The sequence below is a fragment of the Camellia sinensis genome, chromosome 7 (genome assembly GCF_055761805.1).
Source record: "Camellia sinensis isolate YWXY chromosome 7, ASM5576180v1, whole genome shotgun sequence".
NCBI lineage: Eukaryota > Viridiplantae > Streptophyta > Magnoliopsida > Ericales > Theaceae > Camellia > Camellia sinensis.
This window is the reverse complement of record NC_138967.1, coordinates 118,991,016-119,063,104: the sequence shown is the minus strand read 5'-3', so window position 1 is coordinate 119,063,104 and position 72,089 is coordinate 118,991,016. Positions and strand designations below refer to the sequence as shown.

Below are 72,089 nucleotides of genomic sequence, written 5' to 3'. Positions count from 1 at the left end.
TTAATAGAATTATACATACTAAAAATATTTTAACAATTACTTTTATATATATATATATATATATATATGTAAGTTACATTTTGGGGGACTTACATGTAGATCCTCATAAGTGGACTTATTATCTAATAGGTTCTATGATAATTAATAGCATTTTTCATCAAACACTATTAAAAAAAGTCACTAGTTGTTAATTTTCAGCGACGATTTGAAAATTTAGTCACAAAAAATATTACTAGGCCTCGTTTGAAAACAGGTTAATTTAGTAATTTTTTGGCTATTTGACTAAAATATGAGCTAAAAAAAAACTAGTATGTTTGGGATGACTTTTTAATTTTTTACGAAAAGATGTGTAAAAAGTAAAGAGAAAAAAGAATTTTTGACTTTTTAGTATGGGTTGTTGGTTTTTTGGTTTTTTTATTGACTTTTTAGCTTTTTGGCTAAACAAGTCAAGCCAAATGAGACCTAATTACAAGTTTTAGCAATAGTCTAAAAAAATCATCACAAAAAAGTGTCACTAATTTTTACCTTTCAATGACAGTTTGAAAATTTTGTTACAGAAAAGCGTCACTAATTATAAATTTTGACGACAATTTATAACAATCGTGACAAAAAAAAAGTCACTAATTGTCAATTTTTAGTGACATATGTAAAAAATTATCAAAAAAATTATGTTTAACAATGATTTTATTAGAACTTATTTTCAATAGGACTTAATGGGATTTAAGTCCAACTATTAAAACCTATTGGTAGTTTACATTTTCATAACACAATAGAACTAAAATTATTAAAATATATAAAAATAATTTATTTAAAATTAGTATATGTGTTGATTTAAGTAAGGCTTTTATGAAACAATACAACTAAAATTATTAAAATAAATAAATAGAATTATTATTTAAATTTTAAATTATTACTTTTTTTTTCTCCAATTTAATGATTATTTTAAGTATTTTATATATTCAAAAATACAAATAATTTAATTAAATTTTATAAAAAAATATTTTAAAACAAAAATATTTAGCTCATGCATTACACAGATTAACTACTACTTGATAAATTTATACTAAGATATGATAAAAATTAAAATTTAAAATTTTTAATTCGATGTAGGTAATGATTTTTGTGGAGGTAAATATAATCCCCCTTCTCGAGTTAGTGATCCAATGGTAGACGGACTGTTGGTAGGGCTGAGCAAGTAATCCGTGAAATTCGTAATTCGATCCAGTCCAGTCCAATCCGATAGGTTTGGATTGGTTTTTTAAATCCGCGGTTCGGTTCCGGATTAAAGAATTAAAAATCCGTAGTTTACGGATTGGTTCCGGATTGAACCCCACGGTTCCAGATTGGAACCGATCCGAACCGTATACAAATAGTCTATATTTTTATTATACATCCTCCCCCATAGTATCTTCTCTTAATTATATATAAAATCTAAACTCAAACCTAAAACCGTATAATATTTTCTTTTATTACTCTTGTTTGTTGGTTTTTAGTTTTAAGTTGTAATGGTTTAAATACTTATAGTGAAACCAATTTTCTTATGGTTGTTTAAATTTTAGAACAGTATATCACTATTATAGAAAAATATGTTACTATTGTGAAACTAATATAGCGCTATATTTATATTTTTATAAAATTAAAGTGTTATAAATATATTTTTGTTATTTAATTATGTGAATCCGTGGTCCTAAACCGATCCAATCCGTATTTAAATGGATTGGTTCGGATTGGTTCCATGATTTAAACGGATTGGATTGGTTCTAATTTTTTAGGAACCGTAGATAATGGATTGGTCCTGGTTTTATTCTAATCCGGTCCAATCCGGGCCATGCTCACCCCTAACTGTTGGGCTCATTAAGCATTTTGAATCAATCTTGGTTTATTCCATTTGTTTAATTGGGAAAACCTATGTGTATGCAGTCTATTATAAATTGACGTAATTTCGCTATAAAACTTTATAATTTTATCACAGAATACATAACTTTGCCGCAAATTAATGTAATAAAATGTTTTTAAAAAATTTAATTGCTATTACAAAAGTTTGTGACTTGGTTTTGATAGTTTTTGTTATGATAATTTGTGACAAAATTATATATTTTATGATTGATATTATAAAATTTTGTGGTAAAGTTACATCAATTTAGGGTAGGATGCATTCCCTAATTAGTGTTTTAATTACATATGTTTTACAAAATTAAATACTAAAATTAATTGGTGTTGTAATTACATTTGTTTTACAAAATAAAATTGTAAATTGTGTGTATTCAATAAAATCTGATCTCACAACCGCAATCAATACAAACGTCAACATTTTTTTGTAACGCCCCCAAAATAATACCATAAATACATTCCCAGAACATATATAAATAACAGCATGAATCGGAATGTATTGTTCTTTCATCACATAGAGTTAACGATACAAAAGGGAGTAACAAAATAAATGTCATATAAGCTTACACATTTCCAAACCTTGACTTGATTACAACAAAAATGAACTTCGCTCCATACATTTTAAGTCCTAGGCTTTACAAAAAGAAATAATCAAAAGTAAAGAAGCTCTTACTTCCAAAAGTCCTTCCAAGCTAGTGCCTTAGAGGAGGCATATCACCAACACCTGAAAATGTTATTCCCAAATAGGGTGAGCCACAGCCTATTAGGAATCATCTAACATAGTATATAAAATTTAGCAAAGGTATAAGTACAATATGCATGTAAAATGTCTATGATAAAATGTCCACAAATTCTTATACTCATAATACATCAAATTTCAAATCATAGTCCGGTTTTCTCCAATTCGTTTATTTACCTCAATTCATGAGTCAATTTCATTATTTTTTAACAAACAAATTGAAACTACAGCTCAATGGTTTCCCAATCATACTAGTCATACATAAACACTTCAAACTGCCATTTTACGGATATTTCGTTAACAGAATCGGCACCCATGTATAATTTCAATTTGCCATTTTACGGATATTTCGTCCGCGGGATCGGCACCCATGTATAATTTCAATTTGCCATTTTACGGATATTTCGTCCGCGGGATCGGCACCCATGTATAATTTTGGGACTTTCACGCAGGATACTCCAGCCAACTTAATTATAATGGAATCCATCCCCTTTCTCTTCCCAAACAATGGAGCACATCCCCTTTCTACTCCCAAATAATCACACATATACAATGTATTTAAACACATAATTATACATGGAGTACATCTCATTTCTCCTCCCAAATAATCATACATATACAATGTATTTATAACATAATCATATTCAATGATTACTAACCATGGACTAGTTTCAATTCACCTAATCTATATGCAATTTCTATAACAAGCAAAGCTATCATTCACCGATAGCCCTATACCGATATTTTTAAATAGATATATAATCTTATGATAGATAATTTATTTAAAATTTCCAAAGGTGAAACATGTTACCTATTCAATTTCACCATCTATTTCAATACTTGTCCAATTCCATGTTTACAACATCAATTTCATTTATTTACACAAAATAAATATAATACTCATTCTAGAGCAAACTCCCTCTTTTCCCCAAATCTCAACCAAGTGCCAAAATCAACAATCTTGACATCATACAACATATCACTTTCAAACCCTACAATCATTTTCTTCTCATTCACCAAAAGCCCTCTTTCCATTTTATACCCAAACCCTAGGTTTTGCTTAAAACATTCTCAAATCACATCATTGTTACACAAATGACAAATATCTAAGCTAAATAACATATGAAGGTGCAGAAAAATCCCTACCTCAAGGAGAGAAAACGAACCAAGCAAGAGTGAAACTTCAAGAACACCGAAACCCATTTCTATTCAAATCAAAATGAAGATCTTGAGATGCTCTACATTTTTCTCAAAGGCACCAAGGTGAAGAGATCAACAGATCTAGATGAAATAGAAGAGATAAGGTAAGTGTTTAAAGAGAGAAACTCAAGATTTAGGTTTTTGAAAAGTTTTAGAGAGAGAGAGAGATGAAAAAGTGATACAAAATGATGTTTTCACGAATTGTTATACACGCAGTCTGCTCGAGCGTGGAAAGTGACGCTCGAGCGTCAGAAACAAAGGCCCGCTCGAGCGTGGAAAGTTATGCTCGAACGTGGAATACACATTTTCAAAAGTTTTGCAAACGAAGGACCTCACTCGAGCGTGAAACTAGACACTTGAGAAACTAGACGCTCCAGCGTCCAATGCACTCTCCTAATAATTGCAGATCTGCAAAAATACTGAGAGTTGACAAATCCCACTTGAGCACAAGAATGGCCGCTCAAGTGCAGAAGCAAAATTTGTGAAGCCCACTCGAGCAGAAGAGCCAAAATCTGGATAACAAAGGTTTGGAAAAACAAGCAACTAACCTGATCCAAACGTACAACTACAATCCGAAAGCCAATTCTAAAGAGATACAAGGGGAACAAAAGGTAAACAACAATATGAAAGTATTAAATCCAAGTCCGGGATACCACAAGAGTCGGGTCAAAACTGGAATCGCTATATTTTTTCCCTCTAAAACTAAAAATTAGAGCATGCATAACCAAATATTAAAAATTATAACCAATTATTAGAGCATGGATAATGTGTACCTAGGTATGCTCTTTATATAGCAGTGTCTGTTCTCATCCTAAATGCCTTTAAGTAATACTAGAGATTCTAAAAATTCTATAAAAGTTTTTACCAAATATTTCACATGGGTGTGAAACCCACACAATGTGGGTATGATGTAGGTCTCACATATATGTGAGACATTTGGTAAAACTTTTAATAGAATTTTTAGAATTTCTAACATTTTTAAATTCTTTTTTCTATCTACAACTCTACTTACCTGGGAAGTATTTATTATCTAAAATTCATGTTCCTAATTAGGTTGGGTTTAATTTCCTCAAAAGTCTCATTTTTACAAAATTTAGGAGTCACATTCCTATTAGGATTCCACCACCCACCTAAGAGTTAGGTTAGGTTTGGCATTCTCTAAAAAAGTCAAAAAGTCAAAAAGTTACTATCATATTTAAGTCATATCATCTTATTTAAGTCACATCACCTCTCTACCACATCACTTCAAACCTAACCCATATTTCATAAAAAATCAAAAAATGTACTTATTTAGAACATCTTAAACAACTCTTTAGATTAGGGTTTGACCACTATCATAATCTCAATTATTATTATCCTATCACATGACACCACAATATGTGATTATACCACATAAATGAGATCTTAGATCCATGTTGTACCATTCAAAAATACGTTTCCACATTTATACTATTATTAAGTGAATGCTTAAATTGGTTTGGTAAAATATTCTTCTTCTCATATCATGTGACAACTTTATATATGTTAAAATAAAATAAAAAATATTATATACAGCGTAAGCAAATTTTGAACCCAAAACCTTAGGTTTCATTAAAAACATACTTATCATATATATTATGATATTAAATTTTTTATTATTTATTTTTATCATTAATTATCGGAATTATACATGCATTATATTGGCCGCCCGCTAATAAATATAAGTTTGACAGTAAACTATTTATATTTTTAAGACCGAATGTAATCCAATCATTTGAATAAATATTCAACCATATTTTTTCCGGAAATCTGTTACATTTGAATCTAAAAAATGAAGCCACCAAGCCTAAGAGTAGAGAAGCCCAATCTTTCATTTTATTGTTATGTGTTGTAGGATTTGCGGTGCTGTCCCACCTTTTGAGGTTTGTTCCAACTATATTTTGATAATTTAAATCGTTTATATTATAAGATTTGTTGGATATATTTTTTATATAAAAAATAAATTAATCATACAAATATAACCCTATAATCAAATTGATTAATAACTATAAGAATTTATCAAAATCATACTAACTGTTTATTTTTTTAAATATCAACGTGGTCTTATTGTAAGTTATAAATGTCTAATTAACTTAATTTTTTTTCATAAAATGATATGCTCAATAACCTCTACATTACAATCAGTTTGGATTATTAAAATAGATTAGAGACATAACCTCACTGACTCACAACACAGTACTGTGCCTATAACGCACATCACCGTCCCCAAGTTCTCTGTTGTACTAAATTTGAAATAAAAATAAAAATTCATCCTCTTCTTTTCTCTCTCTCCTTTCTTTCATTTTTTTTTTTTTTTTTTTTTTTGGTGCATAATGTCCATGTTACGGATGTATCACGTAGTTTACTTTTGATTTATCTAACGACTAATTTGCGTAATTTATATCAAACTTTATAGATTTTTTTAGTTCTTTTTTGTTAGTATATTTATGCATAATTCACACTTTAAATAATAATCTTATAAATTTTCTAAAAATTAGACTTCAAAATAAAAATTTTATAATGAGGCATCATAAATTTGACTATTTTAAGTATATCATTTATTTCAAATTGTACACGTATTCAAATAATTTTTCGAATAGGATTATCTCCCATGTCTTTAAATTCAAATAGTTGAAACTTAAGTGGAAGCTATCTTGATCACAAGGTGTATCTTGTTATAATTTTCAATATCTATTAAATATATATCTTGTGTATCATATATTATATAAAGATGCAAGTAAAGATCACACATGACATAGAATTACAAACTGAAGATCATGCTTAGGCTTGATTAGTCTAGCGTAGGTTAATGTTTTAGTGGGTAATCCTAACGTTTTTACTGAAATATTATATAATTTAACCAAATCAAAATCAAGCGTTAAATCTCATTAAATGAGATAGGTTACGTGAATTATTTTTCTCCACTCGACTCTATTAGCAATTATTTAGTTAGTTAAATTAAGGAAATTTATATTTCTATTTACTACACTAACACACATCGATCTAAAGTCTACTCCTTCCTCTAATATTTCCATCTACTGTCACTGTATTACATTTTTTTACTATTGCCTCTGTTGGTATCCGTTGTATATGATCAAACGAGTCCGAATCTTCTGCCATACTTTCCTGTCGTGGTAAAAAACGACGTCGTTTTTGACCAATTTTTTTTTTTTTCTCTCTCGTTTCTTATATGTTGCTTCAGCCTTTGTTGTCTGGTGTGGAACCCTAGTGAGACGAATAGAGAATAGAGGCGAAACGACGAGGAGAGGAGAGGCAGCGATGAGGCGAGGGGAAACGACGGCGACGACGGCAAAACGACGACGACGAGGTCCATTCGTCTTCATTCTCATTTTTCTCCCTTCATCCCTTTGTGTTTTTTTACTTTTTTTTATATGATTTTGTTGCCAATAGATTCTTTTGATTTATGTTGAGTTTGATGGATTTGTTGTTGAAACAGATTTGGTGTTATTTCTGTTCAATTTTTGCAAATTTTTGTTTGTGTTAATCTGTTGATTTGGTGTTATTCCGAATTTATTCCCAATGTTTGTGTTAATCTGTTCAATGTTTGTTTTATTCCCAATTTATTGGAATAATGGCATTAATCTGGGCCTGAAGGGGGTTCCACAGTATGAAGAAACATTTGTCCAATTTTCCTTAATCTAGGTTCCACAGAATGATTGTGTTTATCTGGCCTTCCTTAATCTGGATTCCTTAATCTAGGTTCCACATTAATATTAAAAATGATTTTTTTTTTCCTTTTATTTGACACTTTTGACACAGAATGGTTAAGGAATTCATTTTGACACAGAATGATTGAGGAATTCAATTTTAAAAGGAATACCACATGATTTAGATTTTTTTTCCTTTTATATGGCAACAGAATGATTGAGGAATTCAATTTTTGACACTTTTGGACTCTGTTGACTCTTTGAGTTCTGAAAATGAATGGTTGAGTCCTGAATTTGGTCTGGACCAATATAGATCAAATAATTTTTTAGCAGGACTGCCCTGTTTGATCTAAGAGAGTCCTGAATTGTTTTTGCAAAGAGTGTCCTTAATTGTTTGAGTCCTAAATTTGGATTGCCATGTTTGATCTGGACCAATATAGAGTGTCCTTAATTTTTTGCACGATGACCTTTCAATTAAAGGCACTACAAAAACAATTTTCAATTAATGTGTATGTATTACCAAGTTTAGGAGACTCCTTGCTCTTTAATGGCCTTTAGGAATGAGAGAGGGTAGTTGAAAAAGGTTTCAAGAGCAGGACTATTTGATCTATATTGGTCCCATTGTCTTTGGACAAGAAGAAAATCTCCTCTCATTTCAGGCAACAAAATAATGTGAACCAAACAAGGCAGTTGCTTGTGTCAAAAAAAAAAGAAGCAAGGCAGTTACTGGTTTGAAACAAAACATGAATAATGACAATGCATATAAACAAAACAGGGCAGCTGCTGGTTTGAACCAAACAGGGCAGTTGCTTGTGCTATTTTGCATATAAACAAAACATGAATAATGACAATGGTTATTCAAAACATGAATAAACAGGGCAGTTGCTTGTGTCAAACAAAACATGAATAATGACAATGCATATAAACAACAGTGTGCTATTTTACTGGTTTGAACATGAACTATGTATATGAACTAGGAATGAACATGAACTATGTATATGACTAGGAATGAACATGAACATGAACATGAAAATGACATTAAGAATGAAAATGAACATGAAAATGACAATGTTTATTAGACAAATGGTTATTATATCATTTATTAGTGTTTTATTTTACATATTTGTTTGAATGTTGTCTTAAGTTGTAATGGACTGATTGTATCATAAAATGCTCTTACTAGGATCATGTCAATGGGTTCAAACATTGATGCTGGATATTTGCAAAATAGAAGATGCAATTGTGGAAAAAAAGCTACAATGTTCATATCAGAATCAGAAAAAAAAAATCCAGGGAGGTTGTATTTCAAGTGTGCAGATAGGATGTGCGAGTACTTTGGGTGGGGAGCGGCTTCAACTGGGAATGTATCAAATATGCTAAGGAAAAGTAAAGCTAGTCATATGAAGAATGAAGATGAGAGAGGCTATGATTATGATGTTGACAAACTCAATGAAATTATAAATAGATTGGAACGAGTTGAGGCAGACCAAGAAACTATGAAACTGTTTATGTTCACAACCATAGTGTTGATTGGTTTTACCATGCTAATAGCACTACTGAAGTGAATGTAACCTTTTAGTTATTTTTTTGGTTTTTTTTTTATTTTTTTGTTTTTGGTGGATGTATTTAGGTTTTGAATGTTGTAAACCTTAAACTATGAATGTTGATATGTAAAGCTTAATGGAATTACCTATGCTTGACGAATGTGATGCGCTTCTTTTTTGTTTCTGTCAATGAAATTACCTGAAATTACCTATGCTTGGCGATTTTATTATTTTATAATGTTGTGGATAGATTTCCTTATTTTATATTGTTATTGTTGGTCAGGTCATACTTGTTCTTCACCTGTGAAATCTATCCAAAAGAAATGAAATCTGTCCACAACATAATCTGTCCAAATCTGTCCTCATTTTATATTTGTTCACTCAATATTTTATAAAAGAAATAAAATCTGTTGCACAGGTTTTGAACTTGTCCACAACATAACACAACCAAATCTGTCCACAACATAACCAAATCTGTCCAACACAAATGAAATCTATCCAAATCTGTCCAAAATCCAAATCTGTACAGACAACACAAAATAACACAAACCAAAACCAAATCTGTCCAACACAAAATTCATGAGACGAAATCTGTCCAAAACAAAAGAAAACTATCCAAATCTGTCCAGATCATTCCAAATCTGTCTACAACATTATAAACCTGTGCAACACAAAATAACACAACCAAATCTGTCCAACATTCATGAGACCAAATCTGTCCAAAATAAAAGAAATCTGTTCAGATTATTCCACATCTGTCCACAACATTATAAACCTGTGTAACACAAAATAACACAACCAAATCTGTCCAACATTTATGAGACCAAATCTGTCCAAAATAAAAGAAACTGCCCAACACAACCAAATCTGTCCAACATTCATGAGACCAAATCTGTCCAAAATAAAAGAAAACTGCCCAGAAGATGTCCATATCATTCCAAATCTGTCCACAACATGATAAACCTGTGCAACACAAAATGACACAACCCAAATCTATCCAACATACATGAGACCAAATCTGTCCAAAATAAAAGAAAACTATCCAAATCTGTCCAGATCATTATAAATCTGTCCAACACAAAATAGATCTGTCCAAAACAAATGAAGATAAAATAACCTTCTCAATGATGTCCATCTACATGACTGTCAGCAGGACTATGTGACGCTTGCGAGAGTTGGACTGCAAAGTTTTCAACACTTGTACCTCGAAGCAACTCCTGAAAAGATCTGTGAGTGGGATACACAGAAGGCATTGACTGAGGCGTATTATTTCCCTGCAATAGACCAAACCATCTATTCAACTTTGATTACAATGTATACTACATTTTAAATGTAAACTATGTCACTAATTATAACTCACATGATATGTACTATACGTAAAAGGAGGACCACTTGTACCACCCATAAGAACTTAAAGTCGAGGTTGAGATGGAGAAATGTAGATATCATAACGATGATCCTAAATACAGCCAATATAAAGTATGTAACCAAAAAATTTTAAAAACAAAAGAAACATTATTGAACATTAATATTACCTTATTATAATTAATACCCACGACGAAACGAGGTTGTGATTGAGAAAAATTGACACCAAGACCATGATCCTAAATACAACCAATATAAAGTATGTAAACAAAATATTCTACTAAAAAACATGGTCATTATTTAACATTTTCTTAAAAACTTGCACACAAATAAATATTACCTGATTAAACGAGATTGTGATTGACCTTGGCAAGTATAAATAGCAGCACCCGACTGCATTGCCAGGCAAACCAATTAAAGATAACAAAATTAAATGCCAAGCAACCCAATGAAAGGATATAAACTATTACATATTACCTTAATAGAATTGCCACCCATGACGAAATGAGGTTGTGATTCACCTTGGGAAGTGTAAACAGTACCACCCGACTACATTGCCAAGCAAACCAATTAAAGATAACAACAATTAACCATATAATGAACGAACTTAATGAAAGGAATTCATAAAACTAACCATATAAAGACCACATTACTATTGCATATTACCTTAATAGAATTAGCACCCATGACGAAATGAGGTTGTGATTCACATTGGGAAGTGTAAACAGTACCACCCGACTACATTGCCAAGCAAACCAATTAAAGATAACAACAATTAACCATATAATGAACGAACTTAATGAAATGAATTCATAAAACTAATCATATAAAGACCACATTACTATTAAATATTACCTGAATAGAATTATTACCCATGCCGAAATGAGGCTGAGATTCACATTGGGGAGTATAATCAACGGCACCCTACATATAACGAAAAACCTCAATAAAAGTGGGTCATTACTAAATAAAATCAATGTTTTAGTTTATTAATCTACTGTATTTTAATCATATGCAATTTTTCATGTCCAAACCTGAATAGATTGCATCATTTTTTTCTTTGCAATAGATTTTTTCATCCCGTCTTTGATCCTCCTTCTTCCCTTACTAGTTTACTCTCTTTTCTTTAGTCCTTTAGCTTGGATTGGACAATTTACTTCATCACTCTGTGGGCATGCGTTGCTTGACGAATTTCTCAAATCAGTTACCTCCACTTGACCACAAATGTGGAGACTTAATTTGTCTTCAACCATTAAACTCAATTCTTCACCTTTTGAAACTGACAACTGATAAGTTTCTTCACTTTCGGCGGCTCTACTCGCTATTGCTCTAAACATGGTCATTAATGACTGATATCGGTCACTTTGATGTAATTTCACATCAGCCTTCACTTCATACCCACGTCTATCTTTCACTCGTTTAGCCTTTACTTTTTTAGTCCATCGTTTGAGTATATACTGTGGAGGAAGTTCCGTTGCATTAAATATATCTCTAAGCACCTTGACACAATGTCGACATAGTATGCCCTTCACTTCAAACTTCTTACAACTACAACTCAAACAACCCCCTCTATCCATTGTCACAATCTTACCTTTTTTCCCATCTACCATTGTTCTTATTGTGAATATGGTGCTCTCACCATCATTAATAGTGCCTATAATGGATGCTTCAATGCTTTAATGGATGCTTCATTTATACATCTTGAAAACACAGCCTTGACCCCTACATCATCGAAAACAGAACTTACATGCTTGACAGCATTTTGTATCAAATGCCACGTACAAAGACGATGGTTTGTATCGGGCATGACAATTGGAATGGCCTTAGCCATCGCAGTATCTTGATCTGTGAAAATAGTTTTCGAAGCTTTGTTTGACATTGCCTCAAAAAAAAATTGAAACAACCATGTAAAAGATTTAGCAGTCTCATCATACATCAACGTTGCACCGAATCTAACTGTTTCTCGATGATGATTAAATCCAACAAATGATCCAAAAGGTCTATGCTCGTTATTTAGTTTGTAAGTAGTGTCAAATGTCACTACATCACCAAACTGAGTATAGTCCATGATCATTTGAGCATCAGCCCAAAATATATTACTTATCTGCTCATCACAATCTAATTGGACTGCATAAAAAAAAGATGGATTTTCCACAGTTTTCTTACGAAAGTAATGCAACACACTACCCGCTTCCCCATATTCCAAATCTTTTTGTCTCTTCGATCTTAGGTAATTTTTTTGGTCCAATTTGGTGAAACCAAGTGATGCTCTTCCACCAGATTCTCTACCAAATAGTTCATAAGCAGACCTAAGAGGAATTCCAGATTGTGAAGTTAATTCTACTTCAATTGCTTGGGTGGTAGATGTTTTTCTTTGGGATGGCAACATATGAGTGCAATCTTGAGGCACAAGATCATGATTATGATGTTCAACAAAATCACAAGCAATATATTTTCCTGAAATTCTATCTAACTTGATACTAAATCGGGCACCACAACCACATCTTACCTCTTGTCTTGGATTTTTGACAAGTGGATCTCGTTTGTCAATAACCCGACTTCCGTACTTGATGTTATCTCTTTCGTATGTTTGTTCTTGTTTGCATAGGCCTTCCTAATACTAAAGCCCACATTTCCCCCATACGTATTGTAAAAGTCATATGCGGCTTGTTCAGAGTCAAATGGCATTCCCATTTTCGGCTTCCAACCACAATCATTAACAATATTATTTTCTTCCATTACCTACAATTCATATATATAAACCACATTTATACTTAATTGCAGGTTCTGGGAGTGAACCACATTTATACTTAATTGCAGGTTCATATATATAAACCATATTCATATATATAAATCACATTAACCTACAATTCATATATATAAACCATATAATGGAGGCAAATTATATGAATCCACAACTAAATGTATGAATCTGAAAATAGATCAATGTGATTAACTATATATATAGAACATAAAATTTCATATGAAAAAAATCTGACTTACTTCAGTGACTGAACCCATTTCAATTAGTGAACCCATTTCATATGAAAAATTTTGAATTAATTGATTTCAAAAATCTGAATTTGAATTAATAGATAAAAATCTGAATCAAATATATTAAAATCAAATTTGAATTAAAATGGGTTAATCTGAATCAATTTTGAATTAATCTGAATCAAATATATTAAAATCTGAATTTGAATTAACAGATTAAACCTAGGCAATAGATTAAAATCTAAGATGGGTTAATAAACTATCTATGAATCAATAACAACCTATCTATGAATCCCCAACAGATTAAGATTTTAATCTATGAATCAATAACAACCATCTATGAATCAATCTGAAATGGGTTAAAATATGAAACAAATCTATACATACATACATATATAGCATATATATACATAACAGCAAGATAACAACCATCTATGAATCAATCTGAAATGAGTTAAAATCTGAAACAAATCTATACATATATACATATATATATAACAGCAAGATAACAACCATCTATGAATCAATCTGAAATGAGTTAAAATCTGAAACAAATCTATACATATATACATATATATATAACAGCAAGATAACAACCATCTATGAATCAATCTGAAATGGGTTACAATCTGAACAAATATATATATACATATATATAATATATATTTATATATATAACAGCAAAATGATGAAATAGACCTCGCTGTCACCGCAATGTCACCTTCCGCCATCGCATCGCCGCCGGACTCACCATCGCCCACGATCCTTTGCTCGCCATCGCGCTGCTCCTCCATCTCCGCCATCTCTTCCGTCTCTCAGTTCCTCTCTCAGTTCGCGTTAGTTCTCTTGCAGTTCCTCACTTCGACTTTTCAGTCGCCTCTCACGATGCCTCTCTCTCTCTGCTAGGGTTCACTGACTCAGATAGATGGTGCAAAGGCGAAAAAGACAATACAGAGAAAGAGAAAATGGGGGAAAGACGATACAGAGAAAGAGAAAAGGAGGGAAACAAGGGAAATCAATTTTTTGAATTAAAAAAAAAAATTGGCGTCGTTTAACACAAAACGACGTCATTTTACACAAAACGACGTCATTTTGTATACCACGGCAGGAAAATATGGCATATGATCTGGACTCATGATCAAACTATCTCAATCTATTATCTCTCAACTTATCTTCTATCGGTACTAGTCCTACCCATTCACGAATATACTCATACATAATTCTACCTTTTTTAGTTTCGTCATACATCCATCTTAGCATCCTCATCTTAACAATACTCATTTTATCTACTTGTTGTTTCTTAGTTGCCCAACATTTCATCCCATACAATATCGTTAGTCTAATAGTTGTTTTGTAAAACTTTCCTTTTAGTTTAGTGAGTACTCGTTTATTACACAGAATCACAGACGCACTCCTCCACTTAAATCACCTAAGTTTAATTTTATGGATTACATCCACTCCAATCTCCCCAACCGTTGTAATAATCAATCCTAAATAACGAAATTGTTTACTCTTAGTTTTCAATCTTCACTTCTTCTCTGTTTCCATTGATCCTGTTACTAAAATTACACTCCATGTACTTTGTCTTAATTTTGTTTATTCTAAATCCTTTAGATTCAAGTGCTTCTCTCCAAATTCCCAACTTAGTGTTTTTTTTTGGGGGGATGAATGTCTCCAATTTAATGTTAACTCCTTCTCTAGTCTCATCCACTAACACGATATCATCTGTAAAAAGTATATACAATAGCACATCATCCTAAATATTTCTCGTCAACTCATCCATAACTAAAGTAAACACATAAGTACTTAAGATTGATCTTCGACAATAATTTAAAATTCACTTGTTTCTTCAGCAGGTGATCTAATAGTGGTTACCATACCTTCATACACGTCCCTTATTACATCAATGTAACATTTGTTATCTCTTTCTTCTCTAACACCTACCAGGTTATATCCCGAAACACTCTATTATATATTTTTTCAAGATCGAAAAAAATCATATGAATGTCTCTTTTTTTTCTCTGTACTTTTCTATTACTCTCCTCAAAAGATAGATCGCTTCCATTGTTGATCTATCGAGCATAAATTTAAATTGATTTTTATTTATATAATTTTTTAAAAATAATACACTAAATAAATTAAATAAAATATGTATAAATAATTAAACTTAGCTAGTTACATGCTGATGTCTTTAAGTTAGGTCTGGCAGGAGCTAAAATTTCTTTTCGAATTTTTATTTGTAAATTTTAAATTTAAATAATTAAAATTATACTTTGGATTTTCATTTAAAATAACATGGGCAGAGCTAGGGCTGAGCAAGGAATCCGTGAAATCCGTAATCCGATCCAGTCCAGTCCAATCCGATAGGTTTGGATTGATTTTTTGAATCCGCGGTTCGGTTCTGGATTGAAGAATTAAAAATCCGTAGTCCACGGATTGGTTCCGGATTGAACCCCACGGTTCCGGATTGGAACCGATCCGGACCGTATACAAATAGTCTATATTTTTATTATACATCCTCCCCCATAGTATCTTCTCTTATTCTATATAAAATCTAAACTCAAACCTAAAACCGTATAATATCTTCTTTTATTACTTTTGTTTGTTAGTTTTTAGTTTTAATTTGTAATGGTCTAAATACTTATGGTGAAACCAGTTTTCTTATGATTATTTAAATTCTAAAACAGTATGTCGCTATTATAAAAAACATGTTGCTATTGTGGAACTAATATAGCGCTATGTTTATATTTTTATGAAATTAAAGTGTTATATATTTTTTTTTGTTATTTAATTATGTGAATCCGTGGTCCTAAACCGATCCAATCCGTATTTAAATAGATTGGTTCGGATTGGTTCCATGATTTAAACGGATTGGATTGGTTCCAATTTTTTAGAAACCGTAGATAACGGATTGGTCCTGGTTTTACCACAATCCGGTCCAATCCGGACCATGCTCACCCCTAGGCAGAGCCACGTGAGGGCTCAACTTTTGGAAAATTATGTTTTTACCTCTTGTAAAAAAATTATTTTAATTTAAACCTTTCAAGTAATGTTGTGAAATTTTTATACCACTATTTTTTTAAAATTTTTTTAAAAAATATATATGTTTAATTTGTCACTTCAAATATTTAATTATGTTACAAATTTCTTATAAATTTTATATTAGAGAAATGTTATATATCATTGATTTTCGATCACCTCTTATATGAATAATTAGTTCATTTTTTTTTATAAATAATTCTTACATAATTAATAATATATTGCCATGTGATTCTATTATTCAAAGCGGTGAAAAAAATAAATGATATATAGTAGTCCTTATATATTATTTATTCACCATTTATTTTATTTTTTTCTCTATCCCTCTTTATATCTTTTTTTGTGTGTGCATTTTTATATAATTTAATTGGTTAACTTGAGCTTATATTTAAATATAACTTTTGCATCACACTAATTTTTAGTTCTACCATCAAATAAAAATTAAAATAAATTGGATTATGAATTTTATTAATATTTCAATTCAGTAATACCTTTTTTGAGTTAAAATCCTAGTTCCGCTACTGTAAAATAGTTTATGGATGTGTTATGCAATAATGAAAGTTTTAAAATGAAATAGAGTAGAGAAATTTTACAATATACACTATTTTAAGTGTGTACCATATGCTCAGTTATGATATTTATGATGTTCAATTATGACCTATTGTGGTATTAGTTGTGACTCATTATAATATTGATTATGCTATTGTGATTATTATTTTGATTATGATCGATGATTATAACTTATGTGGTATTTGATTATTACTCGTAATGTTTTTAAATTATGATTGAAACTAATTTTGTTATGACATTTATAATAACCAACACCTAAAATGTTATAATCTGCATATGATACATACTTTTTTGAAAAAAATATGGCGTGTGTTCTACAATGACCATGTATAATGTTTTTATAAAGATTTGTTGGTTTGTAAATCTTTCAAAATTTTCACAAAAATAATGTTGTGTAAATTAACAAACTTATAAATTATTAAAATGAGTGACCTATCATATTATTAAAATGAGTTTTACAAATATCAAATTTTATTATTGCTTTTCATATTAATTAGTAAGCAAAAATTGTAAGATTTATTAATGAATAATATTACATGTACCAATTAATATACTAATTAGTATACTAACAGATGATATGACATAATTTTAGAGGTTTTAGGTATTTGTAATTTGTATAAAAAGTAGGGCCAGTAACACTACAGGAAAAAAGGGTTATGGTGGCGTTTTTTTAACGACGTTTTTTTAAATGTCACTGTTATTAACATTTAACGGCGTTTTATAAACGCCGCATATTCTATTACACAAAACGGCACCGTTTTATAATAGGAAATGCCTCCAAATGCGGTGGCCGCACGCGCCTCGTTTTGTGAAACTTTATTTTGAATCGGAACCCTCTCTAAGCATATTACAGCATATTACACAAAACGAAGATTCAGATCTATCTCTCTCAACATTCAGATCGAAGCGTATTCTTACAAACCATCTTCAAAATGGTTAGTTCTATAAATTCAGATCGAAGATTGAAGCCACACATCTCTCAATATTTTGAAGATTGAAGCCACACATCTCTCTCTCTCAGTGATTTCCAAGACTCAGATCGAAGCGATTTCGAGCTCTATCGAAGATTCAGATCGAAGCGATTTTGAGCTCCATCAAAGATTCAGATCAAAGCGATTTCGAATCTCCATCGAAGATTCAGATCGAAGCTACACTGAAGCGATTTTGAAGCTGCATCGGCGAGGTAGCGAGCTCCACCATCTCATTTACAGAGATTCAGTGATTTCCAGAAGCTCAGATCTGAACTCTGACCCCTCGATTACTCGTATTTCAAGCTCCGATGGCGGCGAATGGTCTACTTTGTTTCTGAACTTTAATCGGTACTCTCTCTCTCTCTCTTTTCTCGGTTTGTTCATGTCGACAAATTGTCCTTTCGTTTGACTGCATTTTTACATGCTATTAGTTTGGCTGTAGTTTCTCTCTAGCTCGAAACTGGTGTTTGATTTGGATGTCTCGTGGAGTTGAATATGTACATTTTGAGTTTTTGATCACATTAGTTCTATAAATTCCATCCCCATTGCATTCAATCATTGGGGAATTTATCTCTTCTTTCCATGCTTTATGATTTTCCACACATTCAGGTCGAGTCATATATAAGAGTACAATAGCACTGTCTTGGTTTGTCAGGCTTACCATTGTAGTGCTGCATCAGTAAGATTTAGATATAGATACTGCTAAACAACCATCCCAATAAATTCAACAAATATTGTAGAGGCATTTAGAGAGGGGGGTAGCTGGGAAGCGACTGTCGGAGGTGGAGAAGTGGCAGGGAGAGGCTTATGGAAAGGAGGCTGCCAGAGGAAGGACATGGTAGGGGTGGAGGTCTAAGAAAGAAGGGTAAGATTGGGATTATGGTGGGTGTTCTCGGAAAAAATGGTGGGGATCAATTTTGGTCATGGGGTTCCAAAGAAGTGGGGGTTTCAAATTAATATGATGGGGCCATTTAGTAGCCCTCTTGATAAATCGTTGAGAACAATTTGGTTTGTTGGCACATTGCTTTTTTTTTTTTTTTTAATTTTAGTTTTTTTTTTATTTTTTTTTCATTTTTTCTGGTTTCACCCATCAATCCTGTAAATCCGCAAAACTTACTGAACTTTGTTGACGTATCACACAATAAATCTCAGCATTCATTCATTCAAGTATTTCTTAAATTGTACCGAGTCATGAACATGGCCCAATGGCCCATGGATTGTTGAATCTGTTTAATTTATCCCAGATTAAATAAAATTGCCAAACTGTTGCCAATACTTGAATTCTTTTACTTTGGTTAATATCATCATGTTGCATGATCATTTATTATTATTGTCCCAAATTTCTTTTTTTCATTTTAATGACAAAAGAGTATGGCAGGCATTGGATCATGTCATGAAGCATGATTAATGGATCACGCAGGCGAAGCACAGAGGACAGACCTAATGACGATTACTAGACATGTTCTTAATGAGCAGTCGAAGCACCTTGAAGCTCACGGCGACTTCACAATCTTGCTCAGTCACATTGTTCTTGGCTGCAAATTTGTCTGCAATGCTGTTACCAAGGTCCCTCTCCCTCTGCCTCTCCTCTTTTTCATTTAATTCCTTTCTTTTGCCAACTATATCATAAATTTTTCGTGTATATATATACTAGAAGCCTTGCGCACACTAACGTGTGCAATTGAAATTGCCCTGGAAGGTCATGGGTGAAAGTGGAGAGAGTAGTGCGCAACTGAATACAACAGTGTTAGGAATGCTAAATATTTGGAGAACATTTAGTATTATTGTGGTTATTTTTAGAAATCAAAATTATCTTATGGAATTACAGACCAAGTTGTGTGCTTCATACAATAGAATATACATATATTGAGGCAAAATAAACTTTACTCCATTGTGATTTGTATTGTGGCAACTCCATGACACGAGCGATTGTAGGAGCAACATTGTGTACCCAACAATTGTTCCCTCACAATGATGCTCTGCAACTTAAACCCATGACAACGTTGCTTTGATAACACCTGTTGGATTGAGTTCCACTACCTCACCTAAAACCAATTAATGTTAAAGGTGGGTTTTTTCTTGGCCTTCCAATAATCACCAATTTTGCAGGCAGGTCTTGCAAAACTCATTGGACTTGCAGGACTGACAAATACTCAGGTGGGTTTTTTGTTTTTCTTTTTTCAAAAGTTGTTCAGTAATATGCTAATTTTACATTTTCTTGCATTTCTGTGTTTTCATTGCAATTTTATCTATCTATGACTACGATAGATCACATCTGTTTCATTTTTCAAGATGAAGAACAGAAGAAATTGGATGTACTGTCAAATGATGTTTTTGTCAAGGCTTTGATAAGCAGTGGATGCACTGTGAGTTTTTAATTTCATTTGCTTTCTTCTTTCTATATCATCTTTAAGATTGGATTATTGCCTTGTTGGTGCTCAAAGAAAAGCCTCAATTGGTTGGGGCTGATGAGAATCTATATTATTCACAAACACCAATAGAATCCCATACAAACCAATTGAGAAAAAAAAAGTTCAACCAGTTGATTGCACTGACTTGTTTTCAGAATATTTTCATTTTTTTTTCTTCGTGTTTTTGGGAATAAAAACAATAAAAGTTGAGAAATACAAACCAATTGAGAAAAAAGTTCATTGGCATGCCTTTGAGTTTGAGAGGACGGCAATTTTTTACTACATTATTGAGGGCATTAATGAAGTTTTGAAGGTGATTCACCCTTTCCATTCCTTAAAAAATTTATAGACATTTGATTTTTTTTTTTTTTTTTGGGAGAGGGGGTCTTGATTCATGTTTCTTCGCCTACATTGCCTTGGGGGATTTTTAGTTTGATTTCCAAAAACACAAGCATTAGTTTACTTCCCAATAAATAAATAAATATAGGAAATTTGTTATCTTGATATCTAAAAAAGCATTGTGTTCCGTATGTTATTCAATTGATTGTAAAGCATTGCCAACTTGTTCCTGCTCAATTCTGATCAACTAGGAAATTGAAATTAAACTTTATACTGCTGGATAATAAGCTGAAGGAACCTATCTTGGATGAAATTTTATGCATTAGTGAGGCATTATGAGCTGAATTTTACAACACATGATACTTCTTTGGTTTTATTGTGTATATCTCTGAATGCAGGCCTATAGAACAAGTCAGGAGCCTAGTGTTCTTAAGCTTAAGGAACCTGTCTTCGATGAAATTACCCATGCATTAGTGGGGCGTTATAATCTGAATTTTACAAGACAAGATATATCTTCTCTCTGGTTTTTGTGCAAACAGGTGATTGTTTCTTTCCTTTCCTTTCTTCTCTTTCATTTTCTTTCTCTGAGAATTCTAAACAGTCTATCTGATTGCAATTCCTTTGTAATTGTTCATTCAAATTTTCAATTTGGCATGAAGCATCCTTATTGAATATAACTGATCAAGCGTGTGCTCTGTTCACTTCATCTGAGGTATGTAGCTTTGGTACTTACATATCATGGGATCCATTGTGTTTCTATAGATGTTATTCACTGATAAGTGCAAATTATGTATGTTATCAGTTCATGCTTTGTTTCTTGCTCATTATACACTTGCTAACTTGCCAAATATAAACATTTTTAGGTTGTCTTGCTGGAGTGGACAGATGATTTGGAGCTGTTCATATTAAAGGGTTATGGTAATGCATTAAACTACCAGATGGGAGTGCCATTGCTTGAGGATGTTGTTCAGTCCATGTATGGCTAAAGAAGGTTACATAAACTATAACAATTCATATTAAATGTCTCATAAGTTTATTAATTCTTTGAATCTTATTATTGTCATATTATTTTCCACTGTGTTTATGGTTATTTGCTATTAATGCTATGGCATGTATTTCAAAACTAGGAGTTAATTCCCATGTTGTGACATTTATTTCAAAACTTATCTAAAATTAATTGTGTTATAAACTTTAATTGAAGTCTTCATGGCTAATGCTGAGGGAAAAAAATAAAGGTATCTTCTGTTTGGCTCATAACTTATACCTTCTGTTACTGTAGAAGAACATGCTCCTGGCTGTTATGAAAAGGCAAGACTGCGGTTTGCTCATGCAGAAACTCTGCTTCCATTCTCATGTCTGATTGGGCTCTTTCTTGAAGAATCCGGTGAGTGCTTTCATTCTCATATTTCTAAGAAGCGTAGACATGACACGGACATGATAACACGTAAATTTTCAAAAAATGTAGGACACGATACGTGGGTGACACATACAAAATATATAATTTTATATATTTATTATGTCATATATAAGGATAATTATATATCATATATATGAATATTTCAACCAAAGATAATAATTTTAACAGTCTAAAGAAGGAGAATATGTATATTTTGAACCGTAGTTTATTATATATAAATATATTGTGCTGTTTAGCCGGATCTAGAATGAGACTTGGTTGGCAAGCCTTTTCTACAAACCTTGCAACTATGAGTTATTTGTCAAGCAATCCCCAACAAACCCTTCTCCCCTATTGGCAACCAATTCCCCAACAATTTCTCAGGAAACAAACACCCCTTGGAAAAATTAAACCTGAAAGGCATTGGTCTTTCATAGTACTTGTGACAAATATCTAACTACCAATCTAGTGCATTTTTCACTATTTAAATTATAATCACTTGTACCCCTCGCGAATAATTCCAGAACAACATCTCTATGCCCCGATGGACGGGGAGGTTGAGAAGTGAAGATGATGAGGTAAAGTTCAACATGTCAAGTAAGTAAGTTTAGCTTTTATTTTAATAAATAAGATTTCCAGTTCAGAATTTATCTGTACCGTCTTCTGTATCGGAAACCTATTACGTAACCATCTAAAATTGTCTACCTGAACCAATATATTGTGAACATTCATGTTGTTTTATATGTGGGTGTGTATATATATAATTATTTGACTTTAGATTTTGAATGTTTCATATAAGATAATAAACAAATATATGATACTATACTAATAAAATAATGGTCAATTTTGCAAATTTTAACAATTCTGCATAAAAGAAAAGAGTAACAATAAATAGTAGATATGGTGCAATTATATTGTGAAGAAAACATGATCTTCCTATTCCTTTTTCTTTCTCAGATCTGTATTTGACCGTGCTTTCGCTTGTCATATGCTGTCCGGTGGGCCAAAAACAGGGGTTCATTCATTTCTTCCCATAATCAGTTCAATGCTTTGAAATGTATTACTTACATTGGTTGGTCCCACACTCAAGAAAATATCACTAGGCAATACTGATTTAAAAAAACCTAATCCATCCATCTTAACATAGTCTAGTGTCATTTTTCAAAATTTTTATTTCATTATTTGTGTTTTTATAAACAAAAGCAATGAAAAGTTTATAAACACCATAGTTTTCTACTATAATTTTTATAGGTACATGGCATGCTATATATGCACCATTGCTGCTTAGAATATTAGGTTGATAAAGTTGGTTATGGGTGTTTCACATTTCACAATGTTAAGTATATAGTTTATATCAAAGTCAAACTGTTTTTGGATAAAGTTGGTTATGGGTGTTTCACAATTTTTATTTCACATTTCGTTTTTTTGTCATTTATTTTTGCAACCAATCTAAATGTGACTGAATGATCACATATGTTCTTTGGCAGGATGTCAGTGCTTCCCTTTCCAAAAAGTACCCCCAGTTGCACAAGGAGGGAATAAGAAATACCTTTTTCAAATGGAGAGTTGTAGTGACCTTGGCTTTCTTTTCATTTACCAATCATTAGTCATATACAATTTTGTGATCACTTCCAGTTCTAACAGTGTTGATTCGAATGGCAAGATGTTTGGCCTTTGGGAGTTCATTGATTCAGTATTCCAGTCGTTCAGTCAATACAGTCATATGTGGTACATCCATTAGCATAACAGTACAGTAAACAGTAGGTCTTAAAAGACCGAACAGTAATGATGGCCATCAGTCAGTAAACAGTAGTGGTTCCAACAAGGGAACCGACAGAGATTTCTGTAACAGTAACAGTAAACAGTAAGGTGCTAAGGATGCCACAATACAGTTCAAAATATAGGACATACATTCATTCAATTAACAGTATTCAATTCAGAAACAGTACAGTTCAGTTGTTCAGAAAATAATCATTTTTGAACATATCTTTACACAATCGTTACTCACAGAGTTCTGGGCTACAGTATGCTAGAGCGTGCCTCCCCAGTCGCCAACCCTACACAGTTAACAGATTGAACACACTAAGCTACACAGCTGGGAAAGAATAACTTAATCCCTAAGTTGCCTCGATGTGTTCTACATCTATGCCCTCAGGAAAATGCCTTAAACTAGGCCTAAGAATGCCTAGGATGGGGTGAGGATGCAAAGATGTAATCGGAAAACAGTTTCAGAATTTTCAGAAAACAGAGTCCCGCTCGAGCGCAGGTTTACCCGCTCGAGTGGACATGCAACAAAGGTACACGCTCGAGCGTCAACTTTCCCGCACGAGCGTACTGTAAAAGTACTGGATGGGCGAAATCTCCGCTCGACGCCCGCTCGAGCTTGAGACACAAGACTCCGCTCGAGCGCCCAATCCTCCGCTCGAGCGGACTGTAAAACAGTGCAGAGAAATGCTGGATGCTCGGATTCCACGCTCGAGCGCCACTTTCCCGCTCGAGCGGAAGTGCAAAATCTGGAAAACCTAGATTGCACCTCCAAGCCAAAAACCAAGTTTAAATGCATCAAAACCGATCATCTTGGGCTGAATTTCCAGAAAACACTAGTAAACATATAGAATATCATGGTTCAAAGCTCAATTTTGAGAAATCAAAGCCCAAGGGTGTTTAATTGAAACCCAATTTCAAACCAATTTCAAGAACAATATGAACATGCAAACTTGCATGAAGTCAAATCGTTTCAAAGCTTCAAAACATGCTCTTGCGAGCCAATTGTTTCCAAAACATGATGAAATCATGAACTACACTCAAAACATGGACATGCTTGTGACAATTTGCCATGAACTCAACTCAAAATCCAACAATACTAACATGCATGCATGAATGAAGCTACAATTCCACATTCTTGAACCAAATCATGACTTAGTTCTACAATGAAGTATGAATCATGCAAGAACTAGCTCAAACACAAGGATGAGAAGGTGAAATCCTTACCTAAGTCTTGTATTCAAGATTTAGAAGCTCAAATTGACAATCTACACTCAATTACCAAGCAATTCTTCAAGTTGAATTCCAATTTCTCTCACTCTCTCCCTCTCTTCTCTCCAAGTTGGCAAAGCAAAGAGAAAGGCTGATGAAATGTTGCCTACGTGTCTAATGAGGCTCAAATATAGTGTATGGAGTGGGCCACTTAAGTGGCATTAAGGTAATTAAGTCAAATTATGCAATTTATCAATATTTAATCCAATTTAATCATACCTAATCAGTTTTCAGATGGATACACCATAAAATCACATTAATCATGAGGATCATAAAACATCAATCAATTCCCGGTTCGACCGCCGATAAGGCCTTCAATTAGCAGTTTAACATAAAACATGAACAGATAGTCAAACGGTCAAACAGATAGAATATAGATTAACATACACACTGAGTCAATTCAGTTCCAGTTTTTCAGTTAGTCAGTTCAGTACTTTAATCAGTTCAATTATCAGTCATAATCAGTTCAGTTATCAGTCATAATCAGTTCAGTTATCAGTCATAATCAGTTCAGTTTAACGGTAATCAGTGTTTATCGATAAGCAGCAATGAGGGTTATTATAGTCTCCCCTCCTTAAAAAGAGTTTAGTCCTCTAAACTCGAGTTACCTTCGTGCTGGAAGAAAACAGGATTCAGTAAAAACAGTTCAGGATATCTTTTAGCCATGTCATCTTCCCTTTCCCAAGTGGCATACACGCCACCATGGTTCTGCCAGTCAACTTTCACTAGCAAGATCTCTTTGTTTCTCAGCTTCTTGATCCGTCTGTTCACAATCTGTATAGGCCGTTCCTCGTAAATGTAGTCATCACTCAACACTACACGAGTAGGCTCTATTACATGGAAAGGATCCCGGAGGTAGTCTCTCAACATAGAAATGTGGAAGACGTTATGCATATGCTCCATTTCAGGAGGAAGTGCAACTTGATACGCCACCGGATTGATTTTCTCAATAATCTCATATGGTCCGACGTATCTCGGTGCTAACTTGTCTTTGACTCCAAAACGAGTCTGGCCTTTCATCGGTGTCACTTTCACAAATACGTGATCACCCACTTCATACTCTCTGTCTCGTCTTCTGACATCAGCATAACTCTTTTGTCTGCTCTGTGCCGTTTTCAATCTCTGTTGTATCAGTTTCACTTTCTCAGTTGTTTCATATACAATCTCGGGCCCAAGCAAAGGCCCATCTCTAACTTCTGCCCAGCAAATCGGAGATCTACATTTTCTGCCATACAATGCCTCGAAAGGCGCCATGCCAATACTTGAATGATAGCTGTTGTTGTAAGTAAATTCAGCTAAGGGCAAATGACTTTCCCAGTTTCCCTGAAAATCAAGGACACACATTCTCAGTAAATCCTCCAGAGTCTGGATAGTCCTTTCTGACTGGCCATCTGTCTGAGGATGATAGGCACTACTCAGTCACAATTCAGTACCCAGTGCAGTCTGTAGGCTTTGCCAGAATCTCGATGTAAACTTCGAATCCCTGTCAGAAACAATGGACACAGGCACTCCATGCAGTCTAATAATTTCATTAATATAGAGTATAGCCAATTTGTCCGCATTATAAATTGTCTTAACAGGTAAGAAGTGAGCAGATTTAGTCAGTCTATCAACAATAACCCAAATCGAGTCCATTCCTTTACTGGAGCGAGGCAATCCCACTATAAAATCCATAGTAATATGCTCCCATTTCCACTCCGATATCGGTAAGGGCTGCAATAAGCCTGCGGGTCGTTGATGTTCGGCTTTGACTTATTGGCAATGAAGACATTTCGATACAAATTCTGTAATTTCTTTCTTCATTCCTGGCCACCAGAAATTCAGTTTTAGGTCTTGATACATTTTCGTATTCCCTGGATGGATAGAAAATTTTGAGTTGTGGCCCTCCTGCAGAACTTTTCTTTTCAGTTCAGTATCGTTCGGTACACACAGTCTTTCTTGAAATTTCAGTACATTATTCTCAAATTTGAATCCCAGTCTCGGTTTAGATTCTCTTTCTTCGATGATCTTCTTCAAGAAGTCATCCAGTTACTGTTTCTCTTTAATTTCTTCAATCAGTGCTGGTTGGGCAGAAATAGCATCTAAGGTTCCACCTTGTTCTCGCAAAACAATTTCAATCTCAGATTTTTCAAGGTCGCAAAGCAATTCTTTCTGTCCGGTAAGCAAACATGCTAAGTTTCCAATCGATTTCCGGCTCAATGCATCAGCAACGGTATTGGCTTTTCCCGGGTGGTACAATATCTGTAGGTCATAGTCTTTAATTAGTTCTAACCATCTCCGCTGTCTCATGTTCAGTTCTTTCTGTGTGAAGAAATATTTCAAACTCTTGTGGTCGGTGTATACTTCACATGTCACCCCGTACAGGTAGTGACGCCAGATTTTCAATGCAAATACTACTACAGCAAGTTCTAAGTCATGGGTCAGGTAGTTCTTTTCGTGCGGTCTCAGTTGTCGGGAAGCATAGGCAATTACTTTCCCATTCTGTATTAAAACACATCCCAAACCCTTATGAGAAGCATCACTAAACACAGTATAACCATCGGTACCTGAAGGTAAGGTCAGAACAGGTGCCATCACTAATCGAGTTTTCAACTCCTGGAAAGCAGATTCTCTTTGGTCTGTCCAGTCAAATGATATCCCTTTCTGAGTCAGTTGAGTTAATGGTAAGGCAATTTTGGAGAAATCTTTGACAAATCTTCTATAATATCCAGCCAAACCCAAAAAGCTTCGGACTTCAGTCACGTTGGTTGGTCTAGGCCAGTTCACTACAGCTTCGATTTTTTGCGGATCAACAGAAATTCCATCTTTGCTAACAACATGCCCCAAAAACATAACATGGTCAAGCCAAAATTCACATTTAGACAGTTTAGCATACAGTTTCTATTCTCTTAAGGTTTGTAGGGCAAGTCTCAGATGATGTTCATGTTCTTCTATACTCTTGGAGTAAATCAATATGTTTAAAAATTGTCAAGGTATGGTTTAAAAATTCTATTCATAAGGTCCATAAATGCAGCTGGTGCGTTCGTGACTCCGAAAGGCATAACTAAAAATTCGTAATGTCCATACCTTGTTCTAAAAGCAGTTTTATCAATGTCATTTGATTTAACTTTCAACTGATGGCATCCGGATCTGAGATCAATCTTCGAAAATACTTTAGCACCCTGTAACTGATCAAACAGGTCATCAATATGCGGTAACGGGTATTTATTCTTTACAGTTACCTTATTCAGTTCACGATAGTCAATACACAGTCTCAGTGAGCCGTCTTTCTTCTTTACAAACAAAACAGGTGCGCCCCACGGTGAGGTACTAGGTCTGATGAACTTTTTGTCTAACAGTTCTTGCAATTGCACTTTCAGTTCTTTCAGTTCAATTGGAGCCATTCGATAAGGAGCTTTAGAAACCGGCTGTGTTCCGGGAATCACATCAACAATAAACTCAATCTCCCTGTCAATCAAATCTCCTGGAAGATTATCTGGAAAAACATCTGGGAATTCTCTGACTATAGGAATACAATTCACATTAGCATTATCATCAGTAGACACAGTCAATACAGAACACAGATATCCCTTACAGCCCTTTCTAATCAATTTTACAACTTTCACAGATGAAATCAGATATGGGGGAGGTACTACTCCAACCCCATTAAACACAAATTCAGGCAAACCAGGTGGACGGAAAACTACTTGTTTCATTACACAGTCTATGGTGGCATGATATTTCGTTAACCAGTCCATTCCCAATATTACATCAAAATGATCAATGTTCAATGGCAGTAAATCAATAAACAGATGTGCATCTTCAACAATAATTTCACAAGCAGGGTACATGTATGCACAGGTCATAGATCCCCCAACGGGTGATGATACAGCTATCAGATAGTTCATAGGTTCTAAGGGTCTATTCAATTTACGCGAAAAAGCATGCGACACATAAGAATGCGTAGACCCCGAATCAATCAGTACATAAGCATTCTGAGTACAAATAGAGAGAATACCTGACACAACGGTCTCGGTATTCTGAACGTCTCCCGGTACTAGGGCGAACACTCGGCCCTGCCTTATAGGCTCTTTCCCGGTAGCTTTGGGGTTCGGTTTTGGTGTAACAGTTGATGCCCTACGCTTGGTGTAGCTTTACTACTAGCTTGTGGAGCAGAGGGACAGTCTTTAACCATGTGGCCCACTTTGCCACACCTATAACAGGCTCCTGATATCTTGTAACAGACTCCCTTGTGATTTTTACCATATTCAGAACAGGGCGGTATTGTACGGTTTCCTTGACTAGACGTAGTCGTTGACCCCGTATTCTGTTTCTTGTTCAATGGACTATGCTTGCCTTTCTTAAACTTAAAATTTTGTCTTTTTCCTCGCCATTCAGGCAATGACGTTTTAGTTTTCAGTGCTTCAATGTTTGATTCAGCCATCAAGCCTCTGTCAAGAACATTCACGTAGTTCGGTAACTTCAGAACATTTATTCGGTCAAGAATTGCAACATTAAGGTCGCCTTCAAATTTTCTGGCCTTCTTATACTCAGTATCCACCATATGCGGTGCATATCTAGCAAGCTCGGTGAATTTCGTCTCATATTCAGCCACGGACATTGCTCCTTGTCTTAGCTGTTCAAACTCGGTTACTTTTCTGTCCCTAACACACTGAGGGAAGTACTTTTCAAAGAAGGCTCCTTTGAATTGAGCCCAAGTCAAAACGGTATTTCCATCACGGATGAGCATCCACCACCTTCTAGCTTCTTCTTGCAATGTAAAGGTGGCTAACAGTACTTTGTGTGCTTCAGAGCACGGGAAAACTTCAAACAATTTTTCAGTCTCCAGAACCCAAGCTTCAGCTTTTAACGGTTCAAGGCCTCCCTGAAAGGACGGCGGTTTCATTTTGCTAAACTTATGGGTCAGTGCAATTATATCCCCATCATTAGCATTCATATTTTGTTCATTCACATTCACATTTTGTTCCGGTACCACCGGAGGAAGAGGTGGGGGCTGTTGGTTCAGTTGTTGGTCCAGTCTTGCAGTTATCAGTTCCATCATTTGTTCCAGTCTGGCCATTCTGGCCTCAGAGGATGAGGATTCAGTTTCATTTGCAGTGTTTGCGTTATCCATTTCACTATAAACAGTTATAACAGTTTTAAACATAAGTAGTCATTTGGTTAACAGTTTTAACATGTTAGCATATATTCAGTCGTAACATAACCACACACTTATCATGCTCATGAGATGCCCTAATTACTTCTCTAGGACACCCTATAGCTCATTTGGACACGTGTGTGCGGTATAACTCGTGGTAAGTATCGCTCTGATACCACTCTGTCACGACCCAAACCTGGTCCTATGGGTTTAGCACCGTAACCAGCCAGTAATCCGAGATTACCGAAGGCCTGCAGAACAGCAAGACAGTAATACAAAGTACAGGGCCTGGCGGAAGCCAAAACAGTAAATAAACAATGCCCAATGAGCTGTGACAGTCTGTGTGCAAAAAGGCTTTTCATACAATTATATATCAACAGTACAAAACAGTATACACAATATTTCATATCAGTCAGACTAGGGACTCAATCCCTGCATAACGGTACAGTAAACATTCAGTCTATACAAACAGTAAAACAGTACAGAAGGGGGGGGGATTGTAAAACACCCCTAAGCCTTAACATGATAGGCTCGGAACCTCGCAGTAAGGCACATAGGCTGGCTTGACAAAACTGGAGTAACCCTGACACCTCTAGCCACGGTCTGGTGCCTGTACACCTACATATATATATGAGCAGTGAGCTAAAGCCCAGTGAATAACATACTGCGTAAAGAGGTTAAGAATGAATGTCCTTACAGTAATGAAAACAGTTCATTGATTCAGTATTCCAGTCGTTCAGTCAGTACAGTCATATGTGGTACATCCATTACCATAACAGTACAGTAAACAGTAGGTCTTAAAAGACCGAACAGTAATGATGGCCATCAGTCAGTAAACAATAGTGGTTCCAACAAGGAAACCGACAGAGATCTCTGTAACAGTAACAGTAAACAGTAGGTGCTAAGGATGCCACAATACAGTTCAAAATATAGGACATATATTCATTCAATTAACAGTATTCAATTCAGAAACAGTACAGTTCAGTTGTTCAGAAAATAATCATTTTTGAACATATCTTTATACAATCGTTACTCACAGAGTTCTGGGCTACAGTATGCTAGAGCGTGCCTCCCCAGTCGCCAACCCTACACAGTTAACAGATTGAACACACTAAGCTACACAGCTGGGAAAGAATAACTTAATCCCTAAGTTGCCTCGATGTGTTCTACATCTATGCCCTCAGGAAAATGCCTTAAACTAGGCCTAAGAATGCCTAGGATGGGGTGAGGATGCAAAGATGTAATCGGAAAACAGTTTCAGAATTTTCAGAAAACAGAGTCCCGCTCGAGCGCAGGTTTACCCGCTCGAGTGGACATGCAACAAAGGTACACGCTCGAGCGTCAACTTTCCCGCTCGAGCGTACTGTAAAAGTACTGGATGGGTGAAATCTCCGCTCGACGTCCGCTCGAGCTTGAGACACAAGACTCCGCTCGAGCGCCCAATCCTCCGCTCAAGCGGACTGTAAAACAGTGCAGAGAAATGCTGGATGCTCGGATTCCACGCTCGAGCGCCACTTTCCCGCTCGAGCGGAAGTGCAAAATCTGGAAAACCCAGATTGCACCTCCAGGCCAAAAACCAAGTTTAAATGCATCAAAACCGATCCTCTTGGGCTGAATTTCTAGAAAACACTAGTAAACATATAGAATATCATGGTTCAAAGCTCAATTTTGAGAAATCAAAGCCCAAGGGTGTTTAATTGAAACCCAATTTCAAACCAATTTCAAGAACAATATGAACATGCAAACTTGCATGAAGTCAAATTGCTTCAAAGCTTCAAAACATGCTCTTGCGAGCCAATTGTTTCCAAAACATGATGAAATCATGAACTACACTCAAAACATGGACATGCATGTGACAATTTGCCATGAACTCAACTCAAAATCCAACAATACTAACATGCATGCATGAATGAAACTACAATTCCACATTCTTGAACCAAATCATGACTTAGTTCTACAATGAAGTATGAATCATGCAAGAACTAGCTCAAACACAAGGATGAGAAGGTGAAATCCTTATCTAAGTCTTGTATTCAAGATTTAGAAGCTCAAATTGACAATCTACACTCAATTACCAAGCAATTCTTCAAGTTGAATTCCAATTTCTCTCACTCTCTCCCTCTCTTCTCTCCAAGTTGGCAAAGCAAAGAGAAAGGCTGATGAAATGTTGCCTACGTGTCTAATGAGGCTCAAATATAGTGTATGGAGGGGGCCACTTAAGTGGCATTAAGGTAATTAAGTCAAATTATGCAATCTATCAATATTTAATCCAATTTAATCATACCTAATCAGTTTTCAGATGAATACACCATAAAATCACATTAATCATGAGGATCATAAAACATCAATCAATTCCCGGTTTGGCCGCCGATAAGACCTTCAATTAGCAGTTTAACATAAAACATGAACAGATAGTCAAACGGTCAAACAGATAGAATACAGATTAACATACACACTCAGTCAATTCAGTTCCAGTTTTTCAGTCAGTCAGTTCAGTACTTTAATCAATTCAATTATCAGTCATAATCAGTTCAGTTATCAGTCATAATCAGTTCAGTTTAACGGTAATCAGTGTTTATCGGTAAGCAACAATGAGGGTTATTACAGGGCCCAAAAAGTAGATTTTTCTGGCCAACCAGAGGTGAAGGATGTTGGGCATAAATGGGCTTTTCTGGCCATGTGCCGGCCATGAATGGCCTATGCGACCCCCTGCCGTCCAATAGTGATCCATGCCAGCCAACAATGAACATGTGCCGGCCATCGATGGAAAAAGGCAATTTTTGGCAGATGTTTATTCTCCAGCTGTTACAGTTGTCCCTTTTGGGATATTTTCGACCTGAGCTTGCATTCTTCTATATATAGAGAGCTTTCTCTATGGTTTTGGAGGTTAGAACATTTGAGGAATAAAATTTTGGGAGCCTCTCTCTCTACATTTCTCTCTCTCTTGAACCTTTGTGCATAAGTGCATACAAGTGTAGATACACTTCTCCTTTGCCTATACATCCTTGAACAAACTTGGTTTTCTTTGAGCTGAGGTTCTAGAAGGTCTTCTTGGAGCTCTTGAAAGTGATCTTGCTTGGTTTTGTGGCCCAAAATTGTGTTGTGCTTCAAGAGGTATAACTCTCTCCCTTTAAGCTTGTTTTTCATACTTGCTTTGCTATCTTTTTCCAACATTTCAAGGTTGGTTTTGGCATGTAAAAGTTCTATTTTTCAGTCCTAAATGTGGTGGTTTGAGCTTTTGTGAGTTAGGGGGTTGTCCCTCTCTTTTGCTCTTTAGCTTGTTAAGCTTTTTGCACCATTTCTCATCACCTTCAAATCAAACTTTTTGGCCTTTCTAACCACTGAAACTCAGAGATTTTTCAGTGACAAAAACCATGTTTTGAGGTCCAAAATAGAAGGGGTTGGCCTCCCCTCCTTGTGTCTTATTTGCATGAGTAAATAGCCTAACATGTGAGCATGCTTTTCTACCTTTTTGTAGCTTAGTTCAAGCATGATTTTGGCTTTGTTTTGACATGTTTCAACTCTGTTTTTGTTTGGTTGGAACACTTCTTGCTTACTTTTTGTACTTGTAGTGCAATCATGCTTACTAGCCTAGCATGTATGATGATTTAGCCTATCATTCGAGCTTGTGTTAGTTTAACTCCAGCACATTTTTGCTACTGATTTAGCATGCTTTAGCTCTATTTTGGGTGGTCTTGGTCATATGTGCTTTGCCTTGCATGGCTATAGTGTAGTTGGCTTCACTAGTTTTGTGTTTCAAGGTGCTTTACTCAAGATGATTGCATGATATAGCATCATTTAACATGTGATTTCAGTGCATATACCTCTGTCACACTCTCACATGTTTCACTCTTTCATTGCTTTTGAGGGTTGTGTATTGTGCCTTGTTTGTGGGCTAACATGTGCACATGATTTTCTTGTCTTTTGTGCTTCAATCTCAGTATGTTTAGGCCACTATTTTGGCATGTCTTAGCTCTGTTTTGAACTGGTTTGATCATTTAAGCTTGATATTGCATGCTTCTAGTGTAGTGTTTATCACTAGTTTTATACTCTTGGCTTTGGAACATGTTGTGCATGTGTTGCTTGCATGTTGTATCACTATTTGTCATGTCATTTCACCACTAAAAAGGTTTGCAACCTCCCTCATTTATTCATTTTTCCATTTGTTTTGAGGGTTGGTCAACCTTATGATTGTGTTTAAGTTTGAGATAGAGCTTGTGCTTAATGGCTTTAACTCTCTCTTGAGGGTTCCTCCTAGCCAAATGCATGATCTCCCTTATGTCTTAAACCATCCTTTGGTTGACCCCTCTCTCATTAGAGGACACTCATCTTGGACTTAACCAATTAAAGAATGGCTTGGTAATGCTAAAATGTATAAACAAGAATTGGACAAGTAAAACATGATCAAGATAAGCATTATTGTATTGAATTGCATCATGTTTAATCGGATGTTATATTGAACACAAGGTAGATTGGTCCATTTCGTATTCAAAGTAATGAAATGAGCCAATCTCCTTTGGTCTCCATCACCCCTGATTATGCATGATAGGGTAGTGGTACTTTGAGTCTTGTTTTTGTGCATTGATTGAAAGTGTACACCTTGGATCTTTGGCCATCATGCATTGAAAATACTTGATTGGTGGTTTTAGATCCAAGAGTGCCACTCCTTTGATGTTTTGAGATGATAAGAAGAGGTACAGCACAAACATGTCCTTGGAAAACCCTCAATTTTCCTCTGTTTGTGCTCTGTTGCAGTTTGGTGATTCAGCACACCAGTGGCCAGCAGTGCTTCATTGGTGGCCGGCAGTGCATCATCCTTGGTAGGCATGGCTCACTTTTGGCCAGCAGGTGGCCGGCAGCAAGCCCTCATGGCCGGCAGGCCACTGGTGCATTCATTGACATGGAATTGGTAAGTTGGAGTAGAAAGTTCTTGGGATAACCCTGCAAACATAGCCTCTCAAGAGCAAACCGGTGGGCTTTTAGGGGCGAAAATTGAATGCATGGATGTTCAACTTCCCAAAGCAGAGCTGGGGCAGTGTAGTTAGAGTTTTACATGTTTAGTGTGCATTGGTTTTGTAATTTAATTAATTAGTGTGCTAATTAGTTAAGTGTTGTAGTAATTAGTCTAATTAGTTTAATTAGATTAGTTTAATTAGCTTAGCTTAGATTAGCTTAGCTTATTCATTCGGACCCTTCTTTGAGAGGGCGCAATGTTGTAATAAGTGTGCGCGTGTGTGTGTGCATGTCTTCCAACCCCACGTCTTTTTTCCTTTTATTTACCCGCTTTCGATGGTTAGATTAGGGCACGTTTTGATTAGCATACCTTATGCTTGCATGTGTGCATCATTCATTTGTCTTGCATGCACTGAGGCTCGACGCATCATTCAAACTGCATCGCAATTTCAATACACTTATTTGAATACGTGTTTCAAAGCATGTAATTAAATTGTTGAATTCATGTGCCATCTTAGATAGCCGAGCCTATTTAGTTGCATTATTGCATATGTTGCATTAGGCATCTAGCATAGTTAGGATCATGCATATTTCTAACTAGCTTTTGTTTTAGCTTGGGGTACACTGTAAGTTTTACGCTTTAGCATACTTGCATGAGTGTGAGTGATGCCATGATAGCATGTTTGCCATGAGGCTATTTGCTTAAATGGTTAACTGCATGAATGCCTGTGGATGAAAGCTTGGTTGCTTGAATTGGAACAATTCATTAAATGTGAGTTTTAAACCCACTTTGCATAGTGGCAAATCATCATGTTTTAAGCCCATCATGTTTGGTGGCAAATCTGCGCTTTAGCCCACTGGAGGGTGGCATTTTCAAACCATTTTCGAAAGCAAACATGAGTTAAATTTGTTCCAATTCTTGCGATTTTAATCTATACTTGTGTGTGCGTCACATAGTAAAGTTAGCTAAATAACCGGAATAAAAACACATATATTTATAAAAACAACATATCGTGTTTAGTAGAGGCCGATTTTTGATCGGACGAACGGGAGTGCTCATTTCAAGACCTTCCCCTCTCGTACCCAAGTTCCCGAGCCGATGCAACTTTGGTGATGACGGACATGTGGCCTTTGGCACGAGTCAGGGTTTCCTAAATTTTCCAAAAATAAAATATTTAGGTGGCGACTCTGTAATCTGGCAAAGTAGTCCAGTTTTGGCATTATTTGATTTAAAATCGATTTTTCAAAATGATTTGCCAGATTGGATTCTTTGGTGTTTATCAGTCTCACATCGCACTTTAAAGATTAGATTCAGAATCGTGACAAGAGTCTGAACTGTAGGACCAATTCGCGCCTCTCCAAAAGGGGGCGCGGGAAGAAAGTCGAGTCTACAGTTATATGAGTATGATTTATGTATTAAGAAAATTAGTCATTTGTATGTATATGTATTTTTTTCTGCTTTTTTATTAGTTCTGTAAATTATCTTAGTAGTTTTTTTAGATGGGAAATTATCCTAAGACTCAGAAATTCACCCAAAATAATATGGTAAGATAATTGAAATTTATATCATTGAGTGTATAACAAATCAAAAAATAATACATATTATATCACATAATATAATAATATATCTAATGATTTATTCTATTCAATTTTATAAAATAATATTTTAATTTTTAAAAAATTATAAAAATATAAAATTAAAATATATTATAATAATAACTCGTGTCTTGGACATATCCTTTTAAACTAAGTATATATATGTATATATTTTAGATTCAAGCACAGTTGAACTTTATATTACAATTTTCAAATTTGAAACTTCTTTATTTGTTTTGATTGACCATTTCTAAGATTGACAAAATAGGGATGTAATTTTGAAAAATCTGGGCCCAATTAGTTGACGAAGACCACGCCACCCATGAATTGAAGGTTTTTTCTAGACAAGTCAAAAAATGACTCTTCACCAACGAAGCTGGAAAAGGTCTGATCGTCCATGGCCTCAATCATAAATACAGGAATTTATGTTATCCACCCTTTAAAAAAAAAAGGTAAATTATACTAATATTTTGATGTTTAAATAAAATACAGTAAAATTTTATAATTTTAATATAATTATATTGAATTACTTTGTAATTTTAATTGATATAACTATTAAAAAAAATTTCATCGATAATTTATTAGTTATATGAATAAAAAAATAATATTTACTGTGCTTGATTTTAATTTCTGAATTCAATTTTTAAAAAATTGAATTTTTCGTTCTTTGTATTTTTTTATTTTTAGTGAATATTTTTAAAATTTTAAGTAATTTTTTTTATTTTTTTAAATACACCTTACTCAGATGTATTTAAAAAGTAAAATATTTGTAAAATAAATATTTTAAAAAATTAATAAATACACAAGAATATGAAAAATATACTGAATTTTTATATTTTATTTTTATATTTTTTGGTATTTAGTGATTATTTTTTTTAAAAAAAAATCACAAATATTATAGTTTTTAAGTGTATTTATATTAGGTGTATTTAAAAATTAAAAAAATTGTTTAAAATATTAAAAAAAATTAGTGAAAATAAATAAAAAATAAAAAATTTCAATTTTCTAAAAAGTAAATTCAGTATACTTAAACTAAGCAAACTGATTATCATTTCTTTTACATGTAAATGTATACTTTACATGGGGACATAATTTTTAACATATCCATATGGCATGACCTCAGGCTGAGGTTCTACATGGTGGGGTGTGATTGGCCAGGTATAGAAACAATCAATGTCTAGGCCAAGGTACTTGGTGAAAGACATGAGTCCTAATAAATGAATGACTATTAGGTTGAGTGTGTAAGACTTTTTGAGAAATTAATCAAAACCCAACTAAGGGAGATGAATCCTAAATATTGTGTTGTTCTTAAAGGAAATATGATTAATATGGAAACAACTACTAAAAGGAGACAACACTTTCATATAAAGGGGGCGAAACATCTTGGATGGGGTTTTGATAGCCAACGAAGTGGTTGACTGGTGGAAGAAGAGTGGGCAGATGGGGTTGATATTAAAGTTAGACTTTGAAAAAGCGTACGATTCTGTTAACTGGGACTGTTTGTTGGATATGATGAGGAGGTTTGGGTTTGGAATTAAGTGGAGAAAATGGATACAGGAGTGTTTATGTTCGTCCAGAATCTCAGTCCTTGTTAATGGGTCTCCGACGTCTGAATTCACTCCCGGAAAAGGACTTAAACAGGGGGATCCCTTGTCACCTTTCCTATTTAACATTGTAGCTGATGGATTGAATATGTTATTACAAAGGGCATGTTCAGCAGGGTTAATCTCAGGAGCAGTTTTAGGTTAGAATGGATCAAGTGTGACTGTATCACATCTACAGTTCGCAAATCATACGATAATTTTTTGCAAGGCAGATGTGGTGGAGGTTTTGGTAATTAAGAGAATTCTGAGATGCTTCCAGTTAGTCTCAGGGTTGAAAATAAACTTCCGCAAAAGCTTTGTGTGTGGAGTTGGGGTTCCTACGCAGGTGGTTATGGAATGTGCTGGTAGGCTTAATTGTAAATCTCAAAGCCTTCCTTTCTTGTATCTTGGCTTGCTTCTTGGTGCTAGTCCAAGATTAAAGAAGACTTGGAAACCAGTTATTGACAAGGTGAGGGTTAAGTTAGCATCCTGGAAAGGGAAACTGCTATCCTTTGGGGGTTGGCTAACTCTCATAAAGTCTATTTTGTCTAGTCTCCCTGTGTATTACTTATCCATTTTCAAGATGCCTCAATCTGTGATCATGACCATTGACCATCTGCGGGCAGCCTTTCTTTGGGGTGGGTCTGAATTAATGAAAAAGATCCATATGGTCAAATGGGAGAAGATCACTGTCAGCAAAGAACATGGAGGATTGGGGATTATGAAGTTAAAGGATGTAAATGACTGTCTACTCGCTAAATGGTGGTGGAGATTTGGCATTGAAGATAATTCCTTGTGGAAGAGAGTTCTGTGTAGTAGATATCAGTTTAGTGGAGGAAGATGGGCACCATTTTCATGCTCTACAGCTTCTATCTCTAGAATATGGGGAGGGATTTTAAGTGTTGGCCAAGCAAACCCTTTCTTGTTAAGTATTTTTCTTCACAACTCAAAACTGGTGGTGGGAAATGGGCACAGGACTCATTTTTGGATTGATTAATGGATTGGGCAGCAATGTCTTAGGTTGGAGTTTCTGAGACTGTATAGTCTGCCAACAGAGAAGGAGATATCCTTGGAATGTTATTGGAAAGAAGAAGTGTATCAGGGGAATGGAATTTGAATTTTCGAAGATCATTATTTGCATGGGAGACTGAGGAATTAGCTAGGTTGGTATCACTTGTGAGCCAGGTTGAGTTGGGGGCAGCAGAGCGCGAGGATTGTTTGGAATGGCTGTTGTGTTCATTACAATAGTTTAGTGTAGCCTCCTTTTTGAGAGAGTATGTGCCTAGCACTCCTTTGATGAGCACTAATCTGCTCTGGAATAAGCTGGTTCCACTAAAAGTCCAATTCCTTTGTTGGCTGGCTTGGAGAGGAAGATTGAAGACTGTTGTTTTCCTGCGAAGGATTGGAGTGCTGAATCAAAACACTTCAGTTAATTGTGTTTTTTGCAAAAATTAGGAGGAATCAGTTATCCATGTATTACTATGGTGTCCCTTTGCTTGGCAAGTTTGGTCAAGATTGTTGAATTGGTGGGGTTTACAGTGGGTTTTACCTGGTAATGTGAAGGGCTTGTTTCATTGGTGGTTGGGATTTAAGTGGGGTCAACTTGCAACTCAAATCTGGAAGGCCATCCCATTGGCAATTATGTGGTCCATGTGGAAACTTAGGAATGAAGTAATCTTTCATGGAAGCCAATTTTGGATCGATGATTTTTGTGATTTGGTTAAGGCGTGGGTGGCATTCTGGGTCACAGCATATTCTAAGGGTTGCTCTTACTCAGTTCAGGACTTCATTTATAACCTACAGCAAATTATAACCATGTCTACCAGTTGAAGATGTTGCTGGGTAAGCTGCTATTTTTGTCCTGTTTGGCATGTTGCAGTTGCTGTTTTGTTCTGTTTTTGGCTTGATGCAGATGTTGCTGGGTTGAGTTTTTTGGTCTGTCATTGGCATGCTGCTGGGTGGGGTTTTATGGTAGCATGGGTCTGTTTTGGTGTGTAATTGGGGGTTGGTTTGTTTTGTTTTGTTTAACACTTTTTGTCTTGGTGTGTTTTCGAGGGTTGTTTTGTTTTGGTTTTCTTGTGTGTTGTTTTGTTGGTTGGTTGCTCACCAACTTTGAGTTCTGGAGTTTGTGCTTCCAGATGATTTTGTGTGCATCTTAGTGCCAACCTGGTTGGGATCTTGATGTTTCACAGTGATGCTTTTGCTCCTCTTTTTTTATTGTATCTTTTCATTCCTCGTATGTTTTATCAATAAAATTTTCTTTTGCTGATAAAAAAAAAAAAAAAACAGAGGAATGTGCGTTGATGTGTGAATTAGAGCATTCAAGTTACCTATTTGTTATCTCTTTTGTGAGTTGTTACTAACTTTATCATCAAAGTGCCCTCTCGATTGACGAACAACTGGGTTAGTTCCTATCTCGATCTTGTAGGTGTAGATCTCGACAACAGCTGCGTGCTCTTTGACTTTGTTTCTAGAATTTTAATACGAAGATTAGAGTTTTGGCTGTGTGGTCAAATTTTGGCACGCACAATTTGTTGTCATTTGTGGGAACAAAGTTAAACTAGATGGATCTTAAAGCTATGCATGGTCAAATGGGTGTTAATTTGAAGAATGAGTCTTTGGAGCATGTTCAACCCACGAGAAACAACAGAGCAAACAACAATGCAAACAATAATGTGAAGAACGTCACAAATAACAACGTGAATGGTGGAGGCAGAGTCCCTATGTAGGATAGAGCCTCCAGAAAGAACAATGGTAGGGGACAGGAGCACCCTTGCGATGAATATTATGCTGAAGATGACCGTCAAGTCTGGAAGGATCGAGTTGCTTGAAAAGATATAGAACTCAAGAGAATGGAAACTAGGATGACCAATATGGAGGCCATGAAGGACATCGTTGTGGAGAACAAGAATAATGGGCAAGCTACCTCAACACTTTCTAGGAAGAGGAGACAAAGAATCGTTGAGACAAGGGTTGAAGGCAATATTTCAGCGGGATCACACGAAAGAAATGATGGTTCCAGAAGACAAGAGCGATCAAGAGCCGATGTTGGCTCGAAACAGCAAAATGTATTTGGCCGACTAGTTGAGTTCAAGAGACATAAGAAGATGATGGATCATAGAGGATCCAAGAGACATAATCAAGGTGTCGAGAGCACATACCTCAAGTGGTAACGAATTGAAGAGGCTTAAGTGTCACAACCTAAACCCGGCCCTATGGGTTTAGCATCGTAACCGGCCAGTAATCCGAGATTACCGAAGGCCTACAGGACAGTAAAACAGTAAAACAGTAAAACAGAGTACAGGACCTGGCGGAAGCCAATACAGTAAATAAACAGTGTCCAATGAGCTGTGACAGTCTGTATGCAAAAAGACTTCTCATATATTTATACATAAACAGTACAGAACAGTATGCACAATATTTACAGTCATTCAGATTAGGGACTCAATCCCCGCATAACAGTACAGTAAACATTCAGTCTATACAGAGCAGTAAGACAATACAGAAGGGGGAATCCTAAAACACCCCTAAGCCTTAGCATGATAGGCTCGGAGCCTCGCAGTGAGGCACATAGGCTGGCTTGACAAAACTGGAGTAACCCTGACGCCTCTAGCCACGGTCTGGTGCCTGTACACCTACATATATATATGAGCAGTGAGCTAAAGCCCAGTGAATAACATACTGCGTAAAGAGGTTAAGAATGAATGTCCTTACAGTAATGAAAACAGTTCATTGATTCAGTATTTCAGTCGTTCAGTCAGTACAGTCATATGTGGTACATCCATTAGCATAACAGTACAGTAAACAGTAGGTCTTAAAAGACCGAACAGTAATGATGGCCATCAATCAGTAAACAGTAGTGGTTCCAACAAGGGAACCGACAGAGATCTCTGTAACAGTAACAGTAAACAGTAGGTGCTAAGGATGCCACAATACAGTTCAGAATATAGGACATACATTCATTCAATTAACAGTATTCAATTCAGAAACAGTACAGTTCAGTTGTTCAGAAAATAATCATTTTTAAACATATCTTTACACAATCGTTACTCACAGAGTTCGGGCTACGGTAAGCTAGAGCGTGCCTCCCCAGTCGCCAACCCTACACAGTTAACAGATTGAACACACTAAGCTACACAGCTGGGAAAGAATAACTTAATCCCTAAGTTGCCTCGATGTGTTCTACATCTATGCCCTTAAGAAAATGCCTTAAACTAAGCCTAAGAATGCCTAGGATGGGATGAGGATGCAAAGATGCAATCGGAAAACAGTTTCAGAATTTTCAGAAAACAGAGTCCCGCTCGAGCGCAGGTTTCCTCGCTCGAGCGGATATGCAACAAAGGTACACGCTCGAGCGTCAACTTTCCCGCTCGAGCGTACTGTAAAAGTACTGGATGGGTGAAATCTCCGCTCGACGCCCGCTTGAGCTTGAGACACAAGACTCCGCTCGAGCGCCCGATCCTCCGCTTAAGCGGACTGTAAAACAGTGCAAGATGCCGTATGCTCGGATTCCACGCTCGAGCGGCACTGCCCCCGCTCGAGCAGAAGTGCAAAATCTGAAAAACCCAGATTGCACCTCCAAGCTCAAACTCAAGTTTAAATGCATCAAAACCGATCCTCTTGGGCTGAATTTCCAGAAAACACTAGTAAACATATAGAATATCATGGTTCAAAGCTCAATTTTGAGAAATCAAAGCCCAAGGGTGTTTAATTGAAACCCAATTTCAAACCAATTTCAAGAACAATATGAACATGCAAACTTGCATGAAGTCAAATCATTTCAAAGCTTCAAAACATGCTCTTGCGAGCCAATTGTTTCCAAAACATGATGAAATCATGAACTACACTCAAAACATGGACATGCATGTGACAATTTGCCATGAACTCAACTCAAAATCCAACAATACTAACATGCATGCATGAAATGAGCTTCAATTCACCATTAATGAGCCAATCCATGACTTAGCTCTACAATTAGACATGAACCATGCATGAATCAACTTAAAGACAAATCAACAAGATGAAATTCATACCTAGGTTCCTTGAATGCGAGTCTAGAGGTTCAATTATGCACTTAAGCTTTCAATTCCTCAAGATTCAAGCCAAATCTCTATGTTGAATTCACTACTCTCCCTTCCTCTCTCTCTAAGGTCGACAAGAGCTCAAACAAGGCTGAGGAAATGTTTGTTTCAAGTGTATACAAGGCTCACATGCTATATTGAGATAGTGGCCACTAGGTGTGGCAAAATGGTAATTACGGCAACCATTGTAAGTTAACTCATTTTAATCTAATTTAATCATACCTAATCGGTTTTCAGGTAATTACACCGTAAAATCACATTAATTATGAGGGTCATAACACACTAATCAATTCCCGGTTCGGCCGCCGATAAGGCCTTCAATTAGCAGTTTAAACATAAAACATGAACAGGTAGTCAAACGGTCAAACAGATAGAATACAAATTAACACACATACTCAGTCAATTCGATTCCAGTTTTTCGGTCAGTCAGTTCAGTACTTTAATTAGTTCATTTATCAGTCATAATCAGTTCAGTTTAACGGTAATCGGTGTTTATCGGTAAGCAGCGGTGAGGGTTATTACATTAAGTCTTCAAAAAGCAACCCTACAACTCCATTCTCTCAGGAACTAGAGATTTGGGAGGCATCAAGTAGATTCTTGATGCTAGAGTTTCAAATATACGATGGTGCCTCGGATCCAAAAGTACATATTGTTAGACAATCTTCACTATATTCGAAAAAGTGGATTAAAGAAATGAGAAAGACTGTTTGATTACAAAAATCAAAACAATATATATATATATATATATAAATTAAGAAAAGCATATTCGTATTTTGTTACAAAAACAAAACCAAAATCTGAAAAAAAAAGAAATTAAAAAAAATAAAAGAAAAGTAATCGAATTACTTACAGTATTATTTTGTCAAATATTTAGATAAATTCCAGTGTTGAACACTGTCCCCTTAAGATAGATTCATCCTCTTTCGGTTGCTAACAGATTATGGACATTTATCTCTCAAGATGAAATGATTTATAACAAACAATAGCAGCATTACAAACTATTTGTACAACGAACACACTTTGTGTTTATACTCTTTCTTATAGGAAGATTAAATGCAACAAAATGCAGAGAGCAATAACAAAATTAGAATGAAAAAAAAAAAAATTGAGTGCAAAATTCAAATGAGGGGTTGACTATTTATAGGTACACTGGTGGCTTTTCAGATTTGAATCCAACAGGTAAAAAACCTGTTTGAATAGGTAAGGAACCTGTTTGATTTGAATTTAAACAGATATTGAATATGTTCGGATTGAATTTAAACAGATATAAACCTGTTTGGGTGAAGGAAAAAATCTGGACACCATTTCGGAATTAATTTTGAAATTCAAATTCCAAAAAAGATAAGAATTTAATTTTAGAAAAATAAAATTCAAAACGATAAGCATTGGGCTGGACAAGCCCAACTTAACTTCAAACTATGCACCCGCGCCCAAGCTCAAGCCCGCTGCCCGACCGCACGTGTGTTTGTTTTTGGTCCAATAGGTCTAACCCACTTTGCCCATAACCTCCCCCTTCCAAAAAACTTGGGTACGCCTTTGGGCCCTCCCTAAGTTCCAAACTGAAGGCTTATAAACCCGCACAAAGTTTGTTTACTAAAGCAATGTGGGACAAACCTTAATTCCAACCTTTATGGAAATTTCACAAAAAATACCATTTCCATGGAGCTTACTTTGGCTTCAATTTTCTATTTACTCAATAATAGTTTTGAGCAACCAAATATACTATGTGAATCACAACGCGGCATAAAACGCGTTATCATCAATACCCGCTATAATCAGTACTTGGGACCTAGTTAAATTATAGTCCAAAGTTAACGAAAAATTCGGTTTTTGTACAGAATTTCCTCAACCATTCTAACATATATTAGACTGTACTTGAACGCGATGGTGTTATAGGGAGGAAAAAACCCACTATTGTGCAAGGCTTTCCCATCCACCTTTGGGGAGAAAGCTTCGAATTGGTGCAGAAAGCTAGAACCTGGAACAGTGAAGACTTGGACCAATTTGTCTGAGTTGTTTATTGCTCGATTCATAACAAATAGCACACAACTCTTGCAAGTGGACTCTGTGATGGCAATACAAAGGAGCCCAAGGAAACGCTTAGGGCATATGCCAAGAGATATTAGAAGATGTATAATAGAACTATAGGATGCAACAAAGAGCTAGCTGTAGTTTCCTTTAAAAATGGACTAGCAGTAGATAGCAGAATACGACAATCCTTAGCCAAGAAACTACCAACAACCATAGAAGAATTGATGGTAAGGATTAAGAAATATGCAAAAGTCGAAAAGGAGACGCCCAAGCAGAGAAATGATTCGCTAACAAGAAGCAACTCGTAGAGAATAGACGATTATTACACAGTATTTTAACATTGTATAATGTATTTGATATTGTCATTTTGATACCAACAAATTTTTTCTTTTATTCAATTTTTCTTTTTCTTTTTTTCTGTTTTTTTTTTCTTTTTTTATTCAAATACCAACCATTAAGATGCTCTCTAGCTTCATCATGAGTAGATCTATGAATGTATAATGTATTTGATATTGTCATTTCAATACCAACAATTTTTTTTCTTTTTATTTTTTTTTCGGATTCAAATTCCAACCATTAGGATGCTCTCTAGCTTCATCGTTGGGTAGTGATAGAGAGTTTTAACACTAGAGCTCTAATGAGGTGTCAAAAAAAAATGCAAAAAAAAAAAGTCAAAACCTCACATTATCATGTAAAACTCATCATTAAAACTCTATTAGACCTCTTAAAATAGAACTCCCAAACATTACTTAAAAGCTTGTTTTGAAAAGTTGGCTTTTAGTCACTTTTTTTGGTTTGTAGCAAAGTCAAAAACTAGATTTTTTTAATTTTTTTCATTTGGAAAGTTAGTTTTTAGCCAATGGTGAAATTACAATTCTACCCCTCATAGGTCAAAATGTGTTATATGGATGAAATTGTAAATATTTTAAACTAAATAAGGGTAATTTGATCATTTTATTATAATTTGACACCATAAACAAATATTAATCAAAAAAGTCAAAAGTCATTTTTTTACCAACTTTTCAAATTATTTATCTAAAAAAATCAAAAATTTAATTAAAAATCAAAAAATTATTTTTTACCATATTCCCAAAATAAGCCTCATTATCATCAGTGGATCTATGATTCCATTGCAAGTCTCCATCAATCATGGGTCGTGCTTGGATCAGTTATTGTGTGTATTGAATAGGATTGATCAAATTTTTAACTCTAGGTTCTTTGAATCGTGCAAGTACATACTATTGTATATTTTATTTATTTATTTATTTTTTAAAATAACTTAAATTTAAGAATGAAGCATCGATAATTTTAAATAATGATTTTATGAATTATTTAGCTTTATCTTTTTTGTTAGATTTAAAAATTTTATTTTAATGTAAATTACATAAAGGATCAAGTATAAACGCTCATGTGTTATATGTTGAAAGATAAATGTGAATTTTCTCATAATATTGATATTACTAAACATGACACTTCAAAAGTATATTTTTTCCAAATATAATACTTTACTGTAACACTCTAATATAATACAATAAAAAATTTCTTAATACATTTTTCTCAAACGTAATAGCCTACCATTCTAAAAAAATTCATTAGTATACTTTTTTCAAACAAAATACTATAATTAATATAACAAACAAAAAAAACTCGTTATTGTACTTTTTCTAAACATAACGTTCCAATGTAACATACTAAAAAATTCCTTATCGTACTTTTTTCAAAAATAACGTGTAATATTCCAAAAAAATTCTTTAGTGTATTTTTTGCAAACGTAACACTCCAATCAATGTAACATACAAAAACTCTTTAGTGTAATTTTTCAAACGTAATATTCTAATATAATACTCCAATGTAATATCAAAAAATCACAATAACAGATATGTAGATTTTCACGCTTGACAACTAACACTTCAACCACCAATCCTCCAAAAAAAATTTCCACACCTCATATTTAGATTCTCATCTCAAAAACAAATCATAAAATTGAAAAAAACGAATCACAAAAATGTATTTACTTAAACTCAAATGACACAAAATCAAATAAATACAACTTTTCAAAACAAAAAAGACTAATTAATTCAAAAAAAAGCTCTTAGAATTAAATGGATCAACATTTTCCTATATGGAATATATGGATAAATTTTTCTAAATTTAATCTCAATGACATGAATTATTGCGTATCAATTGTTAATTTGTATAATAATTTTTATTTTGTTTGGCGTAAATTTTTATTTTGTTGGATAGACTCCTTTGGAAGTGTAGTTTAGCTTACCTTAATAGAAATTTATTTTGTTCATTTTATTTTTATTTTTTTATATTAATTTGTATACAAATTAAAACCAATAACACACTTTTGCTATTTTATTATGAGTGAATTCAGAAAAAATATTTTAAAGATTTCACTATTTATTTTTAGCACATTGTCTACTATACATATCAAAATGTAACAAAATAGAGAATCAAACAATAGCAAATCAACAGCAAAAGTGTTATCATGTAATGAATTATGCATCTGTATAACCACAAAAATCAAATACCCAGTTATCTTCTTTCAATCTCCACAGCATATGTATGTAATTTTCCTAATGAAGAAAAAGAAAACCAATCAAAAACAACATCTGATTTTCCTTATTGTTGGAGAATAAAAAGCAGAGGAACAATTTACACAACCATGAACAAAAAACGACGTCGTCCCCCTCCCTCCTCTTTGTCAAAAAAAAGTCAAAATGTTAACCTTGTCAATATCAATTCCGATCAAACCCAACCAGTCTTCATCTCCTGATTTAGAGCTCGCTCGAGCCAAGCCTCGGACTCCTCCATCAACTCAGGACTCAATCTGAACATCAAAACACAAAACTCCATCTGATTGAGAGACCCATCACCGTCCACGTCACCTTCTGTGACCATGCTCATCAGCTCATCGTCCCTCAAGTCTTGCAAGCCGAGAAGAGCCGAGTTCTTCTTCAAGCTGTCGAAAGTGATGACCCCTCTATCCCTATCCATCAAGAGCCGAAACCCATTACACAGCTCTCTTATCAGTCCCTCTCCTCCCAATTTTCCCGCCATAATCGGCAACAAATCTTCAAAATCAGTGGTATCAGTCTTTTGCCCTGCCATTACTGACTGTATTTTTAGAGAGAGAAAGTACAGAGAGAGAGAGAGAGAGAAGGGTTGATTGTGTTGGATTGAGGAGAGAGAACAAGAGGGAATAGATATATATGTATAGATGGGCGGAATAAGAAGGAGATTCTAGGAAGGAGGTGAAAAGGAGGGACCCAGTGGATGACAACCCATATACAGAAAAGTTTATGAACTGGTCTCCCTGCTTTGGGTTCCTTCTGAATTGCTTGTGTGTTTCGCAGAAGAAGCCTGTCAGGGGTATAACCGTCATTTTCATGATTTTGTTATTATTGTTTGGGTAAATTACAGTGACACCCCTGAGATTTTTATTTATTACAGTTCTCTCTTTATATTTTGAAAATTACATCCCCTCCCTAAAGTTTAAAGTTTCATTACAGATTATTCCATGAGGTTTAAAGTTTCATAACAGTTCCCCCTCATCGTAATGATCATCATATATAAAATTAAATTAACAGGAAGTCAGTGTAATTTTCTAAATATAAAAAGATGAATTGTAATAAATATAAATTTCAAGATGTGTTAATATAATTTATTTTTTTTTATATTGTAAAGAACTTTTTTTTGATAATTTTTGTGTTCCTTTGACTTGATCAACTCTGATGTTGTCTATGAGGATTGGTTTCAAATTGAGTGTGGATCATTTTTCACGTTCACATGGCAATGGTGAATAATGTCGGCTTTGGTTGGGACTTGGGTCGGCAGGCTTGATCTGAATTGTTTGGAATGTCTTTTCAAGTGCAACATTTTATAGTTTATTAATATTTAATAAAAAAATATTAAATATGTATATATATTTTTTATTTAAAAAATTCAAATTACTTTAGTATATGTATTTTAAAATTTACTTTGACAATATGTCGAAGGATTTAGCTTAACGTAGTCGTTGAGAAGAGATGTTGATTGAAGGTGGTTTTGATGATTGGAGATGGTTATCAATTCCCAAATGAGATGGTTATCCATTGCCAAAAGTGATGGACCAGGTCATTTCTAGCGTTGGGTGATTGTTGATGGAAAGTGGCGATTGAAGGTAACTACTGTCAATCAGATATGGTGGGTGTTTGGGAAGTAGATTTTCTTATAAATTTTTAGTTGTAAGATATTATTAGAGAAATTTTTTTTTATGTTTGAGAAGATAGTTAGACCTTTTTGTAGTTAGATGTGATGTTTGTGAGAGAAAAAATGAAATAATTATAGAGTTTGATGTGATATTTTGTTTAGATTAATTTTTTTTTGATTTTATAAAATATTTATCTTGTAGTGAAAAAATTAAAAAAAAATCCAAAAACCTAATTGCCAAACACCACCTTGTTTTGGAGAGGAAATAGTCCACAGAAGCTGATGGGATATGGCGGTTAAGGGGGCCAGTGATAGTGGTAACAGAAAATGCGAGGTGACGGATGTGGTGGCTCGTCATGATAATGAGTAATAGAGGCAGAAATAATCAGATATTTTGTACAGGAGGAGCCAAAACATATGTATAAAAAAAAATATTGTGTTAGTTTTGATACATTATTAATTGGACATAATTCCTTATATAAATATTGTGAAATAAGTATTTTACGAGAAAATTAAAATAAATCAGACAAATAGTTTTTCGAATTTTTAGAAGTTTGGAACTAGTGACTAGATCTCATTGTACAATCAGTTAAACTATTATTTTAGACTATTTTATTGATTGAGATGGTTAATAAATAAAAAGTGAAAAATATTTACGATCACTAAAAATGATTCTTAAATTTATCGGCAATGCTACGTAACTCAAATTTTGTGGCTCAAAAGTGGCTCAAATGGCCAAAACGACGTCGTTTTGAGTACAGAACAACATAAAAATGGCCAAAACGACATCGTTTTGACCATTTGAGCCACTTTTGAGCCACAAAATTTGAGCTACGAGACATTTTCCTAAATTTATACTTAATAACATTAAATGCTACATATTAGTTGATTTACTTAAAAATCAATCAATTAAGACTTAATTCCTGTCATATTATTATAGATAAATTTAGAGCTGAAACTTTAAGTTCTCTAACATTACTCATAAAAAGATATACATACCATTTGATTTTTAAAATAAAAAGTGGCATGTACCTATTGTATTAATAAAATCAATTCAATAAAATTGATGCCATTATTTAAAATGTAAAATAATTAGAAATCATTTTATTATACATTGTGAAATACTAATCAAATAGAAATTTAGTAAACTAATTCTTATAAAATTAAGAAGGGTAAATTACACTTTGCCCCATAAAGTTTCATCAATTTTCTACTTTGGTCCTTTAAGTTTAATTTTTCTTACTTTGGCCCTTCATATTTGCAATCCTTCCCACTTTGGCCCTTTAAGTTTAATTTTTCCCATTTTGGCCGTTTATGTTTGCAATCCATCCCACTTTGACCCTTCATATTTGCAATCCTTCCCATTTTATTCCTAGACTAACTTCCCTCTAAAAAACTAATAGAATCTGCCACATCGCTAATGCATCAGCTCTATGTGTGATGTAAAAAATTCACTAAATATGCAAAAAATAAAAAATAGAAAACAAAAAAATTGAAATTTTTTTTTTTTTAGTCTTTAGTGAACTTTTTTTTTTCAAATTTATTCATAAACATTATTACATTATAGATGCATCTAGATTAGATGCAGCTAAAAAAATAAAAACAAATTTAACTAAAAAAGGATAAAAGTTTACTAAAGACGAAAAAAATGAAAAAAATACTAACTTAAACACCTGTATTGTCAATTTTGAAATGAAAAATTTACTATCGTTTTTTTTTCCGTCTTTAGTGATTTTTTTTTCTTTTTTTAGTTAAATTTGTTTTTATTTTTTAGTTGCATCTAATCTAGATGCATCTATAATGTAATAATGTTTATGAATAAATTTGAAAAAAAAAAGGTTCACTAAAGAACTAAAAAAAATTCTAATTTTTTTGTTTTTTATTTTTTGTATCAATGACTGGAAGTTGAACTGGGTAACTGTTAAAAACAAGTATCCAATGCCTCGTATAGACGATTCGTTTGATCAGTTGAAGGGGTCTTATTGCTTCTCTAAGATAGATTTGAGATCGGGATATCATCAATTGAAGGTAAAGGGGGAGGATATCCTGAAAACGACATTTCGTACGCGGCATGGCCATTACGAGCTTCTAGTGATGCCTTTTGAGCTAACCAATACTCCAGTGGTGTTTATGGATTTGATTAATCGGATCTTCTGTGAGTTCCTAGATCATTTTGTGGTTGTCTTTGTGGACGACATCTTAATTTATTCACCATCTGAGGAGGAACACGAGAAGCATTTGCGAGTAGTGCTTGAATCACTTAGAGTCTACAAACTGTATGCTAAGTTTGGGAAGTGTGAATTCTGGTTGAAAAAGGTTAAGTTCTTAGGCCATATGGTATCCGAAAAAATGGGTGACTATCGATTCATCCAAGATAGAGGCAGTGCAAGATTAGACACAACCTAAGAATGCTTTTGAGATCCGTAGTTTCCTGGGGTTGGCTCGGTATTATCGGAGATTTGTGAAGGATTTCTCTAGATTAGCTTCGTCATTAACTAGACTGACGAAGAAGGGAGTTAACTTTGTGTGGAATGAAACCTGTGAAAAGTCATTCCAAGAGCTTAAGGTAGGACTTACCACTGCTTTAGTCTTGATTATTTTGGAAAGGGGTTTGGGTTATTCAGTTTATTGTGATGCTTCACAGGAAGGTTTGGATTGTGTTTTGATGTAAGAGGGGAATGTAATAGCATATGGCTCACGGCAGTTGAAAACACATAAGAGGAACTACCTTACTTATGACCTAGAGTTAGCAGCGGTGGTTTTTGCCTTGAAGTTTTGGAGGTAGTATCTGTATAGTGAGAGATTTGAGGTGTTTTTTGATCATAAGAGTCTGAAATATTTGTTTACACAGAAGGATTTGAATTTGAGGCAGAGGAAGTGGATGGAGTTCATAGAGGATTATGACTTCGAGCTACATTATCATCCCAAGAAGGCCAATATCATGGCCGATGCATTGAGTGGGAAATCTATTAGCAGCGTAGCTTGTATTGCCATCCGGGAATGGGAGATAGTGGGTGCTTTTGGGGAGTTTGATTTGCATCTTGGCAGGTTCGATGAATTTGTGGCTTTCTTCACAGTAATTGTCCAACCTACACTTGTGAACCGAGTGTTGGAAGCATAGAGGGATGATCTTGAGGTAAAAACCCTCCGGGAGAAGATCTCCAGTAGGAAAGCGGAGAGGGTCTTAAGTGTACATCCCGACCAAAGTATGAGATACCGTGACCGCTTGTTCATGTCGAAGTCTTGTCGAGAGGAAGTACTCTAAGAGTTTCATTACTCACGCCTTGTGGTGCATCCGGGAGGCACAAAAATGTATCATGACCTTAGTCGCCAATTTTGGTGGAGAGGTATGAAGAAGGATGTGGTTGTGTTTGTAAAGAAATGCTTTACTTGTCAGCAAGTGAAGGCTGGGCATTAGAGACCAGCGGGTTTGTTGCAACCCTTGCCTATAGCCGAGTGGAATTGGGAGCATGTCACGATGGATTTTGATGTGGGCCTTCCGAGGACTTAATGGAGTAGTGATGCCATTTGGGTGGTAGTTGATCGGTTAACCAAGTCTGCGCATTTTATACCTATGCATGAGAGTGATTCGGTAGATTATCTCGCCGACCTGTATATTATGGACATAATGAGGTTGCACGGAATCCCTGTGACGATTGTTTCGGATAGAGATCCGCGTCTCATAGCTTGGTTGTAGTAGAGTTTGCAGAGTGCCTTGGACACTAGACTGACTTTTAGCACAACGTATCGCCCTTAGACTGACGGGCAGTCCGAGCGCACTATTCAGATCCTTGAGGATATGCTTCGAGGTTGTGTCCTTGACTTCAAGGGGTTGTGAGAGAGGCACTTGCCCTTAGTGGAGTTTGCCTATAATAACAGTTTTCAATCGAGTATTGGCATGGCACCATTTGACGCCTTGTACAGCCAACCGTGTAGATCTCTAGTGTGTTGGGCCGAGGTAGGTGATACACCTCTGTTGGGTCTAGAGTTGGTACGAGACACGAAAGAGAAAGTGGCACTTATCTGTAAGAGGTTGGTTACGGCTCAGAGTTATCAGAAAAGTTATGCCGACCAAAGGAGGAGACCCTTATTTTTTGAGGTGGGAGACCATGTATTCTTGAAAATATCACCTAGGCAAGATTTGATGAGATTTGGGAAAAGTGAGAAGTTGTCCCCTTGGTTCATTGGGCCTTTTTAGATCCTTGAGCGAATCTTAGAGGTAGCTTATCGTTTGGCGTTACTGCCACAACATTTCGGGGTTCATGATGTGTTTTATGTTAGTATGCTTCGGAAGTATGAGCCGGATCCATCGTACGTATTGGATTGGACCGACTTAGAGGTAGACGAAGATGCCTCATATGAGCAGAGACCAGTGAGAGTCTTGGATAGACGAGACCAAGTCTTGCGAGGTAAGACAATTCCCTTGGTAAAGGTATTGTGGAAACATCACGGGGTCAAGGAAGCGACTTGGAAGCGTAAATTGGAAGTCTGAGAGAAATATCCGAACTTATTTGTTGATGCTTGAATGTGTATTGACATTTTGATTATGCTAATGAAATGTAAAAGCATTGTATATCTTTTAAAACACGAGACCATTGTATATGTTGTGGGGTGTTTCGGAAACATGGATTCAATAGAAGCATTGCATATGTTTTGAGAATATGAAATATGACGTGTTGTATCACTTTTGGAAGCATCATGCATGTTGTGTAAATTTTGAAAACATAGATCTTGATTTAAACATTGTAAATGTTTTGAAAAATTGTGAGTTACACTTTCAATACGGGACTCGTGTACCGAGTTAATGAGAATGGATGACCAGAGAGTGGATCATGGTATTGAACTTGTTGGAATAATGTTGCTGTGAATGGTTTAATAATGATTTTGAACTTAATTTGAAATTTCGGGGATGAAATTCCTTAAGGGGGGAAGGTTATAGAGATTTCGGTTTTGACCCGTCACTAGTGGTGTTCCGGACTCGGGTTTGTATGGTTTTGGATGGTTATCCACATCTTATTTCCCTTGTCTTCCCTCTATTTTGGTTGTCGGGTTGTAGTTGTGTGTGTGGAACAGGTTGGTTGCTTGTTTTTTCAAACCTTTGTTGCCCAGATTTTGGCTCCTCTACTCAAGCGGGTATTTTTGCGCTTGAGCGGGCTTCTCGGTTTTTTCTCCTCCGCTCGAGCAACCATTCTTGCGCTCAAGCGGGATTTGTAAACTCCCGGCGTTTCCTACGCTCAAGCGGATGGGCGCTCGAGCTGTCTTTTTTGCGCTCGAGTGTTGGTTTGTTGTTTGCAAAACTACTCGATGTGTGTATTCTGCGCTCGAGTGGAACAACTTATTGTGTCTGACGCTCGAGCGTCAACTCCTCCACTCGAGTGGACTGTGCGTATATCAGATCACGAAAATGACATTCTATATCACTTTTTCATTCTTCTCTCTCACTAAAACTTTTCAAAAACCTAGATCTTCACACGCTTTCTCTAAAACACTCTTTCTCTCTCTCTCTCTCTCTCTCTCTCTCTCTCTCTCTCTCTCTCTCTCTACATTTTGATCTAGATCCTTTAGATTCTCTATCCTAGTACCTTTGAGAAAATGGTAGAGCGTCTCTAGATCTTCGTTTCGATCCAAACAAAGTTGGGTTTGAGCATCTTTGGAGTGCCACCCTTGCTTGGCTCGTCTTCTCTTCTTGAGGTAAGGATTTTCTATACTTCCATATGACTTTTTGCTTAGTTATTTGTCATTGTGTAACAATGGTGAGATTTGGGGTTAATTAGAACAAACCTAGGGTATGGGTGTGAAATGGAAAGAGGGGTTTTTGGTGAATGTGAAATAAATAGGCATGGGGTTTGAAAATGAAATTATATTGTGTCAAAATTGTTAATTTTGAAACTTGGGTTGATGTTTGGAAAAATGGAAAAAATTTTCCCTAATTGGATCAAATTGTTATTTTGTACAAATAATTGAAATTGACATTGAAAATGCGAAATTGGATGATTATTATCCCATACCTTGGGAAAAATTTGAATAAACTATCTGTCATGAGATCAAATATCTGTTTAGAAATAACTGTATTGGGCTATCGGTAGAGGATGGCTATGATTGTTGTAAAAATTGAATGAGGATTAGGTGAATTAAAACTAATCTATTATTGGTTGTCATTGAATATGATCATGTTTTAAATACATTGTATATGTATGATTGTTTGGGAAGAGAAAGGGGATGTACTTCATGTATGATTATGTGTTTAAATACATTGTATATGTATGACTGTTTGGGAGGAGAAAGGAGATGTACTCCATTGTTTGGGAGGAGAAAGGGGATGAATTCCATTGAAATTAAGTTGGCCGGAGTGTCCTGGGTGAAAGTCCCGAAATTATACATGAGTGCCGATCCCGCGAATGAAATATCCGTAAAATGGCAGATTGAAGTGTTTATGTATTAATTGTATGATTAGAAAACCATTGAGTTGTAGTATCAGTTGGATTGTTGAAAGATAATGGATTGACTCATCAGTTAAGAAAAATAAATGAACTTGAAATGAATTGAAAGGACATGGATTAAGGTTGAATCTGGTACATTATGATTCTTATGAAAATGTAAATGTTTTCTCGCAGGCAATGTTTATGCATATTGCACTTATATCTTTACTAAACCTCATATATAGTGTTAGATGATTCCTAATGGGCTGTGGCTCACCCTATTTGGGAAAAACATTTTCAGGTGTTGGTGATATACCTCCGTCAAGGCCATAGCTTGGAGGAACTTTTGAGAGCAAGAACTTCTTTTTCTTGTTTTATTCTTTTACATCCGAGGGCTTTAGTTGTATGAGCTAGTCTCTTTTTTATTGTAACCAAGCCAAGACTTGGAAAGGTGTAAGTCTATAGAGCATTTATTTATGTTAAACTCTTTTGTACTATTAATATTATGAAAGGAAAGAACATTACACTCTGATTCATGCAGTTATTTATATATTTTTTGGTTGAACTTATGGTTATATTTTTGGGGGCGTTACAATACTTTTTTTCTCCTCTAATAAGCTATATAATCTAGGGAACTCCACCTTCAAACATAGATATAATCCCAAAACTGAATTCTTCTCCCATTTCCTATTACTAATTTAAGATTTGATAAGTAAAACTCAACCAGAGCAGGTTTGTGTGCAGCAAGTTGAAAAACATCATACCAAATTCTAGACATTGAAACATGATTTGGAATATTTGGAACCCAACTACCCCCAACCATACCATATTTACAACACACAATTTGTTTCCCAAGAGCGCTATCTTATTTCCCAAACCACCACCACCATTTGAGTAAAAGACAATTATTGACTTCTCTCAGGTTTCTAACCCCCAAACCCCTTTGTTCTTTGTTTGCTGATGTCTCCTTTCAATTTACCATGTGAACTTTCTTCTTGGTTTCAGTATCATCCCACAAAAATGCTGCCTAAAGCTTGTCAATTTGCTTAGCAAGACCCATAGGCAGTTTAAAAATTGATAAAAAATATGATGCTAAACTAGAAACATCTGACTTATTTAGTGTTAATCTACCACCAAAGGAGAGCATTTTCCTTTTCCATGAAACCAATTTCTTCTTTATTTTCTCAATCAATGGTTGCCAAGTACTCTTCCTTTTTGGATTTGCTCCAAGAGGTATGCCCAAATAATTAATGGGGAGTTTCTGGCTATGACAATTAAGAATTGAGGCAAAATCACTGATTACCTCATCACTCACTCCAACCCCACACACCACACTCTTAGGGAAGTTGATTTTTAAACCAAACATTACCTTAAAACATCGTAAAATTCTCTTGACATTCACTAATTCCACCTTGCCAGCCTCACAAAAAATAATAGTATCATCTGCAAATTGCGAATGAGAGAACTTCAACTCATTAGGCCCTACACATGCACCTTTTATATGTCCCAACTTCATTGCCCTTCTAATCAACAACTTCAATCCTTCAACAACCATGTTGAACAAGAATGGTGATAATGGATAACTCTGCCTAAGCCCTTTTTGACATGTGAATTTGTAGACGTCCCCGAACGTCCCGGGAGGGAAATCCCGTTTTATTCATTTGGGCTCACTACAGTTCAGGACTCGATGTCACGGTCCTGTATCTAATCTCGCAGAGTGCAATGCAAGACCGATGAATCATCAAAGAGTCCAAATCCGGCAAATCGTTTTGAAAAACTGATTTTTAGAAAGAAGTGCCAAACATGGACTACTTTGCCAGATACAGAGTCGCTACCTAAATATTTTATTTTTGGGGAATTTAGGAAACCTTGACTCGTGCCTAAGGCCACGCATTCGTCATCACCAAAGTTGCCTCGGCTCGAAAACTTGGGTATGATTAGGGAAGGTCACTTCGTGAGCACCCCCGCTCGCCCGATCAAAGATCAGCCTCTACTAACCATGATATCGAGTTTTGAAAACATTATGCGTTCTTATTCCGGTTATTAGCCTAGATTTACTATGTGATGCGCACAGCATACAAGTATAGACTGGATCGCCTGAATTAGAACAAAACATCTCATGTTTGTTTATTTGAAAATGGTTTGATGGTGCTACTCTTAAGTAGGCTAAGACGTGGATTTGCCACCCTCGGTGGGCTTAGAAAAATAAAGATGATTTGCCACTCTCAAGTGGGCTTAAAACTCACAGTCAATGCATTATTCCAACTCAGATAATACAACCTTCACCCACAGGCATTCAGGCATGTATATCACATAAGCAGTTAGCCTCATGGTAAGCATTCTATCATGGCAGTCACTCACACACATGCAAGGATGCTAAAGCATAAACACTTACCGAGTACTCCGAGCCAAAACAGAAACTAGTTAGTAATCACATGCGTGATCCTAGTTCATGTTAAGATGGCTAATGCAACACATGCAGGAATGCAACTACAATAGGTTCGGCTTTTTTAAGATGGCATATGAGATGCTACAACTAACACGTATTCAACTTGAAATTGAAATACAATGCAGTTAGTATGATGCGCCGAGCCTGGTGCATGCAATACAAATGAATGAATGCAAATGTGTGAAGCATAAATATGCTAATTGAAACATGCCCTAAACTAACCATCAAAAGTAGGTAAGTAAAAGGGAGAAAGACGTGGGGTTGGAAGACATTCACATACTCACGCACACTTATTACAACTGTGCCCTCGCTCGGAGGGTCCGAATAAATAATACAAGTCGCCTAATTAACAAACTCACGAGCTAATTAATTATTACAAAACCCTATGAATAACTAGTTACAACTAATTATTACACAACTTAATTAATTAACAAATTAATTATTACAAATAACAAATGCTAACTAACTAGTAAGCAGTAAAAGAGAATTGCTCCAGCTCTGTTTGAAGAAGAGGAGGGTATGCATGCTCGCTTCGGTTCCTCGCCTCGAAACGCCTTCCGGTTGCTCTTTAGAGGCTCTGTTTGCAGGGTGTCTTCCAGTGTTTGTTGTTGAAACTTACCAAAACACTGTTGGAGAGTTCACCATTGGCCTGCCAGCCATGAAAGGAGCACTGCCGGCCAACAACAGGGCACTGTCGGCCAAGGATGAAAGTATGCCGGCCATCAGTGGTGCACTGCCGGCCACTGGTGTGCTGTGACACCAAGCTGCAACAAAGCACAAAATAGAGAAAATGGAGGGTCTCCCAAGGGTGTATACGCGCTATGCCACCCCAAATCACCTTAAAACATCAAGGGAGAGGCCTAGTCAGATCCACGATCATCAATCACGCATCCCGATGCATGATGGCCAAAGATCCAACTTGTGCAAATCAATATGAAAATGAATGCACAAATAAAGCAAGTAAAGCCTAGAACTCTATCATGAATTATCAAGAGCTTTGGCGACCAAGAATTGAGACACGTTTCATCACTCAGAGTATGAAACGCCCCTCGTTCCTCGTGCTCGGATTAACACTTAATCCAAACAATGCAACATGTAAGCATGGCAAACATACAATATGAACAACCTGACAAGGCTAATGACATGCAACAAGCACATATGCATGATGTGCGGTAACAACCTTGGACAACATGACAAAATGCAACATGAACATGCAACAACATGTAATGAGGCTAGCATGCGACAACATGCAAAGATGGAGCAAACATACAACAATATGCAAGACAGGCATGCGACAACATGCAAAGGGATAGGCTTAAACTAATGTGGGCAGCTCTCAACTAAGCCCAAATTAGTGGCCAAAAGTGATGAATTGATGGCATGAAAAGCATGAAATGGCAAGGCAAACATGTATGTCAAGTGGCTTAAGTATTAAGGCACAAAGAGGACAACTCTTAAGCACACTTAAGGAGCAACAAACATGGGTATATGGTAATGAGGTAAGCTCTGAAATTTCATGTAAAGTGATGCCAAATCAAATCAACAATGCAAGCATAGCATGTTATGATGCTCAAAGCTCAAAGTAAGCAAGGGGACTTAAGCCAAGGCCATACAAGGCAAACCCCAAGGGGACCTAAAACAGTCCTAGGGCAGGTCCAAACAAGACCAAAACTAAGCTCAAAGCTAGCCAACATAGGCTAGAACACAAAGCCAAAAAAAAACATGGAGCATGCAAGGCTTTAAAGAGGCAATGCACTACACCTATTGAAACCAAACATGGCATGGCTTGGGCGACATAAAACAGAGTTACATCATGGTATAATAAGACCCAAAATGTACTGAAATGATGAGCCAAAGGCTTAGGCTTAATGGCATGCACAAAAGCTCATTCTTGAGGCATAAAGCACAAGCTCTATAAAGCATTCAAGGCATGTCAAATGCAAGTGTATGACAACATTTCATGGACTAAAATAGCATATGGAATGAGGGCAAAGCATGAAAACATCACATGTATGGCATGGTAGGGGCCTCAAAACCCAAGACTAGCCTAAGCATTTACACTATAGCTATACAAAGCACGAGTGATATGGCCATGGCAGCCCAAAATAAGCATAAAATCATGTTAGAGTGAAGCCAAAATATGCTAGGATGATGAGTCAAAACACCATGCACAAAGGGCTAGTAAACAAGATTTGTTCTACACCTATATGGAGCATGCAAAGGATGATCAAACCAACTATGGATAGGTTCATGACATGCCAAATGATGACCAAATACATGCTGAAATGTAAATCAAACAAGCTAACATGACATGGCAAAGCATGGAGCATATGAAGCTAGTTTAGGGAATTTACATTTCAAGTACATCATGCAAGCATGGAGTGACAAAATCAACCCAAAACAGATTCATGGCATGGTAAAACATCACCAAAAACCCACTGAAATGGACTCAATACAAGCTAAGCACACATGCTACTTTGATAAGCTATGAATGGAGTTACTCAACACATACAAGATGCATGCAAAATATGACCAAACCAGCCATGGACATGGCCAAGGCAGTCCTAAAAGTCACAAAAATAGGCCTGAACCAAGCCTCAAAAATGCATGGAGGGATGGTCCTTTGGAAGGCCAAAAATACAAGCAAAGAGGAATCAAAAGAGAGGGGGCCACCCCCTCTAATTAAGGACCTCAGAACCACACCTTTACCACTGAAAATCCACTAGATTTCAGTGGTAAGAAGGCCAAACCAAGGCTAGCTCGGAGGCCTCAAGGAATAGCTTAAAGCAAAGCCAAACAAAGCATGCAAGGGGGCTACACACCCCTAACAACAAAATGACCTTAAGCAAACTTCAAAAGCACTTAAATACAAGACTTTTTTTTAGTTATAAGAAAAGCCCAAATCAACATGCGAGGAGGGCTAAAGTGAGGTACAAGAAGGTGCAAAAATGGGAAAAATACTCACCCTTGAAGACCCTCTTCGAAACCAGCAACTTCAGGGGGTGGAAACCAGTTTTCAGAGCTCAAGAATCCCTCCTAAGAAGCTTAGTCCAATGGTGGTGGTGTATCTCTATGTGTTGTAGTGTAAAAGTGCAAGGAAATCCAATTTCTAAGCACAAAATACAAACAATATAGAGAGAATGAGAGATTTTTTTTCTTCAAAATGGTTGAACCCCTGATATAGAGGGAGCCCTCTTGCTTATATAGAAGAGAGCAAGAATAAGCTTCTTCAAGAAGCTTTTTAAGAGCTTCATGGAGGGCAGAAAACCAAAAACCAGCTGGCTCAAAAGATCTGGAGGAAAACCAGCTAAGACAGGGGGGGTACCGGCCATCAGTAATGGCCGGCAGTGGCTCACTGATGGCCAGCAGGGCTTCATCAGTGGCCGGCAGGCACAAGGAAATGGCTGGTAGTGCCATGCCATGGCCGACAGTGCACCGAGAAGGTCACTTTGAAAGGACCTAGTCAAGGTTCAAAAAAAGGGCAGAAAGGATACAGGGTCCGGGAAGCTCGAACCGGTGACGTTTCGCCGCGACAGTCAAGTACTCAGCAAACAATCGAACTAGTTGTTGGGTGTACCTACAAACACAACCAAGTCTCGAGGACGGTCAAAAATGGGGTGTCTACAGAATTCAGCAGATGGAGCTAAAGATATGCATTGTAAGAAGGATGGTAAACCAATTTTTTTTTTTTCTTGAAAAATATTATTTCACTAGAATTTGTATGAAAAATTTTACCCTAAAATGATGTGATAGTGTCATTTGTGTAATAAAAAAAATATGTCAATGGACTCTTTATTATAAAGTCATAGATCAAAATTCAACCAAATCATTATTAATATTTTTTTTATATTGATTTTATATTTGTATATCACTATTCTTTTTTATTTTTTACTTTTAATATTTTGAAACATCATAATATGTGTTAATTGACAATTGGTGTAGAGCATTACTTCAAAATCACCTAATAATTTTTTCTTTAATATTTTTATTTGCAATTGATTTAGTTTAAAAATATCAATTCAAAAAATATTTACATAAACAAATATCTGTTTAATTTTTTTTGAATTGATTTTTGTTTAATTCTGTTATTATAAAAGCATCTACAGTTGTCTATATTAAAGTGAAGTTACGGCCATATTTACAACACTATAAAAAAAATATTACATTTAATCTATTTTTTCAAAGCTATTAAATAAGCATAAATGTGTACATTTTATTATGGAAAAAAATTACTAGTGATGTGTGTTTACCAATTTAAGAAATAGTTACATAAACAAATTGGTTAAGTGACTCTTCAATTTGTGTTGATTAATATAAATTTAATATGACTTAAAAATAAAATTAAATTTAAAAAAATTTAAAAATGCCCTTACATTTTACAGTCAACTTAAATTTATCTATCATTTGACAAACTAAATTTTACTAATATGAGAATATATTTTCTAATGTACTTATTGAAATAAATATAAAAATTTAAATATTTCATTTCAATTTTTTTGCCACATCACCTTAAAAATAAAGAGAGATAGAAGATGAGTGGGCGAGAGGAAGAAAGACAAAAAAAGATAAGTTTATTATATCATTTGACAAATAGCGATATAATGAATTATAATTACGTATTTTGTTGATAATGTAATTACGCTTAACCGAAAGTATAATTTTTTTTTTATTTATTTAAAAAAATTCATTTGTTGTAATTTTACTAATTGAATCATTATACATCTATTTGTAATATAATACTTAGGACAAACATTAATAGCAATTAAAAATAAAATAAAATAAAAATTATGTAACTCATGCCATGTTTGGAATATTATCTTTTTGATAAAAAGTCAATGAACTAAAGAGTTTTAAAATGTTCTTGGCATGTACCAACAAAAAAAAGTTCAAAAATCTTTATACCAGTTTGAAAAGATTAAACAATTCTTCTAAGTGGGTGCATAGGTGTTTACACAAACAAAAATATTTGTATTTTCCCATACAATTAAAAAAACTCATGGTAAATACTGAAAGGGGAGTTTTTGCCGAACAAATGGGTCGAGTTAAACCAACGCAAGCCATAGTGTTGAGCCGAGCAAAACCACAGGCCTCATTGTTGTGCTGAGTTAGGCCAGGCTTGGACTGTGGGTACGGACCGAAGAGCAAGACCTGCATCTTACAGAGGGCCAAGCTAGGCGAGAGGTTTGGGGCGCAAGTGAGGACCAAGTTGACTGAGGATGGGCCGCGGTCTAGAGACGAGCTAATAACTGTAAGGTCATGAAAGGGGTCGACCGATCTAAGAACAGAATGCCCTCGTGGGATTGACTGAGCCTCGAAGCTAGCCGGGAAATCTACCAGCCCAGCTTGGAAGAAGGTTGTCCTGAGCTAGCACTTTGAGGATGACCCAAGTGATTACTCGGTTGGGGTGCTCCACGTGGTCCAATGGCATAAAGAGAGGAATCCGCTCTGAGTACACGTCAATAACATTTGGCGGTTTGGCCAATACTGTTTGGCAGTATTGACGCGTACATGTGGAAGGAAAGAAAAGGGCAGTACAGCCATGCGTCCAGCAAAGGACAATAGAAGTAGTGCGCTCCCAATCTTGGATCAAAAGGCCAACCTAGATAAAGGGTGTGACCAAACTCTGAGAAGGGTAAGCAAACTTTAGCCACATTCTCCCCTTTGTCTCTCTCTTTCTCTCTCTCTCTCTCCCTCCATTCCTTTTTCTTCCTCAAGGAAACTAACTTGACCGTCGGAAGGGTTTTTCAGCAAACCACCCGCCGGGTAGCTCACCTTTATTCTGTTCGCAGTGAGTCAGAGTTCATTCAGAGCAAAACGAGCTTGGTAGCAAGGCTTACGGAAGGTGATGAATATTTCTCCTCCGTACAATTGGCATTGTCTATGGGAAATTCAACAGACAAAACATTACCCTCTAAACTTTTCTGATCACTTTCCATGGTGAACAACAACGACATTCCGCTATCCGCTGTCGATGGCATTATGCTAGAGTCTGTTCGGAGATGCGACAACTTGCCCGTCGTTCAGACCATGGTTGGACTGGAGACCTCCACACGAGGGTTACACGGAGATGCACGAGATAAACGCGTAAGGAGTTCAGGGCATTCGCAGAGCCCTGAAGGGCGCCGACAAAGACGTGGGTCTCACACTCAGCATTTGGAAAGCAAGCTAAAGACCAAGACGCCATTATCTACAAGATAGCGGTGGAGATGGAAGCCATGAAGTGCCAGCTGAAGGAAAAGGGCATCGCTAGAGCAAGAAACCACAGTAAGCGCGCCCAGTCCCATCATTCTGGTAGTCAAAGTAAACAACCAACTCCTTTACTTTCCATCTTGAGGAGTTTCAGAGCCGATGACTCCGTTGTACTAGCAAAAATGTCTCGCACTCGGGACAACAATTACCATCCTTTGCGTCCATCGATGTCATCGAGATATTCATATTTCGCTCAACCAGAAAATCTGAGAGATGTCTTAGAGGAGTGAGTACGTCGGCGGGAGGTTCAGAGGTGCCGGTGTTACAATGGTTGGCTCCAAGAGGTTAAGCAAGTGAGAGGTCGTAATACCGCTACCGCCACTCCTGGTGGCACATGTGCCAATAGATACGGATTTGGCGAGGCTGAGCTCTACCATTTTTTTCCTTGAGATAGAGAACATGCCACTCCCCGCCAACTTTCACCAGTCAAAATTCACGCTCTATGACAAAAAAAATTGATGATACACGTTAGCCATTATCGATAAGTCATGGTTGGGCATAGATGGAATGATACCCTGATGTGCCTTATTTTTCTGTCAAGTTTGGGTAAACTGGACCTAAAATGGTTCAAGAAGTTATCAGCGGAGAACGTCGAGAGATTGCAACAGTTAGTCGAGGCATTCGTCACTAGATTCAAAATGAACACCTAGATGCCAAAAGAAGTCGATCATCTTTTGGGCATGAAAATGAAACCGGGCAATTCATTGAAGGCATACAATGCCAAATACTGGGAAACCTACAATGAGATCTTTGATTGTCCCACAAACTTGGCAATCGCTCAGTATTAGGGGTGCAACTCGGACGGGCTCAACCCGAGCAACCCGAGCCCAGCCCGAGTTTTTTTAGGGCTTGGGCAACTATATCTTGTAATCTGGACGGGCTTGGGCAGATTTTTGATGCCCGAATTACAATTCGGGCCGGGCTTGGGCAGAACCAATGGCCAACCCGAGCAACCCGAACCCGAATTCAATTTAATATATTATATAAATTATATAATATATAATATATAATATATATATAATTTAATAAATTATGTAATATATATAAATTAAGTAAAAGAGTTAGTCTTAATTTTTATTTTTATTTTTTTTTTTTGGTTAGTCTTCTATTAAGTAAAAGAGTTAGTCTTAATTTTTATTTTTTATTTTTTTTTGGTTAGTTTTCTACCATTAGATTACCATCTTTTATGTCTACCCTTAGATCTACCTACAGGTTTCTGAACTCGGGAAATTCGGGCAATTCGGGCAATTCGGGCAACCCGAGTTCAAAATACAAAGCTTGGGCCGGGCTTGGGCAACAATGTTCGGGTTCATGGTCGGGCTTGGGCGGGCTTGGGCAGTGCCAAATACAATTCGGGTCGGGCTTGGGCAGACCCCCAACCCGACCGAACCCGCCCGAGTTGCACCCCTACTCAGTATAAGTGTGGTCTTCCAGTCGAACATAGGTTGAGGTACTCGCTCACAATGAATCAACCCAGAGCAATAGAAATGTTAATGTAAAGGATCAACAAACACATCTGAGTTGAAGATGACCTAGAAATAGCTACTGTGGGAGCCAGAAAATTATAGGGATTAGCTTATTGGGCCTAACCCAAACAAAGCCTACAAAGGTCCAGCCCAAATAAATATCACACCCCCCGTCTATATAAAGGGGGGGCATCCCAAGTGAAAGGTATGTCTGTTCTCCCTCCACCACACACACCCCTTCTAATATACATATATACTATTTCTTAATTCAAGGACTAACTTCATCATCGGAGTACTCCCGGCCGGCAACCCTGGTTGGGTGGCACCGACTATCTTCCTCATTGCAGATCTACAGGGGTGAAGCTCTTCTTTTCGCTAGATCTCTACAACATCCATGTGAGAGGATATTTCATGGTCTCACAATTGGTGCCGTCTGTGGGAACGACTGAATGAGATCAACGAAGAACACAACAAATATACTGCTGTAAGTAAACATATACTGGTTGCTTTGAGGTCAGTACACTTTCTACAAAAGCAAAACCAATCCCAAGTAATACGGCCCACAACTGGATTTTTGGCTTCTTTCATTCTGATTATGTTTTTTTCTAAAGTTCAGGTATACATATATATACACACACATCTATGTATGTAGCTATTTATGCTCACAGATTTGATCAAAGCATCGTTGAGTATTAATATTGCTTAGAAAGGTTGTCAAAACAAGATGAGGTTAGTAGCTGTTTTTCTCTCTCTAAAAATGGGTTTCACACCTTTATTGGTATGAACATCTTTTCGGCAAGTCAACACATCTGCTCGGCTAAATTAATACATGTGTCTATCTATTTATTTATTTATTCTTTGTTTCACAAAGCATATCTTGAAGGTGATTCTTCATATATATGCACATGTACACAAGTTGGTTTCACTTTTTCTCTAATGGCTTCCATTGATGCCAACCCAAACCTCGGCAAAACCAAAGATCAAAGGTGTTGCATGCATAATGCAGTCTTGCCGACCACATTCTCAGTAAAGCCAAATTCAAAGAGATGCCGACCAAGTGATTCGGCACATCATGAAGCTAAGAAAAGTTTCCAACCACATGATCGGCTGCAAGTCGGCCTACACTGAATAAGGGAAGCTGTTTTTCTCTTTGAAAGAATTTATTTGTATATTTCTAGTCTACGTATATGTGTGTATACTAGTTTTTTAATCAAACCCAAAAAGCATGAGCATAGATAAAATATAAATAAATATATATATATATATATATATGTCACAAAATTATGGATTGTAAGTTTTCTCTCTCTAGGAATTGATAAAAAAAAATATTATGTCAGACTCTTAATAGAACTGGTTGACAAAATATATAACAAAGCCATCATTTTTCAAAGAACTTATTTTCATTTATGCTTCTATATGTATGAATGCACCCATGTCGAAATATTATATTATTAGTTGATCTTTCTAGGAAACCTTTCAACAAATATATTGCTCGGTAATTAATTACTTTCTCTCTCTAAAGAACCAAGGTTAACCAATTGTAGCAGTGCAACTTGTGAATTGGCAGTCTAAGAGTTTATTTATATATTATACATTACATGTATTGTGAAACATTTGTCAGTTGTAGGTGCTTTTGAGAAGAATCAAATGGGTTTCAATGTTGTCTCTGTACAAAGACACCTCAGCAAACGCACTGCCGATGAATGTATGCAATTTTCTATCCAAAATTTGAATTAATGTGAATCTTGAGGGTGATGCAATTCAATCGAAGTGATATTCTGCCAAAGCACCAAGCTAAAGTCGCCGGCCAAGTATTCCGGCTGGCACAACCGAAAGGAATTGCCGACCAAGTGTTTCAAACTAAGTTGCTGACCAATGTGTTTTGACAAGCCAAAATAGTTGCCGACCTACCTATCTAAGCCACAATTTATCTCGCAAGCCTTGACAATTTCTCTACTCTGAAGAATCAGTCGGCTATTGAGCCCATGCATGTGCATTTTGACAATATTACAACTCATAAAAGATTGCTCGGCAAAGATACAAGCTACTCGGCATCTCTTCCACCTTTCTCGGCAATCCTACTCAGCCACACATACGTCCACTCCACAACGTTGGACATTCTCGGAACAACTACAATTATTAATTTATTCACCTCCAGCAAAAATCTCATGATTCACTTCTCAGAAGTACAAAATTGCTCAGCACTACTATTCGGCTAACATTTATTACTCGGCAGGATTGCTCAAATCACATTTCTTATTCAGCAACACTTTTTGAAAGTACTCATATGTATATCATTCGGCATCTTATCAACTATTAGTTCTCTGCATATTATCTCGGATTCGGCAACTTATTCGACAAGTATTCGAAAACACTACACCGCGATATTGCTTATTCGGCTAACATTTATTACTCGACAGGATTGCTCAAATCACATTTCTTATTCGGCAACACTTCTTGAAAATACTCACATGCATATCATTCGGCTGCCACCTGAATTGGCACAATTTGTTTTCCAAAATCTTGGCACTACTATCTCGGCATGAAACTAGTATCTCGGCTTACCGAAATCCACATCTGAACCTACCACAGGATTCACATCGGCTCAAAGAGTCTAAACCCACCAACCCGAGGAACCAGAAGTAACCAAAGCCCGCTGAATGTTGCGAAACGGATCACATGTGCCGAAAACCAAAATTTATGAAGCTGTCAAAATCAAATTTTGGTTATACCAGCGTGAAGTACTCATTGAGACGAGTCCAACGCAACAAACCGCATCTTAATCGGAGCTAAAACGAAGCCATAAGAGCTAATAGAAGTTTGCCCAGAAAATCATCTATCGTTGTTGGAGAAGACAACCTGGAGTTGGCCAACATAACAAATTATTCGGTGGATTGCAGTTAAGTTACATCTCATAATAGCCAAACAATTAAGTTTAAATATATAATGTGCAAAATATGAGCATAAGTCTTTGTCTTGGTGCAGTGGTTCAGTGTTTTTTCTCTCCTAAAGCAAGGGTTCAAGTCTTGTTGACCCCATTTATCCTTATTTTTTATTTTTGCCAAGCCATGAGGGAAATTATCCAGAGATTTGCGGAGCAAAAGTCTCAATCAATCTAAACCGTTAGATCTATTTTGGCTATAATTACACCATCAGGAGTCTGATCACAGCGATCCAATAGTCCTTTCCAGCTATCTGACGCATTCCGAGGCCATCCGTACAGTCAGAATTTGCAAATTCAGCACAAAATAAATATATACATATATATTAAATAAATAAATAAATAAACAAATAAATTGCATATTTGATTCTGATATCACCAAGCACCTTACTTTGTCTCGGCTTCATTCTGATATCGCCACGGCACCGCACAGGGGCACGGAATCCGTTTCAATTCATTATCGGCCTACTCGGCAATTTTGGCCCAAGTCAATTTTATTCCTTCCGAATAACAAATCTTATTCAAAAGCAGTGGGGCAAATATACGTTGACAAGAAGCTCAACTCCACTAAATTGGCAACCACTGCCGACCAAGTTCTTAGCAAACCTAACCCCGAAGGAATGCTAACACGCCGCCGACCAAACGATTGGCACAATCGCTGACCCAAGTGTAAACGGACACCGATGTTTTGACACTAGTTACTCGACAGTGCATCAACTTTACCTAGCAAGATTATTCGACCATTATTAAATTCAACATTATGCATGATCATTATTCGGCCGTGCATCAACTCTATTCGGCTAAGCAACATTATTTGTCAACTTTATGCATCGTCAAACTTTATGCAGCAACATTGGCCACAGTATTTGGCAACTTTATTCACCTAACAGCATTATTTGGTAAAACATTTGCCTACTGGGACATCAGTCAATTTTCCGCTTTCCAATTGGGAAACATCAGCCGATCATCATCTCAGCACCTTTGATATGCATGAATACTCGGCCAACTTGGTATGAACATTACAAGGACGATTACTTGAGTTACAAACTTCCAGTCCTTTTCACACAGCTTCAAGCAAGCGCCCGTTTTGAGGCAATACATTACACACTTGGTAGACAGTAGTTTCCATATTTTTACACGCCGTCATTTTACCAAAGCCGAACCTTCCCTGCAATATAGGGCAAAAGGAATCTACATTCCTTCCGACTAACACCTGGCATTCGAAAGCAATGGGGCAAGTCTACCTTGGACTAAACGCAAACCGAGCAACTCGGCAATTAAATAGTTGGCCTAATATCTACTTGGCAATTCCATATAAGCGGATCAATATTATTGGTGATTAACACGTCCACCTTATTCGATACAGGATACATTATTCAAAGTCCTTGCCACTTTGGCACTTAGTTGCCACTTAAAATCGGCAAAAGTCTCCGAGTACAGCGCAATCTTCGCACTCGGCACAGAGCGCCGTTAGCAAAGGCCTACACCCTTGCTCGGGGTTATAATACCACAGGTTTATACCCTCACCCGGGGGTAATAATACCGTGGTCCAATTTTTTACTGATATATCTACCTTATTTAATCTATCTTATTTGGTTCAGGTAATCATTTCCGTGTTCGGCCTATAGAAATATTTCTAGCTCGGCATAAAAGTCCATATTTGGAAGCAATCTTCACACTTGACAAAATACTACACCCATGCCCGGGGGTTATAATACCGTGGCCTACGTCCATGCCCAGGGGTTAGAATACTGCGGCCTACACCCATGCCGGGGGTTAGAATACCGCGGCCTACACCCATGCCCGGGGGTTAGAATACCGCGGCCTATTGTTATGATTTATTTGTATTCCTTTCTGGGTTTTAACTCACCCCCCCTCATCTTATGATCAACATATATACATTTTTACATACATTCAAGACATACATACATTTATACATACATTCAAGCATACATTCAAGCATACATGCAGTCATTCATTCACATATTTTATTCATTTATCCAAAGTGTTCTTTATCAAAAAACCTAACAGCTATTTGAACAGCGTAACTTGGCAAGAAAAAACTCTCATTCCTTTTACCGCTGACAATGAAAGTTTTGGGGCAATTGTGGGAGCCAGAAAATTATAGGTATTAGCTTATTGGGCCTAACCCAAACAAAGCCTACAAAGGTCCAGCCCAAATAAATATCACACCCCCCGTCTATATAAAGGGGGTGCATCCCAAGTGAAAGGTATGTCTGTTCTCCCTCCACCACACACACACACTCCTTCTGATATACATATATACTATTTCTTGATTCAAGGACTAACTTCATCATTGGAGAACTCCCGGCCGGCAACCCCAGTTGGATGGCCCGACTATGTTCCTCATTGCAGATCTACAGGGGTGAAGCTCTTCTCTTCGCTGGATCTCTACAACATCCATGTGAGAGGATATTTCATGGTCCCACAGCTACCGAGAAGAAAAATTAAGTAGTGTCGGACAAAAGAGTTGTAGGGAAGGTCCACGCAATTAGACAAGACGATAACCGCCATAACAACCGTAGAATGGAGTAGAACTGCGGTGCTAATCGCAATAACTGGGATAAAGGTCGCAACAATGACCAGGCTAACAACCTACGTGACGCAAATGATGATACCAAGAGAATTTTGAAAGCCCGGACTAGCATCACTACAGTCTTCATGATACCGATCTATTGCATATTGAATGAAATCCGTGACAAGGAATACATTCGGTAGCTTGCCAAGTTGAGGGATGCCCAGAGGGGGTTCAATCTGAGATACCGTTGAACTTTTCATAATGACAG

General features: G+C 36.0%; 3 protein-coding genes across 3 annotated transcripts; 1 reads left to right on the top strand and 2 right to left on the bottom strand.

Annotated features, from left to right (window-relative positions):
- Nucleotides 1-12,078: 12,078 nt before the first annotated feature.
- On the bottom strand, nucleotides 12,079-14,221 carry LOC145796060 (protein FAR1-RELATED SEQUENCE 5-like). Its single transcript, XM_082881048.1, has 3 exons — nucleotides 14,129-14,221; nucleotides 12,934-13,166; nucleotides 12,079-12,733 (listed from the first exon to the last, which is right to left on the bottom strand). The coding sequence occupies exons 1-3, from the start codon at nucleotides 14,219-14,221 to the stop codon at nucleotides 12,079-12,081; spliced, it is 981 nt and encodes a 326-aa protein (XP_082737174.1).
- Nucleotides 14,222-19,441: 5,220 nt separating this feature from the next.
- On the top strand, nucleotides 19,442-21,734 carry LOC145796059 (uncharacterized). Its single transcript, XM_082881047.1, has 4 exons — nucleotides 19,442-19,564; nucleotides 20,108-20,155; nucleotides 21,147-21,287; nucleotides 21,612-21,734. Exons 1-4 carry the CDS (start codon nucleotides 19,442-19,444, stop codon nucleotides 21,732-21,734), a joined length of 435 nt encoding a protein of 144 aa, XP_082737173.1.
- Nucleotides 21,735-48,065: 26,331 nt separating this feature from the next.
- Nucleotides 48,066-48,678, bottom strand: LOC114261837 (calcium-binding protein PBP1). Its single transcript, XM_082881046.1, has 2 exons — nucleotides 48,322-48,678; nucleotides 48,066-48,143 (listed from the first exon to the last, which is right to left on the bottom strand). Exons 1-2 carry the CDS (start codon nucleotides 48,676-48,678, stop codon nucleotides 48,066-48,068), a joined length of 435 nt encoding a protein of 144 aa, XP_082737172.1.
- Between the last annotated feature and the right edge of the window lie 23,411 nt (nucleotides 48,679-72,089).

Excerpts from the sequence above, each read along its gene's own strand:
- LOC145796060 (XM_082881048.1), bottom strand. The coding sequence starts at position 14,221 with ATGGCGGAGATGGAGGAGCAGCGCGATGGCGAGCAAAGGATCGTGGGC. Across the intron at positions 13,167-14,128 it reads TGGCGGAAGGTGACATTGCG|GTAATGGAAGAAAATAATAT; the intron begins GTGACAGCGAGG and ends TATGAATTGTAG. Across the intron at positions 12,734-12,933 it reads TCAAAAATCCAAGACAAGAG|GTCTGCTTATGAACTATTTG; the intron begins GTAAGATGTGGT and ends AATTCCTCTTAG.
- LOC114261837 (XM_082881046.1), bottom strand. The coding sequence starts at position 48,678 with ATGGCAGGGCAAAAGACTGATACCACTGATTTTGAAGATTTGTTGCCG. Across the intron at positions 48,144-48,321 it reads AGGAGATGAAGACTGGTTGG|GAAAATTACATACATATGCT; the intron begins GTTTGATCGGAA and ends TTTCTTCATTAG.
- LOC145796059 (XM_082881047.1), top strand. The coding sequence starts at position 19,442 with ATGACGATTACTAGACATGTTCTTAATGAGCAGTCGAAGCACCTTGAA. Across the intron at positions 19,565-20,107 it reads TCTGCAATGCTGTTACCAAG|GCAGGTCTTGCAAAACTCAT; the intron begins GTCCCTCTCCCT and ends CCAATTTTGCAG. Across the intron at positions 20,156-21,146 it reads CAGGACTGACAAATACTCAG|GCCTATAGAACAAGTCAGGA; the intron begins GTGGGTTTTTTG and ends CTCTGAATGCAG.